A 72,089-nucleotide genomic window follows, 5' to 3' on the forward strand; every position below is an offset into this window, starting at 1 on the left:
CCCACCTCTGCCAGAGTCTACCTGAATGATCAGGAATGAGTTGCCAACCTCTCTGAGTTTTGTTTTCTCCATTGAAGTATGAAAACAATGAGACTCCCCTGTAGGATTGTTTTGAATGACAGATAATAGATAGAAAATATTTAGTACAGTGCATGCCATAGGGGAGCGCTCAGAACGAGTATTAGCTGTTATTGCCACTGGTTCTACCACTGCTCACTTCCGTAGCAATCACCCAAACGTTTCAGTTAGTGGTTGACAGTATGCGTTCTGGAGCTACGCTCTCACCACCGGATTCCTGACTCAGTCATTCCCAGCTGTGTCACCTTGAACAGCTTGCTTAAGTTCTCTGCCTCAGTGACCTCATCTGCAAAATGGGAACAATAATGGTACCTGCCTCACAGGTTTGCTGGAATGATTAAATCAGTTAAAACAGATGAAGTGCTTAGAACCTACTGGCATACTGTAGACATGAGATAAGCATAATTTATTCTTATTAATAATAATGCAAAGAGACAGAGCTTATAGATCTCTCTACACATCTAAGGGGAAAAATACTTATCCCTAATATTTACCTTACAGGTCTTCATTTGCTCTTTGAGACTCAGAATATGAGTGTTTTTCTAAAATTTGTTTTATAGAAATGTACAAGTATAGTCACAAAGAAAATAGTATAGTGAAGTGGATTTACATGTCACTGAAATTCAGTAATCATCAATACAGTCAATCTGATCTTTATTTACCCTCATCTACCCCTCATTCTCTAGATTATTTTGTTGCAAATGCCAAGTATTATATCATTTCATCTGTAAATATTTCAGTGTGTATCACTAAAAAATATCATCTCCTTATAAATAACTACCTTCCATTTTCACACCTGAAAATTAACAAAAATTCCTAATATTACTAAGCATCCCTTTTAATGCAAAGGTTCCCCCTACAAGCCTCTATTTTTATTTTTTACTAAATAAGATCATTTGTCATGTAGAATGTCCCACAGTCTAGATTTTACTGATTTCATCTCAATTGTGCATTTTAACCTGTTCCTCTATCTCCTATTGTCCTATAAGTCTAAATTTTGATTTAGAGGTTTGATTATATTGGATTCAAGGATTTTCTTTTTTTGGTCAAAAATAGTTCACAGACACACCATGTAATTATATTAGAAGCACATGATGTCTGGTTCTCTCTATTTTTTATAATGATAAGCCATTTATGATTACTGACTAAAGCCACCAATTGATTCAATTTTTAAAAAGTGGTAGTTAAATTCTATTATGCTTTCTCTAGTCACTAGAACATAATTAAATGAAATTTCCCTTCACAATTATTTGCTTACCCTGAGATAAAGCACAGCATGCTCTAAACATTTACCTCCATTTTGTCTTTTTTAGTTGGCAATATATTTTACAAGTGCACGGAACTCCACTGTGTACGTATACGTGGATAAGTCATTGTTTCTCGTTGATGAACATTTGTGTTGTTTTCCTTCCAGTATTTTAATATTGCAAATGTTATATAATCAATCATTTGGGGCAGAGAGCTTTTTGTTTCTTTTTTCTTCCAATGCTCAATTTTTGTAGCCAATTACTTTCAGAGCCTCGCTGGAGACACAGAATGTTGTAGGGGATAAATCCAATTATGCACGTCTTCATGGTAAAGGAGGGGCATTCTGACATCCATAGATTTTACAGTTCTAGCATCAACTCTTTTCCAAGATCTTCCACATTCCCCTGACATACCGATGGAGTCATTTGCCCTTTTGCTGCACTGGAAAGAATCCAGATTGTGGGAGGGAAACGTGATTCACGTCGGAAGTGAGTAAATCCCTTAGCTCGGCTGCCTTCTCTGTGGCTTTACTTGTCTCTATTCAACACAGATTACAGACTATGCTTCTTCATTTAGAAAAGTCCAGAAGAGAGAGCCACATGCTAGTGCCATTAGGGTCCCGAAGTCAAGGAAACAGAGCAAGTGATAGCTAATGGTGGCGGGGCGCCGGGGGCGGGGGGGACTCACTACATCCTATACGACTGGACCCCAATACAAGGGCTTGTGAAGGTTCTGGAACACATCATTCACCACTGTCATGGGCCTCCTCTGCAGGGTTTTTCAGTGGTCAGGAACCATAGGATCTTAGGGTTGGTGGTTCAATTCAGCCTTTCACCTAGTAAGTATATTTATTCTCAAACACAGGTATCTGCCATACAAATGCACTCCCTAAACCTGTCCTAAAATGCACTCCCCAGGAGAAGTCCAGTTAAAGGTCCTGCTCTTCACTCATCAAGTCTGCCATTCAGTAGAGCTCCCATCAACATCAGCAGACACCTCATCTGTCGGCGTTTACCCTAGGCTCCGCCAAGGGTCCAGCACTTCACAGCCCAGGTGTGTTTCTTGAAAGGGGCCTCTAACTAGCCTCCACGCCATCATGCACAGCCGACTCTGCTGCACCCTCCTCGGGTTAGAATCCGAGATGAAGGAGAAACCTGTCTCTCTGCCGACTCAGATGACTGTCCCTAATGAGGGGCCGAGACAGAGATTCAAGGGGTTCCAATACTGGTGATGGAATCTGATGTGTGTAAGTTTACATCTGTTAAATCCAATTACCAAAGAAGCAGTGCAAAGAGTCTTGACAGCAAATGCTACTTTTGGTGATCCTGTTAAATACTGCCATTGATAATACTGAGAGTCACCAGATATTGAATCTCCACTGTGGACGTTCACTTCAAACACTTCAGCAAAGAAGCGAACATTGGTTCCAGTTTACAGAGGAAGGAAAATTAAAACTTGCCTGAATTTAGAGATAGACATTGCATCTAGTTCTCTTGGAATCCAAAGTCCCTTTTATCCACTGTGCTATGACCTTCTAGTAACTTCTCTTCTGGATTTGAATTGTCCCTGAACACCACCCCTCCTCCCCAGGTGACATGTAAGCAATTGGGTCTGGAACCCTACCCTAGATGAGAGGCTGTTAAATGTGGCTGTATCTGGGAAGTAGGCCGTCAGTGGGAAACCAGGAAGGCAGGTAACTTGCTTGCAATATGCTCACTGGGGCATTTTTATGGAAAAGGATTGCTCTTAATTATCTTGCCCATGTTTTGGTTTTTTTTTGAGAGGGCATCTCTCATATTTATTGATCAAATGGTTGTTAACAACAATAAAATTCTGTACAGGGGACTCAGTGCACAATCATTAACCAACCCCAAACTTAATTCTCAACAGTCTCCAATCTTCTGAAGCACAACAAACAAGTTCTTACATAGTGAATAAGTTCTTACATGGTGAGCAGTGCAAGGGCAGTCATCACAGAAACTTTCAGTTTTGATCATGCATCATGAGCTATAAACAATCAAGTCAGATATGATTATTCGTTTGATTTTTATACTTGATTTATATGTGAATCCCACATTTTCCCTTATTATTATTATTATTTTTAATAAAATGCTGAAGTGGTAGGTAGATGCAAGATAAAGGTAGAAAACATAGTTTAGTGCTGTAAGAGGGCAAATGTAGATGATCAGGTGTGTGCCTGTAGACTAAGTATTAATCCAAGCTAGACAAGGGCAACAAAACATCCACGGATGCAGAAGATTTCTCTCCAAACAGGGGGGGTGAGGTTCTAAGCCTCACCTCTGTTGATCCCCAATTTCTCACCTGATGGCCCCCCTGCGACTGTGCCTGTCTTAGGTTGTTCCTCCCTTGAGGAATCTTACCCATCTCTATCTTGCCCATGTTTTGATTTTTCATTTTCTCCTCTAACAACACGGGGTACCGTGTAGAGCAAGGTTCAAATCAATATTATATTTCGGTACCTGTTAAATGTCTCCAATTACTTGTCATTTAATAAACATATTCCCACCTTGAGTCGGGGAACAGCATGGGGGTGAGTGCCCCCAGCCACATCCTTCCTCTCTAATGATGTCAGTGGGGTGCAGGTGCTGACAGTCTTTTGGGTATCCTCCTTCCAGCTCACTGTGTCCCTGTCCCATTTGCCACTTTTGTGTTTCATTTTGTGCAATGAAAAGTCCACATAGAAATGTCCTTCTCTCTGCCTCATGGCTTTGCCTCAATTGTTGTTGTCACTCAGTGACACTTATCCAGCTCATAGCTTATAACAAACCGAAATCATTTCAGTTCCTACATTGGCCCCAGCCACCTGCTGCTGCTTCTTAAATTCTGCTCTCTAACTTCTTTTCCTCACAGGATAGTCATCTCAAGATTCCTTCCAAAAAATTCTTCTATCCACCAAATTTTCTCTCTCCTTTTATCCCCACTTCTAAACATTTGCAACAAACATGCACATCACAGAGATTAGGCAGGAAGGAAAGTTAGCAGCAGCTGTTTTTACTGTCACTTTTCTCTTTAGACATTTGAAGACTCACTTTTTTTCGGAATGCACCATTGAGATGGGACGTTGAATTGAGAAATTATACCATAAGCATATACGTTGCTCATGTCAGGTGTCAGCCCTGCATCTGGCATTAGCAGAAACTAAATAACCTTGAGGAAAGAACCTCCCCCTCTGTGGACCTCCAGAATACATATTTAACTGGGTTTGTGCAGAAAAGATGCATGGTTTTCCCTTAGACATTGTGGTCTCCAGCCACAGAAAGAACCCTGAGCTTGAGGATCTCCAAATTTCCTTCCAGTCTGTGAGCCTTGTAGGTACCTTGTTTCATAAGAGAAGATGCATGTAAGTACCCTACGAGATACCAGCACAGTCCCCAATACAACTGACAAGATGAAGAGAAGTAACTCAGTCGCCCACAACCCACACGATGGTGTGTTCCAAGCTGAGTAAAACTGTGTGTTTCATGGGGAGAAGAAACACAAGAAGCCTGCTACTGAGGATGGCACCTTCAGCTATGAGTAATCCCTGCTCCAGAGCCAGGATATAGAATCAGAGTTCCTGCCATTGTGCCGACAATACCTACAGGGTATTAGCTCCTGTATCCATTAACAGAGCACTGGACACTTCTGTGTACAATTTTTCATTTCCTGACTGGGGCTAATGACAACATCTAACACATGGATGAGGAGGATTAAATAAGTCCATGTATGTAAAGCATTTCTATGTTAGCAATTAATATTATTATAAAAAAATATTTTGGACGAGAAACATGACAAAACCCAAACTACCTCACTCCTACCCTCTGTGCATTTCCACATCACTGCAGTGAAGATCCAGGCAGGACCCCCAGGTTTCCTTCTGCCCTTCTTCATTCCCATTAAGACAGCTCTGAATTGTGGAAAGGTGAGGTTAAATGGCTTGATGTACCCTCCAATGGACAACAGCTAGACCAACAGAGAGCTCCATGGGGGCCATAGGATTTTCAGCACTCAGAGACCCTTACTCTTATTTAATTGAGTTTATTGATCATAGTGTAAGATGTTTAAGTATCAGTGGGTGGTGAAATGCTTTATTCTATTCTGTTGAGACTAAAATGTCTCCCTTACCCCAGCTGCCAGAAAAAGTATTGGCATATCTGAGAGGCATGTCCACAGGCAATGTGATGTTCTCAGCAGCCCCCTCTCCACCCTGGGGCCACCAGGCAGTTCCCACATAAATCAAACCTAAGAGTGGGTCATTGCAAACAACAACAAATGTTGGTGAGGATGGGGAGAAAGGGGAACCCTCCTACACTGCTGATGGGGATGTAAATTAGTTCAACCATTGTGGAAAGCAGTATGGAGGTTCCTCAGAAAGCTCAAAATAGAAATACCATTTGACCCAGGAATTCCACTTCTAGGAATTTACCCTAAGAATGCAGCAGCCCAGTTTGAAAAAGACAGATGCACCCCTATGTTTATTGTAGCACTATTTACAATAGCCAAGAAATGGAAGCAACCTAAATGTCCATCAGTAAGTGAATGGATAAAGAAGATGTGGTACATATACACAATGGAATATTATTCAGCCATAAGAAGAAAACAAATCCTACCATTTGCAACAACATGGATGGAGATAAAGGGTATTATGTTCAGTGAAATAAGCCAGGTGGAAAAAGGCAAGTACCAAATGATTTCACTCATCTGTGGAGTATAAGAACAAAGAAAAAAACTGAAGGAACAAAATGGCAGCAGACTCACAGAACCCAAGAATGGACTAACAGATACCAAAGGGAAAGGGACTGGGGAGGATGGGTGGGAAGGGAGGGAGAAGGGAAAGGGGGGAAAGGGGGCATTATGATTAGCAGACATAATGTAGCAGGGTGGGGGGCAGACACGGGGAAAGGCAGTATATGTAGAGAAGACAAGTAGTGACTCTATAGCATCTTACTATGCTGATGGACAGTGACTTAGTGGAGTATGTGGGGGAGAATCTAGTAACCACAATGTTGCTCATGTAATTGCAGATAAATGCTACCAAAATAAAAAAAAAGAATGGGTCATTGATTTCTTTATGTAAAGAAATTCAGTAAAAGGGGATTTTAGAACCATTCTAATAAAATCTGTCTTGGTAAGTCAACTGAAGCTTCAATCCCTTTTTTCATAAATGAATTTTTTTCTTATCAGAAAAAAATGAAAGTATCTCCCACCATCCTTCATCCCCACAAACACAGAAGGAACACCTGTCATGTGTCTGTGATGACACAGCGGTGTGGACACTCCTGACCTCGACACATTTACCTTCTCATAGAGAGGACCAAACGCAATTAGCCCATCAAAATAACATGTGAAAAAAAGCATAGCAAATATTCATTGAGGACCTGGTTTTTCACCTATGTCCGTGTTAAAAGCCATAACATACAGAACAAGATGTTTAATGTGGTCTTATCTTATGCTAAGATGAAGGTCTAAGACAAAAAGCACCATGATTCTCACACTCTGAACTGAGGTTTTTGACCTAATGGACATATGAAGAGCAATTGGAGACTAAATAGTCCTCCCAGGAACACAGGACACATTTGCAACCAAAGTAGCTATGTACTGGCCATAAAGCAAGCATCTCCAAGTTCCAAATAGTTGGTGTTAGATGGACCATTTTTTTTTTGGACTAAAATGTCATTAAATTAGAAATCTTTACCAAAATTAACTAAAATAAAGAAAGATTAAAAATTTTTTTCAATTCTTCTAAAATACCCATGAATCATAGAAGAAAGCATACTAGATATTTTCAAATAATCGAGACTGAACTATAATAAAAATACTACATATGGAAACATGAAGGCTGAAGCTAAGGTGATATGCAGAGGGAAATACACAACTTTGAGTGCTTATATTTACAGATACCTATATTTATATGTCTTTATCTATATAAAACAGGTGAACCTGGCATCTAACTTAAGAAGTTTGGGGAAGAACTGATAGAATGTATTCGAAGGAGTTAGCAAAAGAGGAGATAATAAAGTTGAAAGCAGAAATTAAAGTAGAAAAAAAATTAGTGTAGGGAGGATCTCAAAAGTAAATGTTGTTTCTTTTAGGAAGACAAATTGACAAGTCTTTTAAATCTGAATGAAAGAAAAGGGGAAAAAAGGCATCACAAACAGGTGATATTAGAAATGGAAAGAGGCATCACTACAGATAAAAGAGATGTTTATTTACCATGTTACTATTATTTGTGAAGAATGTGGTCACTGCTAGGAAAGAAAATCATGGAGATCAGAAGAGAAAGCAGGGCAATGTCTCCTCACTGTAAACTCTTTTATACTATTTAAGTGATTACCACCACTGCATGTATCACCCATTACAAATAAAACTAATAAGAGATTTGGCTAAATGCACACTGTGCAGACAGCGTTTGCATAGTGAGTTACCCTTTACAAAGACTCTAATGTGGAGAGTTGCAACCAATCCTCAGAACGATTCTAAGAGATAAGTATCATGATTCCCATTTTATGGGTGATAAAATCAAGGTCTAGAGAGAACTATACACATGGCTTAACCTAGGGCATGAGGATTGATTTTTTTCCCTATTTTTTGACATATAACTGTAAAAAATTTTAAACGTATGAAAAAGTCGGGTAAAAAGAAAATCCATACAGTGAATTCCATGTGCATTATCACATAGATTCTAAAATAAATGTTCTGTCGTATGTGCTTTATCCCGTAACTGGAAGGTAAAAATCTGAATTGAAATTCTATGAGCTGTAAATTCTATATTCTGTCTAACATACACACACGAAAAGATTCACCATCACCAAGGCATTTGCATGTCATAAAGTCAGATCGCAGTTTCCAAATAGGTCTTCCAGAATATGTACACTGTTAGTATCTCTGCAATAAGCACATAACTTCCTGACGTGACTCTCTTGAAAGCAGCCACCGTCTTTTCACTATTTCTCCTCTGCATGTTGATCACACTTGGCTATGCCTTCTCCTCCCTTTCCTTGGCCTGGCCTTGACACTCCCGGCTGGCCCCATCTTATTCTCTTTCATCTGTTCATCTTTTCGCAAGAATTAGGGAAATTCCCTCTGCTGACAGCATTCCGTAAACCCAGACTGGGCCAAACGAGAAAAAATAGCAACCCGAAAATGCCTCTTAATGTCTGCACTCAGACATGGATACTCATTTTCAAGCCTTCAACTTGGACTGGAGCTATACCATTGGCTTTCCTGGACCTCCAGCTTGCAGATAGCAGATTGTGGGGCTTCTCAGCCTCCGTAATTGCACGAGTGAAACCCACATAATAAATATCCTCTATGTATCTTTATACCTCCGATTGGGTCTGTTTTTCTGGTTCAGAACCCTGAAAATGCCTACACTTCTCTTACTGTTTTAATTGACCATGTTCTCCAAACTTACAGAGAGTGTGTTTTTTTTAAGGTTTTCAAATAATGTTTACATTAATCCATCATCCATTGTGCATTTACTGAAAGTGTACTAGAAACTAGCCACTCTGGTAAGCATTAGGATCACCACTTTGAACTGAAAATCAGAAAAACAAGTTCCTCACCCTCAAAACTAATTGTCCTCTGCTTTTATAAGGCAGCCATTACTCACATTTTTTTTTTCAGATGAGATAATCATAACTCAGCAAAGTCCAAAACTAGTCCAAGATGAGCCAACCAGGAACAGTCACAGCAGAGATGGAACACAGAGCTGGCTATCTCCAGACCCTGAGATTTCTCAATACCAGACAAATGCTTTTGCACCACCTTCAAAATTAATCCCCTGAGGCTCAAGTTCAAACCAAACATCATTTGGAATGGAGCAAACTAGACCTCTCTTTGCATGGCCCTTGAGCTAAGAATGTTTCCCACTCCGTGTTTAAAGGACTGTAAAACAGCAAATGCAAACAATAAAAACAAAAAAGTGTGCAACAGATATGTGTGACCCTGCGAAACACAGAGGATACATTATCTGGCCCTTTATGGCAAAAGTTTGCCCAGTCCTGACTTGGAGCAGCGAAAGCAAACCATTGGTTTGGAGTTTTTGGTTTGATTTTGTTTTAATAACATGGCTCCTGTGTTTCAGAATGAGCCACCACCCTCAATTATTTCACCCACTGTTTCATCAGTAAATGAATGTCCTCTCCCAGCATTCCTTAGGCAGGTGGTTTCACACATTGTTATAATTCTGATGAGAAGACAAGTTGATCAGAGGTGGAGCGCATGCAGGCGAGACCACAGTTTGTTTAAAGCGCCATCCCCAGCTAATGGAATTTCTCTCTCTCGAGTTATTGAAATCTGTGTGGGAGAGGGTGGTTTGATGGGATCAGCACGTTCAGAGACATCGACAGCAACTAAATTGGAAAAATGCACCAAACCCTGGGCTTCGGCGGGCTATCGACTTAATATAGGTTGAGTCGGGAAGGAAAATATTGCACGGTGTGCATGTTGCTATCCCATCATCTCATTAAAGAGTTTGCGATGGATAACACAGTGGGAGCCTTTCTCCCCAGCTCCCAGTGGAAGGAATCAGTCATGCAAAGGGTAATAATATACCATTTCATGGTACTTGGAGGGAACCGCCGTAATTCAGCATGAAACCCACTTTGATCATAATTTACAAAAATAAAGCCTGCCCATGCTATGAGCAACCGACTTCCCCGTGGCCTGCCCCTCCCACGCTGCCTGTTTACCGATGACCCACGCGGGAAGATGATAACAAACAGCGGCTTCACAGCCTCTCCCGGCCTGCCAGCCACCCGATTATTAATTACAGTTTTCTAGCTTCAGCACTTCGCCCTTACCTGGGAATGTAAGTGAAATGTGTCAGAAATAAAGAAATACATTACAAGCTAAATGAATAGGAAGGAACGGCACAAATTGGCGTCACAGTGGCTGTTTATCCAGAGGCTTTCAGAGTCATTTAGACCTTCCAGGGGAAAGAAAAGAAGGCAAACACAGGGTACGTGGGAGAGGTGGGGGAGACATGAGGGAGATGCCTGTCTGCAGGCGGCCACAACCCTGCACCTGTCTCAGCTGCAGCAGAGCCCCTGGGGTCAGCCTTCACGCTAATCTCCAAAGAAGGTGCCGAGATGCACTTTCCTACGTGGAAAATTTTAAAGTAATTTTTCACCTTGAGAGAGAGGTTTCCTTCCATTTAATGCTTGCTCAGGCAAGACAGCAAATCTCCAAAACAAACAAACCGGAAGCACTTCTGCCCAAACTCCACTGAGACAGAAAGGAGGAACGGGGAGCGCCTCTCTCCCACGCGGCTGGGCCGGAGGGCAGGGGAGCAGTAGTGAAAGCCAGCCCAGCCTCCCCTCGTGTCCCTAGAGCATTTTGATGGTTATTTTTTTTATATGAAGTTGAACGGAAATATTGCGGGGAATGATTCTACACCTGGTTCTAATGGGGAGGGTCCCCCCCCCCGGGGTGGGTCCCCCACCACCACCACCACCACCATCACGGGGTTCTAGAGCACCAGCTGGGTGTCCTACAGTTGAACTCAGTTCTGATGCGGTGTTGCTGGAGGCAGTATCGGATCCCACAGGTTGAGGGCTCAGTCCTACAAGACCGGCCCCCACTTAAGAGACCAATCCCCAGTCCAAGCTGTCACCTGCACTTCTTTCGAAGGATCCCTTCCATGGACTTGATTAACTTGTTAGTGTGGCTCCCAGAACTCAGAGAAGCATCTTATTTTATAGATTACCGATTTATCATAAAAGGCTATAACTCAAAAACTAGCCAGATGGAAGAGATGCATGGGACAAAGTCCAGAGAAAGGGTGCATCACTCTCCCCCAAATCTCCACTTGTTCACCAACCCAGAAGCTCTCTGAGCCCCATCCTTTTGGGCTTCTATGGAGGCTTCATTACATAGCCATGATTGATTAACTCAATGGCTATTGGTGATTGATTCGAGCATCAACCCCTCTCCCATCCCTGGATGAAGCAGGATGGGGACAGTTCCAGCTCTCTGATCACATCCTTGCCTCCCAGGGTGACCGGTCTTACTTACGCATGCTTTACAAATGTCACCTCATTAATGTAAACTCAGGTGTGGTTGAAAGGAGCTTGTTATAAATATCAAGACTTGTATCACTTCGGAAATCCCAACGACTTCAGGAGCTCTGTGCCAGAAACAGGGTGTAGGCCAGATAATGCATTTCTTTTAAACCAGAATATCACCAACTGGGACGTTTACAGGTGACTCCAAAACCTTTAAGCTCCACTTATGAGAAATTAAAGATTGGGGATGCAGATCCTGTATATCTCCAATAAAGATACTGGGTCAGGAAATATTTATCTCTAAGAGAAAAACGAAACAAAACAAGCCAATGTGGCTGGAAGCAATAACAGCGACATCACACGGAAAGGCTGGTTGGAATTCCCTGGGTGTCATTAACTGCACGGGTTTGAGTAAATGTGTTTCAAGTCATGTTCTTGGGCTTCGCCTAAGTTCTGTTCACTTAGTCCAGAAATACAGCCTTAGTTCAAGAAGCGGTACTGTCTCCATCATTATCTTCAGCAAAAGACAAATGGAAGCACACACACATACATAGCACTATGCTTGAAACAGTAGACCCAATTCATAATCTATAGGAACTACATAAGCAATTGCAAATAATTGAGCAAACAATTGGCTTTTTCTTTTTTTCAGGAATGTTCTGAGCTCATTATCCATTTAGTATTTATCAATTTCTCTTCTTCCCTTCCCTCCCTTCTTTTCCCTTCTTTTCTAGTGCTTTACTCAGCCCAGTGTGTCTCTCTGTTTTGACTCTACTCTTTTGTGTTTTAAGAGAGCTTCTACCAAGAGCTGTAGGCAGCCTCACAGAGCTCCAGGCCTACATTATCCGACCTCAGGGCTCCAAAAGAGAATGAGACTTCTTTCCCCTAATGGCCGGAGATGAACTCCCAGGGAGGCTTAGTGAGGTCAGTGGCCTCCCTGTGGAACATTCATTGTGGTGCAGGGGATGAACAATCACCTGTAAGGCAGAATAGTATTGTCCACATCACAATACAGCCTTGATGATTAAATGAGACCAGAGTTACAGACTTCAAACCCTTGATACAAACTGTAACCCATTGGGAGCCCATCAGGTCTGTAGATATTACATTAATTGGGGGCTTACCAGACCTCTCTTTTCCCTCTGAGTGACCACCTGCCCTGGATTGTTTGTGACTGGGGGGTTTCCTGGGACATGGACATTTGGTGGTCCATTCGCCCTATCTAGTCAGGACCAAGGGGTGTCCCTGAATGTGGTGTTTCAGCACTAAAACTAGGACAGTACTTGGCAAACAGGGTTGGTGAGTCACCCTTTCACTAGTTTGTATCTCCTAGATTTTTCCTCTTTGTTATGGATTATTTAATGCTATCATAAAGGAAAAAATCTTATGCTTTTCTTCTCTTGATATGAGAGATCTTAAGTGTTCTCATCACACACACCCTAAGTTATGGACACATTATACATGAACTTAGGGACATGTTAGTGAGCTTGACTGTAACAATCACTTCACAGTGTCTATGTATATCCAAACATCCCATTGTATGCCTTCAATACATCATTTTTATAAAAATAATAAAAGCAAAAAAATAAGTATATTCAGAGATGAGAAGTAGAAGCCTATTTTAAAACTGAATTTTTCCCCAACTTCACTTCCTGAGGATTATGAAAAATATTTTCCTCCTCTTAAAAAAGAAGCAGAAGAAAGGAGTCGAGCTGAAATGCCTCCAATCCGCTCCATGGGCCCTTTGAATCTCGGCTGAGCGTGATGCCACATATGCACGGATCAAAGTTACAAAAGGCTGGGCAAACAATAGGGGAACTGAGACCAGCAGCAGCCAGAGGTTGTACAGTGTGAGATGTTTAAGCTTTAATCAGAAAAAATGGAGAGTCTTTGGTCATTATCTGGGGCATTCTGTGAAGATTCCAGAGGCATCATGACTTAGTAATAAAGCTGAGTTTCTCTGAAGTTAAGATGTTCCAATACTTGCTCCAGGAAGGCTGGACAATAAAAACAAGTCTCAACAAATCTAAAGGCATTTGAATATATAGTTTCAGTAATAATATAACCCCAGCCCTAGCAGAATTTTCAGAGAAACTGACAAGTCAATTCTCAAATTTATGTGGAAATTCAGAGCAACTACAATAACCTAAACAATTTTGGAGATGAACAAAACAGAAGATTTGCACTGCTTAGACTTCCTATGAAGCTATAATAATTGAGGCAGTGAATAGAAATAAAAATGGAACAGAAACTACTGTATGGATGAGGACATAGGCCAAAGGACTCAAGTAGAACATCCATAAATATAGTGCATATCAACTGATTTTCAACAAATGTACTGAGGTAATTCAGTGTGGGAAAAGATAATAGTTTCAATAAATGTTACTGGAACAACTGGATATCCATTTGGAAAAAGATGAATTTTGTACTAAATAAAAATTAACTGAGGTATCACGGGAAGATGGCAGTGTGAGTAGTTCAGAGGAAATCTCCTCCCCAAAACATATATATTTATAAAAATACAATAAATACAACTATTCATAAAAGAGACACCAGTGGATGCAGTACAACAACCAGGATACATCTACATCTGAGAGAACTCAGCATCACATGAAGGGGGTAAGATACAAGCCATGGCCAGGTGGGACCCAAATGCTTCCCCACCCCAAAACCTGGTGGGAAGAAAGGAGTCAGAACGGGGAGGGAGTGAAAGCCCAGGACTGCTAAACAAGCAGCTCTAGAAACCTGCGCCCAGAACGCAGACACAAGGTGCATGGGCTGCTGGATATTAGAAAAATGGAAAAGCAAAACCTGTGGGCAGGTCCCCACAACTGGCGCCCCTGAGACAAAAGAAAAGCAAGTGCTTTCTGCAAGTCTTAAAGAGACAGGGACCCCATAGCTGGACGAAGTTGTCCCGGCAGCTGGGAATACCGGGAAAACTTAGGCACCCTACACAGAGGCAGTGCAGCTCTGAAGCCCCTCACAGGACTAGGCAGCCTGCCAGTCATTCCTCCAACTGGCACGGACCCTGACACACAGGCCCAGTAGCAGGAGAGTAGGAGCACGAGCTGGGGGAGGAAGCGCTAGAAGGAACCAAGAGCAGATCCATGCGCTGCAGGGCTAGCCTGCAGCGGCACGACCGAGCAGCCCGGGCACAGCTCGCACGCACTGGTGGCAGTGAAGCCAGAGCCCAGTAGAAGCCTGTGCAGAAAAGCCCTGCGCACACCGGCAGCGGAGCCAGAGGGAGCAGGTGGGCTCCCAGCAGCTGAACGGAATCCCAGCCGAACACACAGCCGCCCGGGCCAGACCCAAAGGCCACTGCTGCCACACAGCTGTCCGGCAGGGTCACCGCTAGCACGGAGGAGTGCACCTGGCATGCCTGCCACTCCCCACAGGGCTGCGCACTGCTCTGACAGACACCCCGCCCACAGCAGCTTAGGGGACTAACCTGCTGGCTGCTCCAGGAGTGCAGGTAGCTGTCACAAGCGGCGGAGAAGGGCAAGGCATCCAGCAAGCAGGAAAGGACTTTCTTCTCCCAGCTGACACACCGCAACCTGCCTACAGCCACCGCTATCACCATGAAAAGACAAAAAAATCTGGTCCAGACCAAGATAGTTACACCTGAGAAAGGATCTGCAGAGGCAGACCTAACCAGTCTCCCTGAAAAAGACTTCAAAATAAAAATCATAAACATGCTGACAGAGCTGCCGAGAAATATGCAAGAGCTAAGGGATGAAGTCCAGAGGGAGATTACAGACGTCTGGAGGGAGATCACAGATGTCCGGAGGGAGATTACAGAAGTGAAACAAACTCTGGAAGGATTTATAAGCAGAATGGATAAGATGCAAGAGGCCATTGATGGGATACAAACCAGAGAACAGGAACACATAGAAGCTGATGCAGAGAGAGATAAAAGGACCTCCAGGAATGAAACAATATTAAGAGAACTGTGTGACCAATCCAAAAGGAACAATATCTGCATTATAGGGGTACCAGAGGAAGAAGAGAGAGAAAAAGGGATAGAAAGTGTCTTTGAAGAAATCATTGCTGAGAATTTCCTCAAACTGGGGAAGGAAATAGTTGCTCAGACTACGGAGGCACACAGAACTCCCGAGAGACGGGATCCAAAGAGGTCAACACCAAGACACATAATAATTAAAATGGCAAAGATCAAGGACAGGGACAGAGTATTAAAGGGAGCCAGAGAGAGTAAAAAGGTCACCTACAAAGGAAATCCCATCAGGCTATCATCAGACTTCTCAATAGAAACCTTACAGACCAGAAGAGAATGGCATGATATATTTAATGCAATGAAACAGAAGGGCCTTGAACCAAGGATACTGTATCCAGCATGATTATCATTTAAATATGAAGGAGGGATTAAACAATTCCCAGATAAGCAAAAGTTGAGGAATTTGCCTCCCATAAACCACCTCTACAGGGTATCTTAGAGGGACTGCTCTAGATGGGAGCACTCCTAAAAGGGGCACAGAACAAAACACCCAACATATGAAGATTGGAGGAGGAGGAAAAAGAAGGGAAAGAAATAATCATCAGACTGTGTTTATAGCAGCTCAATAAGTGAGTGAGGTCAGACAGTAAGGTAGTAAACAAGCTAACCTTGAACCTTTGGTAACCACAAATCTAAAGCCTGCAATGGCAATAAGTACATATCTTTCAATAATCACCCTAAATGTAAATGGACTGAATGCACCAATCAAAAGACACAGAGTAATAGAATGGATAAAAAAGCAAGACCCATCTATATGCTGCTTACAAGAGACTCACCTCAAAACCAAAGACATGCACAGACTTAAAGTCAAGGGATGGAAAAAAGATATTTCATGCAAACAACAGAGAGAAAAAAGCAGGTGTTGCAATACTAGTATCAGACAAAATAGACCTCAAAATAAAGAAAGCAACAAGAGATAAAGAAGGACATTACATAATGATAAAGGGCTCAGTCCAAGAAGAGGATATAACCATTATAAACATATATTCACCCAATACAGGAGCACCAATATATGTGAAACAAATACTAACAGAATTAAAGGAGGAAATAGAATGCAATGCATTCATTTTAGGAGACTTCAACACACCACTCACCCCAAAGGACAGATCCACCATACAGAAAATAAGTAAGGACACAGAGGCACTGAACAACATGCTAGAACAGATGGGCCTAATAGACATCTATAGAACTCTACATCCAAAAGCAACAGGATACACATTCTTCTCAAGTGCACATGGAACATTCTCCAGAATAGACCACATACTAGCCCACAAAAAGAACCTCAGTAAATTCCAAAAGATTGAAATACTACCAACCAACTATTCAGACCACAAAGGTATAAAACTAGAAATAAATTGTACAAAGAAAGCAAAAAGGCTCACAAACACATGGAGGCTTAACAACATGCTCCTAAATAATCAATGGATCAATGACCAAATTAAAATGGAGATCCAGCAATATATGGAAACAAATGACAACAATAACACAAAGCCCCAACTTCTGTGGGACACAGCAAAAGCAGTCTTAAGAGGAAAGTATATAGCAATCCAAGCATATTTAAGGAAGGAAGAACAATCCCAAATGAATAGTCTAATGTCACAATTATCGAAATTGGAAAAAGAAGAACAAATGAGGCCTAAGGTCAGCAGAAGGAAGGACATAATAAAGATCAGAGAAGAAATAAATAAAATTGAGAAGAATAAAACAATAGAAAAAATCAGTGAAACCAAGAGCTGGTTCTTTGAGAAAATAAACAAAATAGATAAGCATCTAGCCAGACTTATTAAGAGAAAAAGAGAGTCAACACACATCAACAGAATTAGGAATGAGAAAGGAAAAATCACGATGGACCCCACAGAAATACAAAGAATTATTAGAGAATACTATGAAAACCTATATGCTAACAAGCTGGAAAACCTAGGAGGAATGGACAACTTCTTAGAAAAATACAACCTTCCAAGACTGACCCAGAAAGAAACAGAAAATCTAAACAGACCAATTGAATCGGTAATCAAAAAACTACCCAAGAACAAAACCCCCGGGCCAGATGGATTTACCTCAAAATTTTATCAAACATACAGAGAAGACATAACAACCATTCTCCTTAAAGTTTTCCAAAAAATAGAAGAGGATGGAATACTCCCAAACTCATTCTATGAAGCCAACATCACCCTAATACCAAAACCAGGCAAAGACCCCACCAAAAAAGAAAACTACAGGCCAATATCCCTGATGAACGTAGATGCAAAAATACTCAACAAAATATTAGCAAACTGAATTCAAAAATACATCAAGAGGATCATACACCATGACCAAGTGGGATTCATCCCAGGGATGTAAGGATGGTACAACATTCGAAAATACATCAACATCATCTACCACATCAGCAAAAAGAAGGACAAAAACCACATGATCATCTCCATAGATGCTGAAAAAGCATTTGACAAAATTCAACATCCATTCATGATAAAAACTGTTAACAAAATGGGCATAGAGGGCAAGTACCTCAACATACTAAAGGCCATATATGATAAACCCACAGCCAACATCATACTGAACAGCGAGAGGCTGAAAGCTTTTCCTCTGAGATCAGGAACAAAACAGGGATGCTCACTCTCCCCGCTGTTATTCAACGTGGTACTGGAGGTTCTAGCCATGGCAATCAGACAGAACAAAGAAATACAAGGAATCCAGATTGGTAAAGAAGAAGTTAATCTGTCACTATTTGCAGATGAAATGATATTGTATATAAAAAACCCCAAAGACTCCACTCCAAAACTATTAGAACTGATATCAAAATACAGCAAAGTTGCAGGATACAAAATTAACACACAGAAATCTGTAGCTTCCCTATACACTAACAATGAACTAATAGAAAGAGAAATCAGGAAAACAATTCCACTCACAATTGCATCAAAAAGAATAAAATACCTAGGAATAAACCTAACCAAGGAAATGAAAGACCTATACCCTGAAAACTACAAGACACTCTTAAGAGAATTTAAAGAGGTCACTAACAAATGGAAACTCATCCTATGCTCCTGGCTAGGAAGAATTAATATTGTCAAAATGGCCATCCTGCCCAAAGCAATATACAGATTCGATGCAATCCCTATCAAATTACCAACAGCATTCTTCAATGAACTGGAACAAATAGTTCAAAAACTCATATGGAACCGTCAAAGACCCCAAATAGCCAATGCAATCCTGAAAAGGAAGAATAAAGGGGGGTCTCACCCCCCAACTTCAAGCTCTACTACAAAGCCACATTAATCAAGACAATTTGGTACTGGCACAAGAACAGAGCCACAGACCAGTGGAAAAGAATAGAGACTCCAGACATTAACCCAAACATATATGGTCAATTAATATTTGATAAAGGAGTCATGGACATACAATGGGGAAATGACAGTCTGTTCAACAGATGGTGCTGGCAAAAAAGCTATATGTAAGAGAATGAAACTGGATCACTGTCTAACCCCATACACAAAAGTAAACTCCAAATGGATCAAAGACCTGAATGTAAGTCATGAAATCATAAAACTCTTAGAAAAAAACATAGGCAAAAATCTCATGGACATAAACATGAGTGACTTCTTCATGAACATATCTCCTTGGGCAAGGGAAACAAAAGCAAAAATGAACAAGTGGGACTATATCAAGCTAAAAAGCTTCTCTACAGCAAAGGACACCATCAATAGAACAAAAAGGCATCCTACAATATGGGAGAACATATTCCTAAATGACAGATCCAATAAAGGATTAACATCCAAAATATATAAAGAGCTCATACACCTCAACAAACAAAAAGCAAATAATCCAATTAAAAAATAGGCAGAGGAGCTGAACAGACAGTTCTCTAAAGAAGAAATCCAGATGGCCAACAGACACATGAAAAGATGCTCCACATCGCTAATCATCAGAGAAATGCAAATTAAAACCACAATGAGATATCACCTCACACCAGTAAGGATTGCCATCATTGAAAAGACAAACAACAACAAATGTTGGCGAGGTTGCGGAGAAAGGGGAACCTTCCTACACTGCTGGTGGGAATGTAAATTAGTTCAACCATTGTGGAAAGCAGTATGGAGGTTCCTCAGAATGCTCAAAATAGAAATACCATTTGACCCAGGAATTCCACTTCTAGAAATTTACCCTAAGAATGCGGCACTGCAGTTTGAAAAAGACAGATGCACCCCTATGTTTATTGCTGCAATGTTTACAATAGCCAAGATATGGAAGCAACCTAAATGTCCATCAGTAGATAAATGGATAAAGAAGATGTGGTACATATACACAATGGAATATTATGCAGCCGTAAGAAAAAAACAGATCCTACCATTCGCAACAACATGGATGGAGCTAGAGGGTATTATGCTCAGTGAAATAAGCCAAGCGGGGAAGGACAAGTACCAAATGATTTCACTCAAATGTGGAGTATAAGATTAAAGGAAAACTGAAGGAACAAAACAGCAGCAGAATCACAGAACCCAAGAATGGACTAATAGTTACCAAAGGGAAAGGGACTGGGGACGATGGGAGGGAAGGGAGGGATAAGGGTGGGGAAAAAGAAAGAGGGCATTACGATTAGCATGTATAGTGCATGGGGGGCACGGGGAGGGCTGCGCAACACAGAGAAGACAAGTAGTGATTTTACAGCATCTTACTATGTTGATGGACAGTGACTGTGAATGGGGATGTGGGGGGGAATTGGTGAAGGGGGGAACCTAGTAAACATAATGTTCTTTCTGTAATTGTAGATTAATGATACCAAAATAAAAATAAAAATAAAAAAAGAATTTATCTGACAAATGTAAAAAAAAAAAAAATTAACTGAAAGGGGATCATATGCCAGAACCTAAAAGTTAACATTACAAACTTTCTAGAAGAGAAGATAGGATAATTTATTATGGCTTTGAGGTAAACAAGATTTCTTAGGATGCAGAAAGCATGAACCATAAATGAAGAACAAGGATAAATTAGACTTCATCAGTCTTGAAATCTTATGTGTTTAATAGATACAGCTAATAGAATGAAAAAGCAAGTCAGTGACTGAGGGAATATACGTCAGGTATATTTGAATATATGCATATATGTCTTTGTCAGATTATCTATCAATCTATCTATCTATCTATCTATCTACTATCTATCTATCCATCCAATAATAAGTAACCCAATAAAACATAGGCAAACGTTTTGAACAGATCCTTCACCAAGAGGATCTAGAGTTGACCACTAAGCACATGAGAAATGGTCATTATTATTACCTATCAGGGAAATGAAAATCAAACCACAATAAGATATCTTACATACTAACAGCATGGATAAAATTAAAAACTCTGACAACACCAATAGTTGGAAAGGATGTAGAGCAATTGAAAGTCTCAGAGAATGAAAAGTGGTATAATATCTGGAAAACATTTTTGAGGTGTCTTTCTTACAAAATTAAACATAAACTTATTATATGAGCCAACAATTCCACTCTTAGAAATCATCTGAAAGAAATGAAAATATATGTCCACACATTAGACTTGCACGTGAACATTCATAGCACTTCTGTTCATAATATTCTAAAGCTAGAAACACCCCAATGGTCCTTGAAGAGACAAAGGGATAAACAAGATTGGGTATATCCAAGCAGTGAAATACTATACAGCTATAGAAATGGAATGAACTACAGACAAACAGAAATATCAAAACATTCAGCTGATACAAAAGACTTACAAACAAGAGGAATCCATTTATGTGAAACTCAGACAAATGTAATTTCTGCTGACAAAAAGCAGATCAGTTGTTACCTAACAGTTGTGGAAGTGACACCAGAAACTATCAGTTATGGGGGGATTACTAAGAAGGTCACAGGTGAAATCATGGTGGTTATGAAAATGTCTAGATATTGATCATGGTGGTGGTTACATGCATGTATATGTATGTAAAACTCCTGAAATGTATGCATAGGCTAGGTGCATTTATGTAGGTAAATCCCAACTCAAAGTTGATTAAAAACATCATGGAGAACAATGACCAGATGCAGATGTGCAAATCAGAATAGGAAAAATATAAAATTTGATATTATCATTCATAGTGAACACAACCCCCCCCCCCCACACACACACAGTTAAGACTGAAAGCAAAGAATCCAGAAAAAATATTTTAAATCATTTTGCATGAGTAGCAGGATTTAGACAAGTTTATTTCCTGTTTTCTTGTTTTTCTGTTTTCTAAAATAAATGGTGTTGGTTTCACAATTTGGAATAATAATAGAATTTTTTCCTAAACATGATCATGTCATACATCTCACAATTGATACTATCTTTCTATCCCTGGTTATACTCAGTGTAGGACTTGGATAACTCCAGTCACTGATTATACTTCCCAATGTTAAGTCTCTCATTTTCTGTTGTTTGTGGTGGTGTTTTCTCTGCTGGCTGCATAATGGATAGTTTCCAATATCACTTCCCCAGAATGCAGGCTCTCACTGGAGGGTGCATGGGTCACCAGGAGGGATAGTGAAAAACAGATCGCTGGGACCTCCTCCAGAATTTCTGATCCAGTAGGCATAGTTTCAAGGAAAGTCAAAATGCATAAGATCCAGACGAATCACAAATTACTGGCACATGAGAACAAACAGTAGGTATCAAGTTCCTACTGTGTTTCAAGTCATGTTCTTGGGCTTCGCCTAAGTTCTGTTCACTTAGTCCAGAAATACAGCCTTAATTCAAGAAGTGGTACTGTCCCCATCATTATCTTCAGCAGAAGACAAATGGAAGCACACACACACACATATGTAGCACTATGCTTGAAACAGTAGACCTAATTCATAATCTGTAAGAACTACATAAGCAATTGCAAATAATTGAGCAAACAAATGGTGCTTTTTTTTTTTCAGGAATGTTCCGAGCTCATTATCCTTTTAGTATTTATTATTCTCATTACACAAGAGTCACTTCATCAATAGCACTTTAGGCTAAGCCTTAAATAGCAGAATAGGAAATATCCCCCCATTATTCCCAGTGTCCTCATGTTTTCCATCTTGAGGTCTCCTGTACCCCACTCAACCCTTGGCACTGGCTTACCGCAACAGTTGATAATGTGTAGAAGAGCTTACTATGCTCAAGCACTGTTCTGAACGCTCCCCATATATTGATTCATTTAATCTTTACAAAACCACATTGCAGGGGAGAACAATTATACCATCATTGTCCCACTTTACATTTTGTTTCTTGACTTCTTGCTCTGTTTAGTGAACCAAAACTTGACCCAGTTGCCTAGCTTGGGATTCAGTGTGTTGACCTCACAACTCAGTCTCTTTCCATTTTACCATTTCACCTCCTGAGAAAAACTATGATGGGAGAATTTCCAGTACAGAACTTTATAGTTAATAAGAAAAATGGAGCTTAGATGAGAAACTCTTGAGAGGAATTTTAAAAAGTATAACACTCCATCTCTGAATCCCTTGAAATATTGAGAAGAAGCTCAAGACTGAGCTTCCTAACTTACACTGGAATGGAAGTTGGACATGACTTTATTTAAACATTAAAGGACAAGAAGATGGGACTCCCTTGTAACTGAAGGAACTGGGGACATATCGTTCCAATCGTCCGCCGGTGAAGGCATCGGGTACCTAGATCTCTGCCTAGGTGACCCCCCACTGAGTTCAGGATTGTTGGACTTGGTTTTATAGTTCAGCAGTTTGGTTTGGAATCAATTCCATTTAAAAGATTTTTTCTTCTACTTTCAAATTTTTTTCCAGCTTTATTGAGGTATGGCTGACAAATGAAAATTGTGTTAATTTAAGGTGTGTCCATCGCCTCATGGTGTGTGTGCGAATGTAGTGAGAGCTCTTGAGATCTACTCCTAGCAAATTTCAAGTGTACAACACATTATTGTTAACAGCCACCACCGTGCTGTACGTAGGTCCCCAGGACTTACTAGTCTTATAACTGAGAGTCTGTATCCTTGGGCCACTGTCTCCCCATTGGTGCCTCTGGCAACCACCATGTTACCCTCAGTTGGCTTCAAGCTTTTGTAGCCTTCTGGACCTGCATGATCCTTCCCTCAGGTAAGTAAAAGGTTTAAGTTTCCCCCACTCTTTTCTTAGTTTATATGGATTACCCCTGACTCCACTTAAGGAGAGGGAAAGAAGTGTAAAGATGTTATCGGTTTGGATATACTGATATATATTGATATAAAATATTTGTCAGAGGAAAATGCAAGGTGGATATGGGCACATACAGAAAGAGGGCGACACCCGGTGACTGAGGGCTCAGAGCAATTCTCTAGGGGCAGACATCTGACATGAGTCTTGAAGCATGAGAATAAGAAAGAAGAAGAGGAAAAAGGGACACCAGGCAGGAAGAAATGCACAAAGACGCACAGAAATGCATGTGAACAAGTGCACGGAGGCAAGCAGCAGCAGTCTATTTGGGAACCTGAAATTCCATCAGCTTGGCTTAGCGGTAAAACGTGTGGCAAGAGATGAGGCTGGAGAGAGGGTGAGGGCCAGCTCGTGCAGAGCCCGTGCCTCTTCAGGCTGAAACTGCTCCTGGAGAGGATGTGAACGCTCTTTTCCGGGCAAGCCCCTTCCTGACCACCTCTGGAGAGGTCTCTCTAACATAGCAGTCTGTGTTCGCAGCCAGTATTTGAAATGCTTTTCCTTCATGTTTCTTGATAAAGAAGGTTTTGCAACATCACTCACTACATTAAAACGCTTTCTTAGCTTCAGGGGACTGGAAGCATTTTTATTATGTTCCAACAGTATTTATTCCTCTAGTACATGAGAGTGAAAAGCAGAAACCCGAAGATAGAAATCCTTCTAATGTCGAAAACACAGCCGTGGTCCATTTGTCGGCTGCTGCAGAGGTAGGTAGATGACAAAAAATGTGGGCGAGCCCGGTGCCTGTCCCCACACCCCCAACCTTTGCAGGATACAGAGGCGGATGGGGGTGAGCGCCCAGGGAGACACCATTTCTCAAAATGAGACCTCACCCCACACGTGTCCCCAAAGCCCATATTAACAGAACACCCTGTAGACCTGCCTTCCTCCAAGAAGACCTGTCCCTTCAGGTCACACTGTCCACAAGCTCATCCCAGGACGCTCTTGTATCAGCAAGAAAATCATCTCACTCATACAATTAAATAGTGTCAGTGGGGCACTGATTCCTTTGCAGGAAATGTATACATTCTTCTTATTTAATTAGAGAAATTAATTTGATCAGAAGTCTCCCCACTGCCGTATGACAGAAACTTAAGCGAATCAATTTAAGGTAACGGGAGTTAAATCAGTATATTTCAGACAACTTAAGGGTTGCTCCTTTGACTTGTCAGAAGGGTTATAAATGCATCACAGAGGCAATTTTTAATACCCGTTGGGTGGAAAAGGGCGTTGTTGTTTCCTCACATTGTCTAGCCGCCCTAGAATCTGCGCCGCTGGATTTTACCATGACCGGAGTCAGCTGCATGCATCTCCTACTGGGACCCACTGTATGTTAGGATCCCAGCTGGAAATGGCTGCCCACTAACCATTTTCTACAACCTGCTTTTCCTCGGGCAGCGGGGACCTGGTCGACTTTAAATGAGATGAGCAAAAAACAAGGGACAAAAAAAATTAATCTCCACAAACAACATCCCAGAAGGTAAAACTTTAAAGAACTATCTTACCGTACAGCCATTGGACAATAACACGTATATGGAGAGTCCAGCCTCTTCTAGATGTTTTTATACCAGAGCATCAGCGTTATTATCAAACATTTACTTGTGCAGACCACCTTTCATACTCTGATGCAGTGTTGAGGTATTTTACTGTGATGAAAACCATTCTATCTAATCAGTTGGGACATGCACATTCTCAGCTCTTGTCAGCCACACGTTTGCAGAACAACCTCTTGAGTCACTTCCTGAAAGGGCATTTAAATTAACAAGTGTGTGTTGATTTGTACGAATCTTGCCCTCCTCTGATTTCCAAGTTGGTTGAGTTTCTGCCTACGCTCCTAAGTGCAAATAATAATGGTGCTGCAGTATTAAAACAAAACTACAAACTCGGTCCAAAAGTTGGCTCTGCACCTCACTTAACTGAGTCATGTCTCCTCCTGGAAGCCCATTGTCTCGATAGTAAATTACAGGTAATAATTAATAGTGCATGAGGGGAAACTGCAATAATGTATATGAAATGTTTGGCACAGTACCGGGACCAAAGTAAGAGCTCAGTGCTAACACTTGCCATTATTTACCACATTATGCAATGGCCTGTGCTTTACCCACTGTGTGGAAATGTAACTTGGCTCTATAATGACCAGAAAATGTAATAGGGTGAGAACATAGTGGATTGTGTGACATTTTCCCAAAGCAAGCAGAAAAATGGCCTCCTTCTAAGGAAGGGCCTTCACCTACAGCCAAGCTTTAAATTATTGCACCAGACACTGCAAGCAATTCTAACACATGAAGTCTGAGATGTCAAGAAAACCTTGGCAGGGCTATTTCTCTGGGGGCTCTAGAGGATTTGAACAGGTGCACAATCTTGACCTTACATAGCAACGGCATGATTTTTCTCAAGCATGAAGCATGACTGCACACTTCGTATGAGACCTGGAGGCCATGGCCCCAGGAAATTGGAAGCTTGGAAAATAAGCACTCGAAAGGTGAAAATGCTTCATCTGGTTATTAGGGGAAGAGAGAAAAATGTTTGCTGTGAGTAGGGCCTTCAACACCCAAGTGAATATGCTTGACGTGTTCACCAAGATGTCCTTGGCTTGTTGGTGAAACTGTACCCAGTGTGGGAATGGAGATGAAGCAGGCGGCTCTAATCCTGCATCAGCGATACCTTGATTCTGATAAGAGTTGGGGACAGGGCGGGTGGTGGCAGCTTCCCCCCTGATTATTAAAAAATGCATGTGCAAATACACACAAAGAAAACACAGATGTGAAGAAGAAAATAATCTTCCATAATCCTACCATCAAGAAACGGTCACCGATAACATCCTTTGTGAGTTCTCACTCTCTTACTCCCTCCATTTGTATCTTCTAAAACATCTTCATTGAGGCATATTTATATGCAGTGAGTAACACCTTTTTAAATTATACAGTTCAGTGATTTTTAGCAAATTACCGAGTTGTGTGACCATCACTATAATCCAGTTTCAGAGCATTTTCATCATCATAATAATATGTTGCATGCCTTTTAGACTTAATCTCAATTTCCTTCCCAACCTCAGGTAACCACTATTCACTCTGTATTTTTATAGAGCCACCTTTTATGAAGAATTTTATACAAAATGGAATCATACAATACACAGTCTTTTGCATCTGACCTCTCTCTTTCCCTTCACACAGTGTAATTAAGGTTCATCCATGTTGTAGCATCTTCCCGGACTTCATTCCTTTTTATGGCTGAATAATATTCCATTGCATGGGGATACTACACTGTTTACCCACTCGCCCACTGATAGACATTCGGGTTGTTTCCAATCTGGGGTTCCTGTGAACTGTATTGCTGAGGCCACCATGTGCTAACATTTCCATTTCTCTAGAGTAAACACCTACGTATGGAATTGTTGACTCATCTGATATATTCCTGCTTAACTTGTTCAGAAACTGCCAAACTGTTTTGCAAAGTGGCTGTATCACTTTACATTCTGATCAGTAACTCAGGGTTCTCTCTTCTCCACCTCCTCCCCAAACTTGTTATTGTCTGCCTTTTGCAGTGAAAGCTATTCCAGTGAGTATAAAATCTATTTGTATCTTGACACTAGACTTTATTTAATCCAAGGAACCATCACGATAGTAACCTCAGAAATCCTTCCTTATCACAGAAATAAACAAGTCATGCTTTTGTGTTTATCAACAAACTTTTGCTTCTTTTTGCTCAGGGTTTCTGCTCCTCGCCTCTGCTCTCCATTAACGTATGCATGTGTGTGAATGCATATTGTATGTGTCATGGTTTAAATTATTCTGAATAAGCCTGGCACAGCAAATTGCTGGCACAGGTACAATGCTCGTCCTTCTGGCTGCACAGACCTCGCTCATCATTTCTGCTGGGGGGCAGGCAAGACCTCAGAATCTTTTCCAACACAGAATTCCAAGCAGCTGTTATCAACCAATCAGCAATGGCAGGAAGGATGAAACTGATATATCATGCTAAATATAAAACATTCTATATGTTGCTTTTTCAGCAATTAAATTTATAAGATAAGTATGTACTAAGTATTCTTCATAAAATAATTTTAATGGTCTGTAATATTCCATCATAGGAACATTCCAACGTAAGATGCGTTTCACCTATTTGGAATGCATAATGTTTTGCTGGATTATTCCTATTATAAATAATGCCACAGTGAAGATCTTATATATTTATATATCCTAGAGGTAGAATTAGTAGATGAAAGAGTAAAAGGGTTTTGAGTCTTGAAATGCATTGCTGGGATGTTCTCAGAGGATAACTACTTTGTGTCCCATTTTTTTGGTGGATGGGGAGCCATACTATCAATAGCTCAGCCTTCTCCTGAGATACCAAAAAGACTGTAGAGTTTCCTTAAGTTCCTATGTAACTCTTGGAATTTATGTGATCTCCTTGGAAGCTCTTGCTTGATTTGGCACATAAATAAACTTGTTTTGGTTTTCCTATTCAAAATGGCAAATAGATTTTATTTCTCCTTTGTTTCCCTGTCCTTCGCTAAGCTCCTAACCCTAGAAATAGGCTTCAAAAGCTGGTAGAGTAGCTCAAATTCCAGGATTTGTGGAGCATGCTCTTAGGAGGAGGTAGGCAGGGAACTAGGCACACTGGGTAAATTCAGCCTCTTCTTTGGAGAAGAGGCTCTAGGCTTGGCCCTGTGTCCTGCCTCCAAGAGGATTCCAGGTTGGAAACAAGCAGAAAAGCTGTTAAGAGAAGGGACAGCCTACAAGTGAGGGGCACAGGGCCTCCAGGAGGGGGTCAGCTGGCTCTCACACATCACGCTTCGGTTTCACTGCTGGCTTCCAGGAATTATGGCCAGTTCCGAGCCAAGCCCCACTAGCTCCAGGTCCCTCCCATCAGGGACTGCACATGCCACACTCTCCGTGATGTCTGACCAAGACTGCTCCACATCCTATCCAGGCACAGAGCAGTGGGCAGTACATATCCGTCAGATGATTTCCCCTGCAATCCTTCTCCCCTGTTGTTTAGACCTCTAGATTTTCTTTGAGAGCTTAGGCAGGCTAATGGGGCAAAATGTCAGTTATAGGAAATTTTATTATTAATTGGTATTGCTTATTATGCATGGTTTATTTTATTTTTATTCCCCACTCTTGAAGGTATTATGATGGCAAATTTACTTGAGCCATGATTTAGGGTTTATATAGTCAGTAGAGATTGTAGCAGAAAGCAAGTGCCAGGAGGAGAGAGTGCTTCCGCAATGACCACTGTACTCCAGGCCCTTAGTAGGTCTTCTAGAAATGTCATCGAGTGAATGGGACACTGTATGTGAAAGATCTCAGGGGCCATAACAGGAGCAACTGACACAAAAATTTCACTCCTCCCCATACGCCACAGAAATGAACACTGCCCCCAGAAGAATGTCCGAGAATGTTGATCATGGCAGCATTCACAATATCTAAAACCATGAAAATCCAAATGGTCATCAGCAGGAGAATGAGTAGATACATTGCTACGCTTTCCCAGAATGGGATGATACTCAAGAATAGAAGCAGAACTCAATGTGAGAAAATATCACGGCAGTAAGAGCAAATAAAGGAAGCCAGACACAAAAATAGGTAAGTGGCACTGTCCTATATCTGTGAAGTTCAAAGACAGGCCAAACAACCTGGGTGGCAGAGATCAGAGGAGTAGCCTTGGGAGAAGGCTGACTGGTTTGGAGCAAGGATCAGTAGCTGAAACCGCTCCACAAGTGGATTCAAGGGTTCCTTCCACGGACGCACGCATACAAACTCAACAAGCTATTTATTTACATTTACATGCTCTGCTCTAGGCAAGGTGTATCTCAGGTTTTTTAAAATGGACTTCTTACCGTGATACCGCAGCTTTTCATGACCTGATGCTCTCCTCCCTCAAAGCTTCAATTTCGCTGTGCATCTAAGGCATATTTTGCTGACTACTGCTAACCAGTGAGTCCCTGAAATGCCAGGAAATGGCTCACTGTCAGTATTTTGCATTCCTCCTTTAAGCCTGGAAAACGGCCCTATAAGGTTCAGAGAGCATTTTAAATGACATCGCTTTCCAGGGTCATTTCTTTGTCACTTTTCCCACAAGACTGCATTAGCCAGGTGCGTTTCTTTCTGCCTTCACAGCATTGAGCACTTAACTCTGAACTCAGGCTCAGTCACCGTGGCTTGAGAGTTCTAGTCAGTCTCTCCTACTAGATTCTGAGGTCATGGAGAGCAGGGAGATGGGCTCTGGTTCCCAGCTGAGTCCCAGCTTGCAGAGCATTGCCAGGCACCTTGCAGGGGCACAATCAGTGCCCACTGGATTGAGTTCTGAATCTCTCCTCTCAAAAACGAAGACGTAGCATCAGCAGCCTGGATTTTTCTCCTCCCAGGAGTGTCAGTGTTCCGAGGGCTTTTGCGAATGCCAGACTGACACGTTCTTTGCAAAGGGCCCGTTGGAAAATTAGATCAGGTGGCTTCCCCACTGTAACATATGACACTTTTCTAATTAGGGCAATGTTTAATTTACTGTCTCATGGCTTTTTGAATAAATATAAATTGTCATACTAAAGTGACAGGTGTAAAACCCAGGATGGCTGTGTTAGAGAGGTTAATCTGCTGTTAATCAAATCAGTTCTGCTTGACTTTCTCCAGGGGAGTGAGAGATAATGGCCCTGTTTAACTGGAGATTAGCCAGCTTTTGGCTGGAAATCCCTCAGGGTTCACCTGAGCCTCTCTGTGTCTCATTCAGAATGAAGATATTCAAATGTGCTGATAATTAAAGTTGGGACCTTCTCCCTCCTTTGGCATCTCATGAAGTGAGGACACTTTCCATTGGGCCTTTTCATTTATTTCACCAGGAGAGTTTTTCGCTTACTCCACAATTTGTTCTGTAATATTCTGGAATGTTACTAAAAGGCTCCACCAGATTCTGAACTGGTGCACTGCAGGCATGATGGGGATCTGGCCTTGGCCTGATGTGGCCCCATGGACATATCCCTGGCCTAGGAAGAGGGGGGCTCTAAGCCAGAAGCCAATGAAACTGCTGGCACCAGGAGTGGTGAGATTGGGCCACACAACCAGCATTGATTTGGGGTCTAGGAGACTAAGCAGGGCTTCTCCTTAGCCTCTGTCAGGACCACCTCACGGCTTTGGTGCTGTGAAAACAGCCATGCTTTGTAACCTCAGGGGATCTGAAGCCTCAAGAGCATAGGGCTACTCACATTTGTCATATCAACACCATGATAGGCTCTAGCTCCAGGCTTTGTGGGCAAGACAGATACAAATGAGAAGAAATGCCTTGTTCTGGGCCTCCTGAAATTACCCAGAGAAGCTTTTGGAGGGACTGAAAGCTTCATTTTGCAGATAAGAGAACAGCAAACAAAATACGAATCATTACCATACACCTGAACCACCCGTTAAAGGGAGGTGACATAAGGGCATGATTAAGACTGAGGACTACAGAATCAGAGTGCTGGGTTCAAATCCTAGCTTCCTGCACAAGTTACATACCCTCTGAACAAGCCATTTAACCACTGAGTCTCGTTATTCTCATATGCTAAACGGGGTTACCTTGACTGATTGAGACAATATGTATAATGCACCTAAAACTGTGCCGGGGTATAAAGTTACTGAATAAGCTTTGGTTTCCACCATTATAATCCCATCATCACCATGACCTCATCACCATCACCATCATCATAAGTACTAATACCTACAGAATGATGAGGACCAAAGAAATTAAAACTACACTGGCCTCATGACCTCCCCTTTATAGATGAAGAAAGCATTGATCCGAGTTAGAGGCTTGCCTGAGACCCCACAGCCAGTCAGGACTGGAGCTAGAATTTGAGCCCAGTTTTTTCAGGTGCTAAAAATCAATGTTCTTCCCAAAAAGAGGGTTGATACGGAGCAGTGTGTATGAGAAAGGTGACTAACTGACAGTAAATACTGTGAGATTACTTATCTCCATTCATTGAAGACATGACGGTATTACATGGTTGTTTGGCTTCCGAGGAAAGAGCATGCTCCTAGTTATTTGAATTTGGGGATTTATTTTTTATTTCACACCTATAGATTACTGATGTACTAAGAACAAGCATGCTCTCTTGCATCTTTCCAGCCAACATCACATTGCTAATCTCTCCTGTGACCCTGAATTGTCTCTGGGTTTCAGAGGCAAACAAGGTATCCACTTACTTTCCCGTAACTCAGCCAGCAGGTAAAACAAATAACTGGGCTGACATGTCTGAAGTCCTGTATCGTGGGCCACGCAAGGAAGCAAGGGCATATTGCTCTTCTATTTATGGACTATAAACCCTTTACGGTGGCATTGATGAAGGGTTTATAGTCGGTACACAGTCTGGTTACCCCATAAATTGTGATGTTATATGATAAACTGGGACTTCACAGCAGTAGTAGATATCAAAGAAAAAATGAGTTACAGTCTGAAAGGATCTATCATTGGAGATCCTTGCTGCAAGTTTCAATATGCAAGCTTGCTTTTGTCTTTATTTCATTCAAGCATCGGATAATTCATGTTCCTCTGAGTGGGGATTTATAGATTTACCTGGAGATCAACAGCGTTAAAAAAACAAAACAAAATAGGCACGCCGAATGGCGAACGGCATCGTCATAATGTGGATAGGAAATAAGGAGAAACACTGAATAACTGAAGCATTTGGGTTTTCTATTTTTATGCTGGCAGATGACAGGTAAGGCTTCCCCCCAGTTTGGGGCTTGCTCATGTGGCACTGCTGGAAGACATCTTGGTTACTATATCAAGAACGGAAAATATTTACAAGAGAAATGTGTTGAACATAACTTAATTGCCTCCAGTTTACATTAAAGCTAAAAGCAGGCGAATGCCAACAAATGTTAATTTCCCAGCCCCTCTAATGGGCGCACACTCCATTCCCAATCCTGGCCTTATTCATTATGGAGCTGAAATTGCTAATATTTACTTATTACTTATTTATATTTTCATTTGAAAGTAAAACTAAGCCCATTTGCCATAATAACAGCTTAATATTTCCAGTGCTAAGAAACTGTCTTCTTAAAGATTTCTATTAATGGCCTCTCAGAAGAAGAAATCAGAGAGTTTTCACTTTTTGCATATGGAATATGAGGAAAATACCATTCACTTAGAGCATGGTCATCATTCACCGCAGAGCGCACTTAAGTGTTCTGGAAAATAAGGTGCCAAGTTCACAGAGAGGAACGGCTGGATGTTCGCTGAGGGGCTAAAACCAAGCAGTGAAGTGTAAGAGCTAAGGAGATGCACTCCAGAGTCTAGGAGTTCAGCCTCGCATGGAGCATCTGGGGGTGATCTGCTGGACCATCCCAGGCACCTTGGCCCGAATCTGGAGGAATCACCTGCTCCGAGCTTGGTGGCCAAAGTTCCTCCCATCAAATCAGTACCCGCTCTTCAAATACTACTGAATTTGAATCTGAATTGTCATAGATTGCTTGTCCCTGGATTCCTGGACATTCCAGGAAATTTCTCAACAACCTTTCAAAACTGGGCTGGTGATCATCGCCTTGGCCTTGGCCCAGTTACCAGGCTTCCCGATCAACCAGCTGCTTTGGCAGACTGCTCATGCTCTTGACCACAGTGACCCTCCTAACCCCAACCGTGATGAGAGCAACCTAACCTCCCAAGTTCTGCTGAGACTGAGAGATTTCAGTTTTACAGCCAGGAAACCTCTAACAATCCAGGATGTGTTTGTCACACTACCAGTGACCCTGAGTTACTAGAAGTGGCCGAGATAGAGAAATTCAATTAGCAGCTGTATAAATCTGAGGCTCAGAGAAGTGTAGAAGAAGGTGAGAAAGTTCTAGAGCTATCTGTGTGGCAGTGAGGCTGGGAGTCAAGGGGTGAATATCTAACTACCAGGGTCTAGAGCAGGGAAGGAAAATCAATACCACCTTGTATAACAGTTCTGATTGATTGGAAATAGCTGGAGTTATGTGTTGAGAAGCATTCTGGTTTCTTTAACAAAAGAAACAAGAATGATAAAGTTCAGAGCAGGTATTGATAGCATGGGTACTTTACTAAGTACCCAAACACAGTCAGGAGAAAGAAAGAGAGAGAATTGACTAAGAATTGGATGTAATAACTATTAAAATATTAATTTAAAGTTAACTTTTAAAAGTCTTATTAAATAAACTAGAAGCAGGGATAGCCAATGCAGAAACTGAGAAAGCCACATGACTTGAATATAAATGATGTTACGTCCTTTTTTCTACACATAAATGGATTCTATAAAAACAATACCCTTTGGACTGTTTACCTATACTGTTTACCTGTTTATACGGTTAGCCTATTTCTTTTGTTTGTCATGCTCAAGAGGTTGTATTTTTTAATAATATCTCTTTCCTTTAATTCTACAGCTTCATTGCTGATTTCTGCAGTATTATTATTAAATAGAATATGCCCAAATTTGCTTATTGTCAGACATCTGATTGCTAATATTCATCCATCTTTGACCTACAGACAAGTCAGTTTCATATAATGCAACCTAATAATAGTAATGAGTCCTCTCATAGCAAGGATTTGCACACTTCCATGGTTATTTCTCTGGGGAAAATTCCTGAAAGTGAATTTGCTGATTCTATGGAAAAGCTCGAATCCTAAGGACAAAACATCAACTTTTAGTGCTCGAAGAGATCTGCAAGTTTAGCTGGCAGTCCTTGTAGGAAAGCCCTCCTTGTCCCTGAAGCTTAGAGACTCTGTTAATTGCTGGAAATAATTAACAGAACATCATGGACAACTCCTTCCAAAGTCACCTCTTATAACTGCACAGCAGTCCTGCCAGGCCCCTCCAAACCAGGCCTAAAATAATAGAAGGACTTGGTCTTGTCAATGATGCAACCTGGTAAAGGTAAGTATGAGCATTTGCACTCAACATTTGGAGGCTGAAGCCGGGCAGAAAGGGCGTGGGTGGATCACTATGATGGGGGATCAGAATAAGGTCCTTCCAACTGCAGGCAGCTATTTACATCCCATCTTCATCAATTTATGACTTCACTTGCACTTACTGTTGTTAGATAACAGAAATGTATAACAAAGCCTTTAAGCAGTGTTCACTGTTTTCATTTAAATAAATGCATTTGAAATAAAATTTTATATCACCACCCAAACCCACTCATTTTCTCGTATGTATTTAAACATTATTTTAACTTTATCTGTAGGCTGCCCAAACAACACTACACTGAAAGATACTCTGAGGTCTCTTCTTATTCTCCTAGTCTATAAGAAAAATGAAATCCGATGGACATGGCTTTTGCATTTAACACAACTGCATACTCCAGGCACCTAGAATGGAATGTTAACCAGAGTCACCGCCTTGGGGTCTGCTCCGGCTTAGGAAAGCTTGCACTGCCCAACGGCAACATGTTATTAATAATTGTGCCTTACTTTGCTGCAGTTCCCTTTAGCCTTTGAAAACCCACACATCGGTTTCATTCTTAAGGCAGGTGTTGGTTATAAACTGGCGGGTAAGCGGAGGGCTGGGAGCGAGGGGAGGAAGAGGCAGGGCTCACCAGCAGGGGAGGCGGCGGGGTTAACAAGCAGGGGGACACACTTACCGGGCTTGTCCTGGGCGTTCACAAGGCGAGCACCTCTCTGCGCCCGCTTGCCGGAATCCCAAAGGCGTGCGTAAAGGCCTTCACAGGGTCCAGTCCTGTGCACCGTCCAGACCTCAATGCCGTCCTCAGGCTGCTACATCCTTGAAGCCCCTCCTGATGGGAACGGTGGGCGGAGCGCACAGGCCCAGGGGCATCCCATTCCCCGGGGTCAGCTCGCGGATCCGCTGGGGGTCCTATCCTCTCCGTGACCTCTGTTACTTCCCCAGAGTTTCCACCTCCAAGCGTCCCCGTCGGGCTTTGTGACAGGTGCATGGACCTTAAGGTGCAGCGGCTCGCACCTCCCCCCTTTGCAGAGTGGCTGGCCATACCTTCCAGCCTGCGCTCCTCACCTATCTGCCAGCCCCTGCACCCTGCTTGGCTTTTCGGAAGGGCGTCCGGGACCCGCCGGCGTTTGGGGGGGGCTCCCTGGATTCACCGGAGGGGTCCGAAAGCATCTGGAGTATGACCAGCCCTCCCCAGCTGGAGGTGGTAGCCAACGCGGATCTCCCCAAGGCCTTTCTTCAGTCTCTTGGCTGACTCACAAACTGGCCGCCTGCACGGAGGAGGAGGGCTGGAAGGAGGCAGGTGTCTCCAGGCGGGAAGGCAGCAGGGTTAACAAGCAACAGGGCTTTCTGACCAGGCTTCTCCTGAGCAATAACTACACGAGCAATTCTCTGCATCCCAGACAGAATACTGAAAGTTTACACAGAGGCCTTTCTGGGGTTCAGTCCTGTACACTGTGCAGACGTCTCAGCATCATCTCTGGGGCGCATGGGCCAAGGACAGAGTATGGGGCAGGAGCCTCCCATTGCCTGGAACCAGTTCACGGACCTTCTCAACGGCCTCCTCCTCCACCAGCCAGGCGAGGGTTAGCTCCGCTTTAGGGGCGAGCACCCTGAGACTGTGGGGGTTTAACAACTTGTCCGTGTTCACCCAGAAGATCTGTTACAGAGCTAAGGTGGTAAGTCATGTTTCTCTATCACGGTGTCCTGTGCCTGGCCAAGACCAGCAGGCGCGTCAGAGGTTTATAGTCGGGAAGCCCTTCATTCTTGCTTGTTAAGTGGGGATGTGTTTTATCTGCCTCCTTCAGCTCTCTTTCTCCAAGTGAATCACACAGCTGATCTGCCTGGCTGAGATTTTTCTCTTTAAAGCTTGTGGTTTGGAATGTATGTTAAAATAACTTGGGGAGCTTTTAAAATAGAGGGAACCCTGAACACCCTACCCCCCACCAGAGCCACCAGTTTAATCGATTGGGATGGTACCTAGAAGTTTGTATTTAGGAACACAGGTGCCCCAGGTTTGAGAACCATGCGTTACCAGCCTTGATAATTGCCCAGGATCGTTTTAGAAATTCAGAGTCTCAGGTTGCTCCCATCCTGTACAATCGGCAAGTGCATGATAACAAGGTCGCCTTAGAACTTGTGTGTGTGCACTGAAGTTTGAGAGGCACCGCAGTGTAAGGACAGATGTCCACTTTATGCATTTTTACTGGCCATGAGGTTGAGAACTGAACTCACCCTGAAAAAAAAAAACAATAAATAGATGAATCAATATATTGGCCTTACCGTTCAGGCCTGAAGAGGCATGTATGACTTTCCTTGACTCATTCAAAGGATTAGAGTATCATGACAGAAGAATCCAAAATTTAGCACATGATTTTGACGAAGTTGGAGGCACTGTATAGACGGTTCTCTCAAGCTGAACCTTAGTCGGGGCCCTGGATGGCCTCGGTATTAAATAAGAAGACACAATTTTTTCAAAACGTGTTAAACGGGATGCCTGGTACTTAAAAATGCCCAGTAGATGTTTGTTATCCTCATCACTGTAACTTCCTTTCATTGATGGCGTAGGTATTTAGATTGGTCTTGATTTAGTCATTCTGGCCTAAACAACAACAGCAAAAGACACACATTTGAAATCTTGTTACTTGCTTTCTGCATTTCCATCCCTACCCCCAGTGCTGCTCATAAAATTTTATTTCCTTTGTTCCCTGCTTTTCTCTGATGGACCTGCAAAAAAACATTACCCTCATTTCATTCAGATATCACATCACTGTTGTTCTTAATGCCCCAGTTTCTGGCATCAGGAAGGAACAGGGTTTTGACTCGGGAAATCATCTGGGTGAAATGCCAGTATTTTAATCACCAGGCAGAACTCAGCAGCCATTTGGGTCAGCAGGAAAGCATGCCTGAAAAGCAGATGAAAATGACGTGATGCCACTTAGTACCAGAATCTGCAGTGGAATCCTGCCCAAGGTGTGGAATTCAAGTTTAGAGGAGAAAGAGAACAGATTACCCGACACACACCCCAAGCACCAAGATTTTGCTTGAGGCAGCTGCCTAGCACATTAGAGGCCGTGTCTTAGCATGCATTCCTCCTGAATGAATATGCCTCAGCTTTAGATCGATGTCTTTTTTTTTTTAATACACATTTTCAAAAGAACGAATTAGTTAGCAGCGCTCTCCCCAACCTACACCCACCGGAAGCTGGAGGGTCACTCTGCTGTCACTCTCTCCTGTGCAAAAGTACCCAATTACCTTCTAAATTACAAAGGGGAACTCTTTCCCACCAACTGTTCATGGCAAGGGCTAGGATGCACAGTGTTGCAAAACTGGTGCAAAAAAAACCCCAGTAAACAAAAGGGTCCCACGGAACAGGGGGGCAAGCTGTCCACATATGTCCATCCCAGTGGCTTCAATCAAAAGCGGAATTGCTTCCCCAATAAATGAAACCAGTGCAACAAATAAACTCAGGCGCTAATTGCTGGCTGCAGATGTATTAACTGAAGCAAATGCGATGCCGGCAACCATTAATTATCTAATGAGGCCAGCAGTCTTCTGATGAGGAAGGGCTGATTAAATATTAAAGGCTGGCATATGGAATGTGCCAGGAACAAAAGATTTCAATCCGGGGCAAAAAGAAAGAAAGAAAAGGAATGAACAAAGAGGGGGGAAAAAGTGAGTTCTTTCTTTCTTTTTTTTAAAGACAAGAACCATCCCTGTGTCTGAGAGAGGTAATTAAAGTCCTATTGCCAGCTCTCAAGTCTCAAAGCGAGTTCAGTGAAACCTGACTTCTGAAGCCTTAGTGCACATGAAAGGTTTTGCAGTAAAAGAGTGACAAAAACATCCCCATGTAAAAGCAGTTGCCTCTTTGTTTAACCCTTAGAGCTAAGGTGAATGCCTGCTGTTTAGCTTTTTCTTCTGCTTTTCATTTGGTGGAAGTGAACTTCCTGGCTCAGTCCTACCTTGAGACACGTTCATGAGCAGGATCTCCGTGGAAGCTGTTCCCAACTGGGTCTTTAAGCTTCTCTTGAAAGGCTTGCATATTAAACCATAACAGGGGTTACTCTTTACAGGATACTCGTGACATGCCCAGCACTTTGCTAAGCACTTGACACATGATCTCATTTCATCTGCAAAACAACTTGCAAGATAGCAAGTTATTTTCCCCGCTTTAAAGGCAAGACATTTGAAGTTTAAGGAGGTCAAGTGACTTGCCCAAGTTCACGCAGCTAATAAGGAGCAGATCTGAGAGTTAAGTCAAGGACGTCTAATGCCTTAGCTCATAACCATTGCACCACATGCTTTCCCATCCCCTCTGCCCCCACCACCAAATAAGGGCAGTTTGATACTCAAGTGATATGTGAAGCATTTTTTGAGTGACACCTGCTCTCAGTACAAAAATAGGGAACAGACTGAAGTGGTTTTTAATTGTCCTTTGAAAATGTAATGGCCCAACTTTTAAGAGTGATTGAAATGTAGGAATAAGGATGTCTTCTATGAAGCTGTCTCTGACCCCAGGGGAGATTTGGGGTGACCAACTGTCTGGTTTTCTGCATCTGGGGTTTTTCCTGGGGTAGATGGGGCTTTAATGCTCAAACCTGGACAGTCTTAGGCAAACTGGGATGGCTGGTCATCCTAGTAGATATAGATAAAAGTTTTTCCAGGTCCTCTTAATTTAAAATCCAAGTTATATCTGGGTGACATTTTTACCAGATTTAAATCAAACTTGTATCCAAGAGGGATATAATTGGGAGGGAAGTAAAAAGATGACATTTGGAGAGACTCGAGTTATGGTCCCTGGCCTTCCCATCTGGTTAGTCATTTCCTCTTCTAGGTCTCAAATTCCCATCTAGAAATCGAAGTGATTCATAATGTAACTGATCCCTTCATTTTCTTGAAATGTTCAGTTCCCCGAGTCCAAAGGGAAAAGAGAAGATTCACATCGGTGTCATTAACACTAGCTAACATTCATAGAGGACTTCACAATTTGTAGAGTTCTTTGTCTTGCATTGGCTAATTGTATTCTTCTCCAACCTTGAGATACAGGCAAGCTTTCAGGGGTTATGTTGAGAAAAGCAACACTCGTTAATTTGGCATCGTTATAAAAAAGTTATGAAAGTGAACCTGTAATGAAATTAAATCAAGGCCATAAGTTAAAACCGTAGACATTTCTTTCTTGCCCATTCCAGTTATCAGATTATCAAATGTTGCATTTCAATGAAGCAAAGATTGTTTATATCTAGTTCAAACTTAAAAATGGCTTATCACTTCTTTGTACTGGAAAGAAGACCCCTTATTTTCTTTATGCCAGTTCTCTTCTCTTCCTCACATGGGTAGCCCAGCATCCCTTAAAGTGTATTCCATAACATATCGCTCCAAAGAGTCACTACAAAATAAAAGGTTCTATACTAACTACAGATACAAGCATGGGTGAGTGGACGAATTTCCAAACGACACTATGAGTTTAAGAGCAGATTCGCTTTGGAACAGGCAAAACCAATGGTGGTGAGAAAAATTGCAAATGGTGATCATTGCCGTGTAGTGGTAAAAAAAACAAAACAAACAGAGAAGTGGTTTCCTCTGGGTGAGTGGGCAGGAGGTGGAACTGACTGAGAAGGAGCCTTTGGGAACTTTCTGGAATGATGACCTTGGCTCATACAGGTCGATGAATGTGTCAAAAGTCTTTAAAAGTTTGAAGATTTAAATTTGAAATGTAGTTTAAAATTTTAACTTAAATCCACAATTCCTTAAAAGTCCTCAAAGTGTGTGCATTTTGCTTTATGTAATGTTTACCTCTATAAAAAAGAGAACCATAAAATATATTGAACTCTAGATGATAATGTACATGCTGAAGTGTTTCCATTTTTAGAGTACTGATATGCTGCAGTTTACACTGAAATACCTCCAAATATAAGATAGATTGTTGAATGGATAAAAGGATTAAAAAGGGGGATAGGAGGATGAATAGGCAGGTAGGTAGTCAGGAAGGTGAATAGATAGATGAATGGATGGATAAAGGGACAAGTAAATGGGTAGATGGATGGACAGATAGATGATTGTTGATGAATGATGCATAGATAGACAATAAAACAAATCTAAGTCTTAATTGTAGAATCTAGGTGATGAGTACATGAGTATTATATTGTTCAATTGTTTCTTTTCTATTTGTTCGCAAATTTTCATAGTAAAATGTTGGGTACAAATAAACAGATCATAATCTTAAAAAGGGTTCTATATTTACAAAATGCGGCATGCTATTTATTCCTCACATCTTTCCCTTGGGGGTGTTCAGAGCTCATAAATATATTAAAGGTTTTAAGTCTCATAGTTAAAATAAGTAAACCTTATTTAGCCTCATATTGCCTTGAAACATTTGTTTTTTAAACTCTTGGTGTGCTTCATATTTTTTGTTTGTATTTATGGTGTATATTTAGCTATTTTCTACATATGGGGGCATACTACACTACCAGAGGGCACATTAGGACATAGGATCCATGACCCCATAAGAATGTGTCAAATCATGGTTAGGATATGGCAGTTATGAGAACTGAGGTTCTTTCCGAATTGGACAGAGGTGTTTCCGACTTTGAGCCAGAGTTTGCTTGCTTATAGGTTGTGTAAAATGGTCCATTCCTTGCAGGAATGTAGCAAAGGAGGTCATTATGGAAGGTGACTGCCTGTTAGGGAGAACAGGTGATGTGCATCACACCCACTGTTACTGTTGAAAACGTCTGAGCAGTGAATAGGACAAAGGTAAATCCATACCGAGACACTGCGGTGAAAAAAATCAAAGAGCAGCTATTCAGAGAAAAATGTTACATCCCCACAGAGAAAAATATAATTATGTACAAGGAACAATATATAGACTGAGACAAAACTTACCATCCACCTCAATGAAACCCAGAAGAAAATGGAGCATTACCTTCAAAATTCGGAGAGAACATTAGAAACTACCCACATGCCCATCAACAGTAGAATGAGTAAATAAATTGTGGCATATTCATGCAAGGGAATAAAATCCAGTAATGGGTAAAACTGATCAGCAACTATATACAACCATGTGCATGGAAGAAACCAGACACAAATAGTCCATTATTTTATTATTTGACTTACATAAAGCACAAAAACTAACCTATGCTGTTAAAAATTAAAATATTGGTTATCATTGTGCTGTTGTTGGTAGGAATGAAGGGAGTTAATGACTGATAGAGATAATTAAGGTAGCTTTTGTATATTGTAAATATTCTGTTTCTTGATCTAAGCTATAAAGTTCTAATATAAAATGAAAAGTCTTGCAGAAAGATCCAAAACTCTTAAAGGGCTAACATTTGGAATTCTTAAAGGATAAAACGTCTCACACTGAGGAAAAACCAATCACAGAAATAAAAGAAGAAAACTAACTGAACTAAAGAAAAACGTGAATTGTCAGATCAAGGGGACTCACGTCTTCTCAGATAGGATACACAGATTTATAGATATCTAGTCTCCAAGTGAAATATCCAAATCTCAAAGATAAAAATATTTCTTATACACTTTTTGATGAAAAGAACAAACTACAAGCATAGGAACAGAGAATTAGATTCCCGATATCTCATCTACCACACTAAACAGCCCATGAGGGAAAAAGGACAATGATTACAGTATTTTACATCTTGCCAAAATATAACTCTTGTTCAAGAGCAGAGAAAAACACGTTTGAAGAAATTAGTTGAAGATTGAGGAAGTACTTTATCCAGGAGAAAATGAGATACAAACGGTCATCTCCAGACAGGAAAAGACAAAGTATTCAACCAAAAAAATGGGCGATGGATCTTATATAATTATGACTAACGGGTAGATGATACTGTGACTAAGAATTATAATTTGTGGTCAGATAAGAACTCTCAAAACAGAAACAAATGTTTCTGTCTTGAAGATCCTCTGGAATTAAATTTCTAAATGATCTAAACAAAATGTAGGAGTGTCAGAGGGGAAAGGATAAAGGATTTTCCAGATGTTGGAAGGGTACAGTTAATGGACAAGTAGAACAAGTCTCACCATGGAGGACAACATGGGTAATCACCAGCATTTGGTAAGGTGTAAACTACAGGTTTTGATACGGCTGTTCAGAAAAGAAAAGCTAGTGGGGTGGTGCTTTGGAGCAACTATTCCAAAGCATTGAGAGGGATACAAAGGCAAACATTGGTTGCAAATGTGAATCAACGTTGTTGACCCAACCTTGGAGTGTTGAAGTTGGTGGGAAAGCAGGTGGACGGCAGGCATGTTGCAGAGGTCAGTGGAGGTCCCTTTGTTTTCTGGGGAGAGGAGACATAGAGCAACACACACACAAGGAGACAGGAGAGGATCTTTGTGGGAAATGCTACGGCGAGTGGACCTTGAAACACAAATCACATTTTCAGAGCAGGAAGTTGCAAACAGAACCCCCAGGCTTTACTGCCAATGAGGATGGTGTTGTCAGATTCTGGAAAGCACGTCACCCCCGAAACAGATTTGCCCTGCCTGCCACATAAGGACGATCCTTCCCTCACCCATTTTATTTCTTGATAATCCCCCTCTTTATTATAATCTTCTTAATATCCATCTGTTACCCTTTAGGCAGAGGCTTCTTAAATTCAAATATCAGGCTATTTTTATCGGAGAAGAATATGTAAAGCAATAGAAAACAGTTTAATGGATTTTGGAGCCCGTGGCCCTCTTCAACATCATTTCCATAATGAAATCCAGTTACGGGCTTCCATGTTGCCACAGATGACTGTCCACAGAAATGAAGAGTGAACATTTCCTTCGTGTAAGATATTCCAGCGAAGCAGAGGGTGAGATAGCCACCTGTGACAGTCACCTGGCATTTCCCCTGGCCACTTGCACTGAAGGGTTTGTTACCCACTGTTGGACTGAGAGAAACCCAGTGGCCTTTGGGTCATGTGTTGTATGCCTGGGTTCTGTGAAATCAAGAATGGGAGGTGGTTTTCCTGGCAAGGTGTAAGAAGGAGCATTCCTTTCCTGGGGGAACTACCATTACAAAAAACCTTAAGGCTTAAAACTCTTGAGATAATATTGGCAAAGATATATTGCATAGGAATTGAAGACCTTGATGTTTGATTGCCACACTTTAGGACACGTTAGATACATTGCTTTATTTTTTGATGAACAAAGTATGTCCTCAGAGCTTCGTATATTCCCCAAAAGGTAAAGAGGAGAATCCATCTTGTGCAGCCTGAGTCCAACAGGCTAATGTTGCTCTGTAACAAGGTGAATGGAAATGTTCTCCTCCATTTCTGAAACCTGTAATTCCTAAGTTATGTGCAAGATGATGCAAGCTTGAAAGAGTGCAGGAATTTAAATTTAGGTATATACAATATGTTTGAAGTATTTATGTTTGAAGTATGTATATACAATATGTATATACATATGTTTGAATTTGCTGTGTGTTTTATGATGTCTTTGAAAAAACCATTGAGTAATTTTGGGGTGTGCATCCTGGCCCCCAAATGTCTGTCCTAAGATCCATGGTGGCACCCAATTGCGATGGCACCCCCCTATAAGAGGGAGCCCTCTGACCCTCTTTCAGGACAGCCTCACCCAACAAGGCATCACTTCATCTCTTGAGTGATTACTATGGACTCTCCAGCTAACTACTGATAGACTTGCTTTCATTCTTCCAAACAGCAATGTTAGAGCAGGAAGGAATAATGAAAACAGAGGCTAAAATAAATTGAATTCTTACTGTGTGTCATGGTAAGGGGTTTATTACCGTGTCTCTGGTGATCTGTATGACCATCCCCATTTTAAAGAAGAAAACAGAGAGTCTCGCAGGGACTCGTGATACAGCCAAGTTTTACTATTTATCAAGTGTCGGCACTTGTACCGGAGCCAACTCTGCCAAGCTTTTAAAAGTCTATGCCTTACTGCTCTTTTGTAATGATCATTAAAATATGACTCCTTGTCTTCAGAGGGTGAAACTGATATTCAGTGAGAGATGGCAGGGCTTGTTTAAGGAAACCCTGAGTTAGTGGCAGTTGAGATTGAAACCTGGATCTCTTAAAGAAAGTTATTCTCTATAAATGTAGAAGAGTATACAGATGGCACCAGCTATTCAGAGGAAAGTCTGTCCCATACGAGTCATGTTCTGCTAATTCCAGTAGTACACTTGACTGTATTTGTATTCACACCTGTGGTATTGCTGAGCCAGTTTATAAAAACAGTGGTGTTTACGCTGAGCCCTGGAATCAGCCTGAGGCATCTTTGTTCTCATTAAAACAGGCTCTGGGTGGATGCAAAATACGCGGCTGTCTAAATGGTCACATCACAGAGAAGTTCCAGAAACAGCCCTGCCCTTCATCAAGTCATCCTCTTCCGTAGCTCAGCCTAAGTGTCTGCACAGATAATTGGGTATTACTTTTTAGTTGAAACACTCATCTATCCATTCACTCGTGCAGCAGTTATTATTGTATTTTTTATTTTAATTGTGGTGAAATATGCATCCCATGAAAATCATCACCTTTACCTTTTTTTAGCATACCGTGCAAGGGCATTAAGCACAGTCATACTGTGGTACAGTCCCACTGTCAGCCTTCTCCGGAGCTCTTTTGCCTTTACAAAGCTGAAACTGTCCCCATTCAACACTGACTCTACACCCCTCCCTCCTCCCGGCCCCTGGCGACCACCGTTCTAAATTCTGTTTCTGTGAATTTGACTGCTCTAGTGGAACAAAAGTGGAATTATGGTATTTTATTGGGTGGGGGGGACTGGTTTATTTCACTTAGCATGACACCCCAAGGTTTACCCAGGTCATAGCATGTAACAGATTCTCTTCCTTTTCAAGGCTGAATAATATTCCATTGAATGCATATACCACATTTTCTGTATCCATTCATTTGCTGATGGACAAAAAGTGGGTTGCTTCCACATTTTGGCTATGGTGACTACTGCTGTATGGACATTGGTGTACAAATATCCCTTCAAGGCCCTGTCTTCAAATCTTGTGGGTGTATATACAGAAGTAAAATTGCTAGGTCATATGGCAATTCTATTTTTAATTTTTTTGAGGAACCCCCATACCATTTTTCAGCTGTAATTATACACCACCACAATACAGAGATGAATCAGCCATAAGCCTGCTAGGTCACAGATTAGCTGAGAAGGCAAATGAACAGAAATACGTAATGACAGTATATTGGGGTAAAAGAGATGATGGACTGGCTAAGAGAACATGGGATGCTTTCAAGAGGTGGTGACCTTTGAAGTGAATCTTGAACATGTATTCACTAAAGATGGAGGGTTTTTAGCCCAGAGAAGAGATGCCTCCGGATTCATGACTGCTGCATTCAATTCTCTCAAGAGTTATTATGTAGGAGCCTGAGCAGACATCTTCCATGTAACCCCAACATAGAAAGGAGCCAGATGTCAGATCAATAGGAGAACGAGACTGCCAACAGTTAGAGCTGTCCAGCACTACTATGGGCTGTCAGAAGGTAGAGTTCCACATCACGCTCCAATGACAACCTGTCAGGGGATGGCCAGGAGAAGTCATTCAGCAGGTAGGCTGGAATTGATGATTTCTAAGACCTCTTTCACCTTGTGGATTCTATTATTCTAACACTGGTTCCAACTGACGCTTCTCAAGATTCAAATTTATTCTCATTTTTTCCCTTTCAATTAGCTCTTAAATTAGTTCTTTCATATATATATGCACACACATATGTATTTATAAAACATATTAAATTACAAAATAAGATATAGTAGTATATTTCTGTGTATATTACATTATAGATAGATAGACCAGAATGCATTTTCTGTGTGACCTGCAATAATAACAACCATTACTTTTTAGGCAACTTACGTTGATCCAAGTGCTATTCTAAGAATATTACATTTTACTTCATTTTATTTCATTTAATATTCATATTAACCCTATGCATTGCATGGTGTCTTCAAACCCGCTTCACAAACTTGAAACCTGTGGCCAAGAAGCTGACAAGTTATTGTCCGAGTTCACACTGTTGAGTGAGATGGTGTTTGAACTTTGTCCCCGGAGGCTGGAGTCTATGCTCACGCCTATATGAGTGGTTGCTATATACCATTATTGCATTAATTCCCTCCACAATCCTATGAAGCATATATTATAATTGAATCCCAATGAATCAGAGAGAAACTGGAGACCCAGAATGGGCTACAGGCACGTATGAGAAGCCAGGAATTAAGGCAGACCTGTCTGCCTCCTAAAACCTGAGATTATTATTGACTGAGATTATTCCTCCATTCCAAAGCCCTACCAGGCTAGAATAGCAAAGGCATCTTGTTTTCTATTATCTTACAAGATCAGATTATAAAGTAGGAAGTGGCATACAATAACTTCTGGACAGATGTTTAGTTTTAACTCACCCTACCCCCTCACTCCATCCTGCCAAGAGAAACATGTTCTTTGGAAGTTTTGTACATAGATGAATTGTAATTTAATGGACTTTCCCCTTCCTAATACATCACACAAAAGAAATTGTAGAGGGCTTGGTCATAAAATGGAACTGTTTTATTTTAAATGTTTATTGCTGGAGAGGACCAAGTTGAAAATCAAACACATGGGTCTCCTGACTTCAATCAGGAGAAAACTTGCTAATAAATTTTTTTTAACTTTAAATTTAACAACTTAACAACTTGGTGATTTAATTAACTTTTTAAACACAACATAAACTAGCCTGTGGGACTTTCTGCTGCCGTACTTAATTGTGGCAAATAGCCTAAGAAGTGGTAAGAAAAACAGATGAGACACCTTTATGGTGAGAGAGGTGCCATCTGTAGTTACCAGCTAAGATGTTTGTCATAGTCCGTCCCCGGGATGTGTAACTCAAGATTTCCAGCGACTCTCCGTTGGTTTCTCTTTAAGAGTTTAACAACGGCATCCCAGCAACCATCAGGGGAAAATAATATTACAGTCTCATAGTAGGAAAGTTTATTCCTGGTGAATTCCAAGGAGGACCTGCATATGCTTCTAATTAATTAATTCAACAAATATATATTAAGTCCTTACTATTGAACACTATCCACACTTCCAAAATACTCAAAGTCAAGAGGGAAAAGACATGCATTAGTCCAGTAAACAAAAACCCAGTGCATTTCCAGAGCATCATTGCCCCGTGCTTTGTGGTGGGGGATTTGCATGAGGGTGTTGCCACACTGAATCCAGGCAGATTTTTCTTATTTGTCCATAATCTAGAAGGAAAGGAGACAGAGGGGTTATATAAATTTCCTAAGGTTGCAGAAACTAAGTTACGTGGCTGATATTCAAACCCAGATTTACTCACCCAAAGCCACCACGCCAACGTTTGCCTAATTTGAGTTATTTGCATGTCCTGGTTACCGCTTATGCTATATGCATGTATCACCCAAGCTAGTATTTATTTAATTTCTTTCTGAATGAAATGTAGCCCCATTTTCAGTGGCAAGGTATTTTATTTATTTTCTTCATTTATTTGAGTTTTTTTAATTTATTTATTTTTGGTTTTGCTTTTTTTTTTTAACTTTTGTGTTTTTCCTTTGTTGTTGGAATATAGTTGATATGCAATATTATATTGATTTCAGATGTACAACATAGTGACTCGGTAATTATATACATTATTAGATATTCACCATGATATGTGCAGTTACTCTCTGTTAACTTATCAAGATATTACATTATTATTGGTTATATTCTGTATGTTGTACTTCCATTCCTGTAACTAATTTCATTTATAATTTGAAGTTTGTATCTCTTTATCCCCTTTACCTACTTCACCCATCCCCCAGCCTCCCACCCCTATGGAGAGCAACAATCTGTTGTCAGTATTTATGGGTCTACTTCTTTTTTGTTTGTTTTGTTTTTTAGTTTCCATATTTAAGTAAAATCATATGGTATTCTTCTTTCTCTATTTGACTTATTTCCCTTAGCTGGTACCTTCTAGGTCCCTCCACATTGTTGCAAATGGCAAGATTTCCTTCTTTTTATGGCTGAGTAATATTCCAATGTGTGAATATACAGCGTTTTCTTTATGTATGCATCTCTTGATGGGCACTTGGGTTGCTTCCATATCTTGACTATTATAAATAATGCTGCCATAAACATAGGTGTCCATATATCTTTTCAAATTAGTGATTTTGATTTCTTTGGGTAAATTCCTAGAAGTGGCCCTGCTGGGTTATACAATATTTCTCTCTGTAGTGTTTTGAGGAACCTCCATATTGTTTTCCACAGTGGCAGGACCGATTTACATGCCCACCAACAGTGTACGAGGGTTCCCTTTTCTCCACATCCTTGCCTACTCTCAGCAGCAAGGCATTTTAGATGAATGGTTTGATTTAACCAATGTCATGTGGCTAGTGTGTGACCAGTCCAGTATTCAAATGACTGTCTCCAAAATTCATGCTCTCCGCCACTTTTTTTTTCCCTTTGTCAACTCAAAGGGGGTCAGAAATTTTAGAACAAGAACTCCTATTATAAGAATCTTAATACTTTTTTAGTTTTTGTTTCTCATGTTTATTGTTTTTCCATAGATACTGTAAGGAAAACAAAATAAGGATAAAGTGCTGATTTGAGGGAACTAAGAAGAAAGACACAGCTAGAGAGTGCTTGCTATTAGGGTTAAATAAAATTAGGAAATAGAGATGTTAAACCAAGTTTCCCAGGGTCGTCCTGATTCAACAGTTTTGTCTGATTCCAGAATCCCTGGCCTTAGGCTCTGGTTATTCTGCTTGTTATAATCTCACCATCTCTGACGCGTCAGTAGCTCCGTCTAAACCTCCTTGCCTCCGTGTGTACAGGCACAACACGACGGATCGCATTATCCTCCTCTGATTGTCACCTCCCTGGAAAACACGGATCAATTTTACAAAGATAGAAATAAACCTCCCTCCCCCGAGAGTTGCCGGAGAATTATTTTATTGGCCATGGCTCTTTCCAACCTTACAACAAAACTTATTGTGGATCAAGATCCTATTACACTTTCACACAGAAATAACGGTTTCATCACGGCTGTGAGGTTCTAATTCCTTTCATGATGATAATATAATCATGCTTCTTAAAAACTGGTTTTCCCGAGAAGTCACTCTGAATGTCCACTCTCTAAGGGACCTTGGTTAAAAATGATCGGGGGGAAGTGGTCAGGAATCAGAGTCCTTGCCCAGGATCCAACCCAAGTATTTCAGTTTTCCCATGTTTTATGGGCTCAAACCCAAGTAAATGGACTCTGTTGTGATTGGTTATTCAGTATTCCACGTCTTAAGTAATAGTTTGATGAGTATGTACCAGACATGAGTCTTTAATTTTCAAACGAATGCAAACTGATGACCCAAAATGAGGAACAGCATTGCCCATGTTGACACGTGGCACATTGTTAGGCGAAGTTGGATCCCAGACTGAGTGTATATGCAGCTCTGATCCACATTCCTGCACCACGCCATGAGGCTAAATGTGGCGTCTACTTCCGAGGGAGGGAAGAGTCAGGTGCTCTCTCCTGCATGGCCTATTTTTCTTTGACAGTGAGTCGATTTCACGGGTAAAATGAGAGGTTGTTCTTGATGGTCTCAGAGGTCCCACATGGTGCGCTTACTCAGTCGTTCTCTCTCTCTCTGAACTTTTATTTTATTCCCCTGTGGTGTGAGGGTGTAATGCAATGTGCTCCAGTCTGAGAAAAACTTTCAAAGTCTGAGTGGATCCGAAACAGAGTCGTTTAATCTACACGGGGATTTGAATCCGCACATAAGACATTTTGCTTAATTAAGCCACATTCAAACATGAAAAAGTCATGTTCATACAAACCTAAGGATCAGATTTACAGCTGCTGTGCACCTAGAAGGAATGGATTAGTCTCAATTAGCCACATCCTGATTCTTGCTGAGAAAAGGTCACCAGGCTTTGCAGTCCTTTAGTTACTTAAAATTCAAGTCAGCCAAGTTCAACCATGGTCAAAGGCTTAAAGGGACACTTGGCTTATCATGATGCCTTCATGGAGAAGGCAGGATTCATTCATTCACTTAACAGATAGGTATTGAGCACAGTGTACCACCTCGTATATTAAACACAAAGCATATACAGAGATAATGAAGAACAGTCTGCACCTGCCTCTTGGATTTTACATTTTAATGAGGCTTCAGGAGACTGGACACCAATGGTCAGGACTAAGCATATTCATCCAGAAGCCTCAGAGAACAGAACTTATAACCAGGGAAGCGGCATACTGCACTGGAAATAGGACTTCTGTCCTTACTTTCTCCTTTAAGGTTACTTATAGCTTTGTTTTTATAAAAGAAATGCATGTTCATTATAAAAAGACTAGGTAAAATATACAGAAAAAAGACATTTGCAAATCACCCACATATAATCATCCCAAAGAACCATCAATAATATTGGGTGACTGTCATACTCAATATTGTATTGAGGAAAAATGCAGATTTGAGAATAAATACTTTAACATAGCATACTATTTTTTTAATGAAAAGAAACACATTTCATAGTACGTGGAGTTAAAAATGGAAAAATAAATCAGCAGGCATTTGACAGTGTAGCCAAGACTCAAACAAACATTTTTTTATTGCAGAGGATATGATTTCCTTAAAGGCTCCTCCAATGTAAAGCAAAGATGTTACAAAAACATTAAGAAATTGAAGTCATTATTATGTTTTCAGCCACTTTTGTTTTTTAGATGTCATTTGGCTGTTGCTATAGAAGATGAAGCTCTTAATACAAATTCTCCACACTCGCTTCCTCAGAACTTCCAAATTCTTTATTTATATTGTTATTATTTTTGACATTGCCAAAGATGACATTTAAACTTTGTTCTGTAACCATGATTTCCATAATTGCCAAATATTAGTACTGTGTTGAAATAGAGACAATGTTTATAATCATTTGACCACAATATATTTATTCCTGAATTCTTTGTTTCAATTCCTCTTATAAGTGCTATCAAACATATTAATGCAAGTGAACCATCTGTGGAGCCTGTTAAGATGCAGATTTTGATTCAGTAGGTTTGCATTGGGGCCAGATATTCTGACTTTGTGTCTAGGAGATGCTAGTGAGCCACAATTTTTGCAATGACATTGCTGTTTTGCCTTTAGAACACACTAACTCCTTAGCTGGGATTATTCTGGAATCACATTTGTATACACATTATCCTATTTTCTCCCAGCATTAAATTTGATTTAGGAGAAATCGGAGACCAGCCAGAATTGCACTCTTTGTAAATGATTTTCTTTGACTCCTTACAGACTTTGGGAAAAAGTCATTCTAAAAGTCTTCTACTTTCAATAATGTAAACAAAATGTGCCTCATATAGACCATTTGGTATGACATTTTCTTCTAAAATGCATTATCCCTTATTTGTAAAACTTAGTTTAATTTTTCCATTTTGAAAATTTTTTCTTGTATTATATCTTTGGAAAGTTTTATTTTTGTTCTATGTGTTGACTTTTTTTTCTAGAAGGACAGTCCTTCTTTTTATTTTAAATCTCTTTATATGCCTCCCACAGCTAATATCTTCTCTATGACTGCTGGAATATTTTGGAATTTCTATATGCATCCACCCAGTTTATAACAAGACATTTTTTAAGATCAGGTCTAAATGATGCGTATTTTTCAGTTCAGTTTTTTTCTGTTCCTCATTTCCTTCCTTGCATGTGCTGTCTCCCACTTATATGTTTGTCATTTCAGTTTTTTGACTTATAATGACTTTTTTAGTTAAATTGATTTAATGCTTGAACTAAACAAAAAAGTCCCCCTTTTTTTCTGCTGTTCTATTAGATGCCCTTCTAAGAGGAGCTCATCTTTCCCTTGAATCTTGTTCCTTTATTTGTTTAGCCATTCTCTTATTCCTTTCCTCCTGGCTTTATTTTGCAAATTTTGTCTTCAACTTCCTCACATTTAGACAGATCTTTCCAGGTCTTCCTTTTGCTCTTATAACAGACAGATGATTTCTTGATTCCTCTCCAGCCAGAGTGTACAGTCTGAGCTGCAGGTTGAGGGCTGAGTATCGAGTATTATGTCTGTTTTGTTCTGAAGCCTGAAGCTGTAGCCTGGGGGAGAGAAGAAAAGTGCCTTCTTTGTTAGAAATATGTTCGATATAGGCTCCCAGGTTCTGTTGAGTATCTTGGGCTCACTCCTTCATGTCCCAGGTGCATCCTATTTTCATGTGGAAATATATTCAGCTTTACATGCATCTCTCAATTCATTTCCCTCATAAATGGTGATACTCATTCCCTTGTTTCACTCAGAAACTCTTACTCCATTTCCCCATCAAAAGAAGGAAAATTCAAGGATGCCCATTCTGTTTGCTTCTCCCCAGGTATTGGGAGAATTAGTGAGATATGTTCACCAGACAGCTTCTAGGAGGTCTTGGTGGAGGCAAGAGGGAAGCCACACCAGGACACACTGGTGAAGGACCGCTTTTGGGGGGATACTTATAGCACCAGGTTGTGATTTCACCTTGCTTGGATGCCTGAAGGTGAACACTTTTGCTCTTGTTTACATTTTACCTTCTCATCAAATTTTAGGAGAGGTGGGTTTATATCCAGAAGTTTCAAGCAACTGTTTTAAGATGAAAGATCCATAGCTTTGATACATCCTGAAGGCATTCTTTGCTTGACATCCTGTGTTTCTCCTGTGGGATGTCCACAAAAGATCTATGAGGTGACACATCTCTGGCTCTCATTGAGTGCTTTGATCCATTCCTGGTTGACAATAGATGCTGAATGGTGTTTGCTGAATTAGTGAAAGGAGTAGGGAGAGAGAGGTAGGTCCACTGAGCAGCTGTTATGAATCAGACATGCCTTACTTCATGTAATTCTCACCTGACCCAAGGATAAGCAGGTGTCCCTATTCCTGCTTTCTGATGTGGGTACTGACATGCATAAAGAGTTTATGATTTGGTCCATGTAAACAGTAATGGCAGAGCTGGGCCTCAAATGCCAGTCGGTATGAAGCCATCACCTGTACCTTTCCACTGTGACACAGTCCTGGCTATGGGAGAAAAGAAGAAACAGTGCAAAGGACCACCCAGTCCACATGTAATGCACTGAATGGCCCAAGGGCTGGAGACAGCCCGCAGATGTTTTGTATGTGCTATACTTAAAAAATTAATTGGTAGTTATAAAATATTTGCATGCAAGTCTTGTTTGCAGCACGTCTTAAGAAATCAGATATTGAGCAACATTGGAACTACAACCTTCATGGCGACAATTGACAATGACCAGATAGGGATCCTCCTTTTTAGATGATGTGCGCTCTGCAAGTCCCTGCAGCCTTCTCCTCCTGCTATGCAACTTTGTATCCTTGCCCTCCATAGGCATTTGCATTTAGGGTCCTGACCCAGATGAAATGGGATCCAGGCCCTCTGCCCTTACAGACTGCATGCAGAGTAAGTGTGTCATGGTTAGAGAAATCACCGCATCCCGGGGGGCCCCATCCTGTTTGAGTTATGGTCACAAGTCTCCCTGATGCAGAACATTGTCTCTGAGGACTCGCTAGGCTCTACCTGGGAGTGTGGAAGTGTCACTTTATTCAGCTAAGACTTACTGCGAGTTCTGCAGGCTCCGTAAAGACAGTGATCTAAGAAGATGGCTTACAAGCCCTGCAGAACAGCTCTGAGATAAGGTCTGGTCTCTAGGGATGGTTCAAGGAGAGCTCAGCCTTGAGGGTGGTAGTGCTGTTTCCTCCCTAAGGAGAAGGAATTCATGAGAGCCCAGAAAGGTCTGTCCTCAGGGTCCAGTGGGAATGCCTCCTAAAGAAAGGACAGCCAGGCTGCCTCCTCTGAGAAACAGACATGTTCCAGAAGAGCAATGGCTGGAATCATCACTCCGGGAAAACACACCCCCTCTTCCACCTTTCTCCTCAGCCGCCTGGGCTCCATTCCCGGTGATCTGTCTCAGTCTCACCAACTTTGCAACCCTAGAATTTGCAGGTGGGATTCCTCATTCTACGTAGCAGGTACCTTACCGTACCCTGCATAGCTTGCTGATCATGAGATTCTCTAGCTCTAACTTGGTGCTAAATGAGGAAGTCAGGGGTGGAGCCTGGGAATTGGTATGTTTAACAACTAAGTCAGGGGTTTAACATGGACTGACTGGAATTTGGGGTGGGGTGGGGAAATCAATGCAGAAATCTCCAGAAAAGGCAAAACTATGCAGACAGGAAACAGGCTGGTGGTCACCTGGGGTTGGGAGTGGATTCAGTGGTTAACTGCAAATGGCATGTGGGAGCTATTCAGGCTGATAGAAAGGTTCTAACATGGTAGCTGCACAGCTGTACACATCAACTAAAACCAAACCTTAGAATGGGTGAATTTTATGGTATGAAAGTTAAACCTCAGTAAAGCTTTTAAACACACACACACGTACACACCCCAGAAGTAACAATAATATAATGATCTAATGAGAGAGCAACATAGAAAACCGGTGGCTGGTGATGATAACAGTAATGGGTAAAAGAATGGCAGAAAACTGAACAAGTTCTTACACACCTTGGTCATTGTTTCTCTCTCCTGCTCCAGGAGATACGTCCTGTTACCACGCTCACTTTGCAGAGAGGAAACAGGCTTTCCTCCGGGTGCACAGCTGCATAGGGAACATCTGAGACTTGAGTGCCAGTGATCTGATATCGGGGATGTAATCCTGCACTAGCAGATTCACGAAGTCAGTTGGTCCAGCGCGTGAGGCCTGGCGACCACCATAAGTAGATCTACAGTCTGACTTTATAATTCCCAGTTACCTGAACTCAAGTACCCGCCTTCATCTCTATTTATGCCTCAGTTTTCACATCTGCAGACTAAACGTGGTAGTGCCCTTCACTTAGGTTCCTTGCAAGAAAGAAAGGAAATAAGATACGTAAAGCTGAGCACACATACGAAGCTCTCCAATAAATGGTGATGGGAAGTTAGAATATGGCGATCCCTTCACTTAGTTACTGCTGCATCCTATGAGCTTAAGACGAGCTAACATTTAACTTCAAACAGTGATATCATTTGTTTATCTAGCAATCAATCACCCGGGCATTTGTATCTGCCGAGCATTAGGAGAGTCACTGAATCAGGTCTCACAATAGGACACGACCCTTTCCTACAGCAACAACAGCCTGTAAGTGGATAATTGTAACAGGAACATTCAAGGGCTTCACAAGGCAGAGCTAGTGACTTCACTGGACCCTGCCGTGGGGACACAAAAAGCAAGGTCATTGTCACACAGAGACAGGGCGAGTCTTCACAAAGGAGCGCACCGTTGAGCTCAGCCTTAAAGACTGAGTTTCTTGGTAGCTGACGTCTGTTGTTTTTATGTTTCCTGCAGCTGTTCAAACCACAGGGGCACCAAAGAAATGTGTTTTTTTTTCCCCAAATTTGCAGACCTGTAGAAACCCTGATTTTCCTGATTCTGTGAGGCTGCCTGATTCGTTTGGGGACCTAGGTGTTCCCATCACCTCCTCTCTCTCTTCCTACAAATCCCCATGGCTCCATTCTTGAAGTGGAATTCTCCAAGCAGAAACAGAGCGCTCATTTCTTGGATGTTGTTGGTATCATTTGGCCCCCTCCATGCCACCTCGCCGAAGCTGCTGTGCAAAATACGGCTTCTCGGGGACCCTGGGATCCGGCACGGAGTCTCTGCATATCCCGTGGTGATAAAGCAGCCATTCGTGAAAAGCTGTCCTCCTACCTGGAGTCATTTCCCTGCTAATAACACCTCACCAAGTCAGGTGTTTCTAAATGACTGTGACTGTGGTGGGTTAGGGGTTGTTTAATTCCCCACCTGCCTTTATTTATCTTGAATCTCCCAGAAGCACATGGCTAAAACAGAGTTACGTGTTTTCTTTCCCTGAATTTTTCAATTTCAGGGAAAATCAGCTGAAGGTAAAGCCAGTGCTGGAAGCTTCGTTCGAGGAGAGTAGTAGATGAAGCCTCCAGGACTTGCCTTATTTCAATTTTAAGTTGCAGAAGTTAAAGCAGCGACTTCAAAAATGGCCTTTCTAATTCTTAATAATGGCTCTCCACCTTCCTCAACCTGATTGAAAAATAGATCAGGGGGAAAAACACATTCAAGGCCAGGACCCCAGAGTATTTTAATTCTCCAAAACATTCAGGCAAGGAAGAAAGGGAAGTTCTGGGCTCATGGTCATTAGCAGAAGTCCTCTGTGTCTGATACAGATTGACTTTTGTCAAGTGTCTCTGTCTCAAATTCTATTAGATGAGAACAGGACCTGGTTTCTTACACAGGCGTGTGGTAATTCATCAAACATGTACATAAATCACCAGGTTCCTATTCTACTGATATTTTTCCATTTGCCATCAAATAGACCATCAAAATGGTAATGCCATGGTGAACCGTTAAATGCTCAGCTATTTAGCCCAGCAAGTCCTCCTTGTTTAATGGTTTTGCTCACTTAACACATACAATTTGTAACTGAGTAAATCTAATTTAGAAGTAGGTTGGGGAAGGGAAGCACGTCCAAGCTTGTGCAGTCGCTTTCCCGGAGGGAACACCGCTAATAACCTGCTACCTGGACTCTCTGAGCATCTGCTAATGAAGTCAGATTTTCCCAACAGCTAATGGTTTGGGCTCTTTTTATATAACTTAAAATGTGAGCTTTTATTTTTTCTGTTGTGGATTGGAGGTGGATGTGCCAATGTGTACAACAGTTCATGAAAATAGGTAGCCTACCCCATCATTAAGTATTATCTGAACTGATTCTGGTGATTCTGGCAACCCCTCCCTTTTGGACATCAGCTACACCTTGAATTAAGCAATCTAAACTAACACTAAGAGAGTAGAATTTGGGTTTGTCCCTGTTAAATATTTCATGTCCAAAATTTTTTAAAAACCCACAAACTATATAAACTGTAGAGATAATTCATGGAGAAGCAAGGGGAAATAAGTTTGGCAAGGAAGGTAGCAAATGGTATGAGTCTGTCCTGCAGAGAGATAAGGCTGTATTCATTGAATGACAGGGAGGGTCTGTTGAAAGTGTCTGAGCAGGAAAAGACGGACCAGGGGGCACTGAATGAATTCCTGCAAAGAGGGAAGTCTTGAAATACTGGTCAGAAGAACTTTCCAGAAATGTGAGGGGGAGGTGGTAGAGGTCTCAGTGGGAGTGGTGGCAGGTGGAATACAGAGAGTAAATCTGTGTTAAACTGTGGTAGGCAGAATTCTAACACGACGTCCTCTCAAATTCCTGCCCCAGTGCCCCACACCCTTCTATAATCCTCTCATCTTGAGTGTGGATGAAATCTGTGACTATAATAAGATATCAATTCCATATTTAGGTTACTAATCTATTGACGTTGAGGTCATAAGGAGGGAGATTATATGACGTGAACCTGGTCTAATCCGGTGAGGGATCTCAGTAGGTCCCAAGGAAGAGAGGAAACAGCTCTGGTCAGGAGGTTACTATGAAGAGGGGTGACCTCTAGGAGCTGAGGATCTCGTCCAAAAGCCACAAGGAACTGAATTCTTCCAATAACCAGTGAGCTTGGAAGAGGCAGCAAAGCTTCAGATGAGATTTCAGAGCAAGCGGACACCTTGATTTCAGCTTTGTGAGAACCTGACTAGAGAATTCAGCCACATCTTGCCTGCAGTTTTGACCTCCTGAACTGGGAGATGATCAATGAGAGTTGTTTTAGCTGCTAAGTTTGTGCTCATTTGTTACCCAGCCCCAGAAAACTAATACAAGTCCACAACAACCAGGGGCTGATCAGCCTATAAGACTAAATCTTACTTTCAAACATGCGATTTTATTTCAAATATATACAATGAATCAAATAAACTGTTCACAAAATGTTCCCAAGCTGGGGGTCTTTCAAGATGACCTTACTGAATGTGTATGATATTTTAATAATCACTGTTTTCGATATCCTTGTATCCATGACCCTAGTCGAGTGCTTATGTCAGTGCCTAATTAGGTGAAGGAAATCTCCCTTCTCTTTCCCCACTGGTACTCTTCTGCTGACCCTCAAGCATATTATTTGAGACATTAAAATAATAATTAAGCCTGGTTGAGTAAGACTCTATTCACACTTAGGTATCATTGAAATCCAATAAGGTTTTATTCCACAAATGAGTTATTTGATAAAGATATGCCTTCATACAGCAGAGCAGGTATTTACTGGGAAAGCTGGCTGACCTGTTCTCTGGGTTCCCACCAAGTGGAATTTGTTTTGGTGAAATTCACCCTGGCCACAGTCCAGAGAGGGACTCTCCATCGTCAAGGTCCAGAAATTCCTTGTTATTGCTGTTCTAGGCAGGTTTAATATAAGACAGGGTAAGACTTGGCAGTCTAGAGTCAGACTAAATTCATGTCCTGATTCTAACTCTGAACCTCAATTTCCAGGTTTTTTAAATGCTGAAAAGTTGTCTATCTTAGAACATTTTGGAGGAATGAAGTGATTAAATGAGGCAATTCACCTTAAGCCCTTAGAATAAGGTTAAACCTTGGAAAATGCTTGTGTTATAGATCAGTTACACAAAGGAAAATGAGTCATCAAAATAGCACATACATAGGAGCGGTTCTCTGCTAGGTGAATGAATGAATGAATGCATGAATGCACGCGATGGCTTGGTGATAAAACCAGAAGCCAGTTATGAATTAAACATGGCCTTGGAGCTGTGAAATACTTGGGATAATTGTCTGGGGCTGACCACAGAGGCTGCAGGAGATGCCAAGTTATTTCCAAAGATCGGTTGGCAAGCATGAGATTCTGAACAAGAACAAGGGGAGATTTTTGCTTAGTTTTAATACAGGAATTGACTGCTTCATGCCACCAGTCTGTGATCTCCAGATGCATCTGTCATCACACTCGGCTTCAGTAAGTCCAGATACCCAGTTCCTTACTTAGGTTGACTTGCTAGCATCTAATCTCCTTGGCACAGGGCCTGGCTGGACATTAACCTTTGAGTCTGCAGCTCTGCCTTTCTTAGCCATCACCAACCCCTTTTGAAGAACTCAGACTTTATCGTAACATATTTATTCAAACCCAGTTTCATCAGACGGATATTGCATCCTATCACCTAATTTTTCATGTGTTGATGCTGTATTTTAAACCCCGGAGGGGTAACCTTATTTCCAGTCCCTCCCAGGGAGGAGGTTCACTCAGATTTGCATTCTGTCCTGTTTGTAGAATAAATCATACAAATCGAATAGACCAGGGAGATCACAAAGCCAAAGCCAGAAAGTATTTTGCCCAAAGTCATTCTAGACCAAAGACAATTCACAGACAGTGAAATGAATATTTTTCTTTTAGTTTTATGATCTGAAAGATTTATGGACCATCACTTTCAAAGCCTATGTAGGTTATGTAGGAGAATGTTCTGATTTTGAGATGTCAGCTGAAGAATTTAGAAATGATGTGTCATGATGTCTGCAACTTAACTTGCAACAGGATCAGCAAAAAAACACATATGCACATACATATATGGAAATAGGGATACATAAAGCGAATTTGGCCAAATTTTAGCAGTTGTCGGCTCTGAGTGGTATGTGTATTAGACATTTAGACCATTAGACATTGTACTTTCAACATTCCTCTACGTTTGAAAATGTCCATAATACAACGTTGGAAAGCAACTTCAGCTCCATTTTTTTGGTATCATTAATATACAGTCACATGAGCAGCATTGTGGTTACTAGATTCCCCCCATTATCAAGTCCCCACCACATACCCCGTTACAGTCACTGTCCATCAGCATAGTAAGATGATGTAGAGTTACTACTTGTCTTCTCCGTGCTATACTGCCTTCCCCGTGCCCCACCTACATTATGTGTGCTAATCATAATGCCCCTTTTCCCCTTCTCCCTCCCTCCCCCCCACCCTTCCCCATCCCTTTCCCTTTGGTAACTGTTAGTCCATTCTCGGGTTCTATGACTCTGCTGCTGTTCTGTTTTCAGTTGCATTTCAATTCCATTTTGTACGTCCAAAGGACAATCTACTCTCTCTGTTTCTTGTGTGATGCTGACTCTGACAGCTTCGATGTATGGGACACTTTTCACCAAAGCCTCCTTCCACCATCCAGTTACATCTTCCTATTTTGTTCTTTTATTCACTTATAACTACTTTGTCCAACTCTCTTCTGCTTAGAACATGGATTTACTTTCCACTTTTAATGTAATTTTATGTTTAACAAGAGCAGGCTTCCGTGGACTCTTTTTCACACCGATGTCCTGTTTAATAAATCAGAAGCATCTCCAGCGTCTGAGAGTAAGCCCATCAATGCTCAGTTTCTCATTAGGATGGGAATGTCTGTAACTCTACCCCCCACTGCTGGGCTGCCATGAAACGCCTTTGCATTTAGTGACGGGGGCCTAGAAGCTACATAGAATTAAATCTAACTGAATTCGACTCACTTTGATCTGAGTCTCTTCACATAATTTTCAAGGGTTTGACCCAATCAAGATCATGAAGTAGAAAAATTGAGAAAACCTGATAACTGGCCTTTTTTTTTCCCCTGAAAAAAAAAATCTGATGAATGATTGAAAGATGTTTAAAGAAATGACACTGCCATGGGACATCACTGGGAGACGGGACCTGTGGCATCAGCCAATGAGGGAGGCACCTGGTGTCACCCAGGGAGGGCTCAGCTGAACAGGCAGAAGGGCCTTGATCCCACAGAGAGAAATGGAAAGGGGATAATCATCATGTTACCAACTTACCTCTCAGGAGGGTGACTTCTCTGAGCATGTCTGCATTAACTGACGGCAGTGGCATTCGGTCCCCTAGGGTTAGTGAGGTCTTATTACTGGGGAAGACTTTGACCAGAGGAAGACCCACTGAAGATTTGCTGACTCACTTCATCCTTGTAATGATGCTTTAAGATCAAGGGAATTATCCCCAAGTCAAAGATACAGAAACGGAGGCTCAGAGGTTTGAGTCATATGCTAAATGACATCCAGCTATTTAGTGATTCATAAGTCTTCACATGGGTCTTTTTGGACTCCAGAGCGTTTTTAGGCATATAAAGGGAACTGAGAAATTATATCCTCCAAGCCTTCTCTCCCTTCCTTCCGAGGTATTCTGTATTTGCATTCATCCATTAATGGGCATTTGGGTTATGCTTACATTGTTATGAATCATGCTGCTATGAACATTCATGCACAAGTTTTTATGTGAACATATGTTTCCAGTTCTCTGGGGTATACACACAGGAGTATGTATACTTTGTATATAGATGTAGGAGTACATCTACATAGTATATATATTGCTGGGTCAGTTGGTAACTTAAGTTTAACTTTTTGAGCAACTGACAAACTGATTTCCACAACAGTATTACTATTTTACACTCCCACCAGCAGGGCAAGGGAGTTTCGGTTTCTCCACGTTCTTGGCAACATTTGTAATTGTGTCTGCTGATTATAGACATCTTAGTGTGTGTGCAATAGTACATCATAGTGATTTTAATATACATTTACTTAACAACTAGTCATATTGAGCACATTTTGTGGTTTGTTGATCACTTATATCTTCTTTGAAGAAATGCCTATTCAAGTGCTTCACCCATTTTTCTTAGGTTACTTAACTTACTGAGTTTATAGAGGTCTTTGCATATTTGGAATACCCTTATCAGATAAATGATTTGCAGGCATCTTCTCCCATTCTGTGGCTTTTCTTTTCACTTCCTCAATAGTGTTCTCTGATGCACAAACATATTTAATCTTGATCAAGTCCTATTTATGTATTTTTCATGAAGATATATGTGTTTTCTTTGAAGAGTTTCATTGTCTTAGCTCTTACGCCTAGTACTTTGATCCATGTTGAGTTAAGTTTTTTCTGTGATGTGAGATAGGGGCCCAGATTCATTCTCTGGCCATATCCAGTTGTCCCAGCACCATTTGTTGAAGACTATTCTTTCCCCAATGAGTGATCTTGGCATTCTTGTCAAAAATCTCTGATTTTTTCTTTTATTGATTCTTCCCAACTCCCTTATTTCGTAGGAAAAGTATATACAGCAGATATATTTTTGATACAAGCACAAGCAAGTATATATATGTGTGTGTATGTATGTGTGTGTGTGTGTGTATTAGCATAGGTATGTCATATATACATATATAACACACACACACACACACACACACATGATATATATACTTTAAAAATAATCTGAGTCTTTTGGATTTATACCCTAAAAAAAAGATGAAACTCCAACATCTTAACCATTCTATGTGAGATTTTCAGGTGGAGCTAAAGATGGGCAACATGGTACAGATGGAGGGCATTCAATACTGTAGTTATTAGATTAGTTCTGCCCTCAAATTGCTCCTCCTCTGGGGGAACTCGTGCCTACCTGCCACCCTCCCTGCTATCACTACAAAAACTTGTCAAAGAACATCATTTGGCTCAGCAGAGAGAGATTAATGTAGCATTGAAAGTAGGCCGGGAGAAGGCCCAGGAAAGAAAAGCCTTGCTCCTTCTCGGTCGGCTTGGCCGGTGGGTGACAGATTTTGCATTTTATCTGTCAGAATGGGGAGAAGCTTCAGATGATCACTTCACCTGTAGGGCTCACAGGACACCCCTCTGCCTCCTGCCCCTGTTCCCTGCCCATCTCCCCTCTGCCCCCTCCTGAACATAGCACCACCCTCGCTCCCTGACTGCTCTTCCCACACCCCTGTTCTCCTAAAAGGGACTTTCTAGGGAGGGCGGGGCATTTCCAAGGCATGCCCCTTTTATGTATATAAATTGTAACAGGTTCCCACGAGCTGCATCCCTGCCTGGGGGAGGAGGAGGATTCCAAGCAGGGAGGAAGGACATGAGGTCCCTGTGGTCCTAAACCAAAGCAAAGAGGTGCAGGATCAGCAAATCGCATCCTCCCAACATACTCATCCACCAGCAAGAAGTCAGGTGGCCCCCTACCAGCCATCTAGAAGGTGACAGTGGGGACACTTGCAAACAGAAAATGCTTTTCATAAAGTGCCTTCGGATTATGTTTCAGAAAATGGCATTAGCTGTGGTGGTGATAAATGGTCTTTTAAGCCTACAAAACATTCATCAGCTTAGCACTCAGTCCCTTCAGGTAATGGGAAGAGGGAACATTGACTGGAAGCATGAAATATGGGCCAGTTCACCATCCACTAAGTAAAATGTTTCATCTGGTAATCACTCCGGAGCAAGATTTATTTTTGGTTTCACAAACATCTTTTTAATTTAAATCAGATTTAAGGGATACTCTCCCTCCATCCTCCACCTACCTAGGAGTTTAGCATTTGAGGCAGCTTTTTTTCATTAACCCTCTCATAATCATCTCCCAGCCAAGTGTTTCCAGAGAGAAAATTATCCATGGAGCTGAGTAAGTATTACTAACTCCACCAGAAGTTTGGAGGGATGCTCTGTGTTGTGGGAAGTGGGCTGGGAGTTCTTTAACGTGAGGGATTATGCAGAAGTCTGATGTATAATTGGAATTTCATTCTCCCCTTTATGGTCTCAGGCATCCTTGACTCCTATTGCAAAGCTCAGCATGGCATTACCTCCTCTCTGGAGCCATTTTTCTTTGTTTCTGCTCATTGCACCTGGACAGAATCCTGTACTCCCCACACAGTTTGCTCCTGTTGTTTCATGGCATTTCACGGTGTCAGTCTACACACATGTCTATGGCCAGCATTCCCTCTGTGCCCCTTGAGAGCAGGAGGCTTGGCTCAATTATAATCTCATTACTGGGCATGCTCACAAGTCCTAGAAAAAGATTTATTTCTTTGTTAATCTCAAGAAGATTTACTTAATATACCCCCCACCGACACATACACACATCTTTTTGTTTTAGAATGAAGTATTTTCATCCTTGCCAATATCCTTAAAACAACTTCAACTTCAACACAACAGTACCTTAAATTTAATTCCAAGTCAACTACAAGTAAATTTAAGCTCTCTGTCTCTCTCACCCCCACACACACTATTCCCATGACTCTCTGTCTTCTTACACATTAAAAACATCTTTGTTCTTCATCAAATTTTCTCAGGTATCGTGTTCTTTGCAAAGCCCAGTTTGGAAGTCTACCTCGGATAGTTTGTGTACACTAGACAAAAATTATCTGATGTTGAGATAGAATTCCTTGGAGAAGATTTCCCCTGTTTCTCTTACTCTGTCCAAGGATTTACTTGGGTGAGGAGTATTCAAACGAACTACAACATTGCTCTAACAGCCATCGGTATCCACAGCCCTGGTTTATTTACTTGTAGATTAGGTCTGCATCTTCTTAGCGTCAGAATCAGATGGGTGTATAGGACCAAATAGCACCTGGATTTGGCATGACCCAGGAAAGAAGACATCCACACAAGTGAATCTGATATATTCGTTAAATGTTCAGGTTGACCCCGATTTATTGAAATGTTGTCACACACCGGGTACTGTGCTAAGCAGTGTGTTATGAACCAACCAGGTGTCCATGGAGCTGACACTTCAAAAAGTGGCTCTGGACGGGCTGGGTCTAGCCGTCCTCACCCTATCAAAATCTGGATTAGCTCCCCAGGTACAACCAACTCCAATGAATGTACAACCTAGTATTTAAAAAGAAAATGAAGAATTTGCTATGAAAATAGCTTTGAGATGATCCCCAGCTGCTCCTCTTGAAGGCAGATCCTCTTGCAAGAATTCAGGAGCCACCTCTGAGCACACAGAGTAATAAGCCAGGATGCCTGGCTGCAGAGAGTGATGCTGGCAATACGACTGGCCGTGGGAGAGGTATGCAGCAGGAGCTCTGTAAGTGCACAGAGGGTGCTCCGCCCTCTCTGGTAGTTAAGAAAAGACTTCCTGGAGAAGCTTACTGATTTAAATGCCAACCCTGTGCATAGACAGGTCAACCCTTACACACACCCCTCATTCCCTATAAAATAAAGGACTCTTTTTAGTTCACATGTGCTGCTATAACATAGCCTGGAGTGGCATATGGGTCTTGCTGATTGGGTTCTCCAAAAACAGGCACTGAGGTGGGATCAGAAGATCAAGATGTTTATAAGAAATAAACGCTGGTGAACGGAAAGGGTGAAGGCTGGATTGGGCGGAGGGGGAAGCTGAGCCAGAGCTCAGCCCCCAGAGAGCCTTGGCTGGCCAGGCAGGAGGCCTAAGTGGATGCTGCCCAAGAATGGTCCCTATTGGGCTGAAACGGTTAGGACTTTATGCCATCCTCTCAACCAGACACTGGAGTCAGGCTGCCCTGGGGAGGGCTTGGCCTCAGTCTGGGGGGGGATCTATCCAGCTGGGGAGACTTAAGAGGTGCCAGCTGGAGTTGACCGGTAACTATACTTCCCGCTGTGGGCAGTGAGCCCTGCCATGCTGGAGGATCTGGGACGTATACCTCTGTGTCCATCCAATGGGGCACTCAGATTCGTACAGCAGATGAAGACACAGGGAACTTTCCCAGGGTTATAAGCAACCCAGTGGCAAGTGTTCTCTAGAGATACAGGAGAAAGAGAGAGGGTGCTATAGATTAAACTTAGAGAAAAGTTCACCCATAGAACCTAGTAAGTTTCTATCCACTGTAATACGAACATTTATATATAAAAAAACAGACCCGCACGAGACAAGAAACATGCTTTCAGTGAAGAGCAAAGGACAAATTTAGATTAGAGACACGTCTCTAATTGCAGCGATTAAGAACTTGAGCAAGGGCATCATACAAATCTGAGATCAAGTCCTGGATCTGCAATGAGCACATGACTAGTAAGTCACTTCCCCTCCCTAAGCCTCAGTTTCTTGGCTTATAAAATGGGGATAAAATATAATCTTTGCACTATTGCCAGGATTAAATGAAATCGTGCATCTAAAGGGCTTAGCATTGTGGTTAGCACATAATATTTACTCAATAATTTCTAGTTACTAGTAGAATCATTCACACTGGACTATGAGTTTTCCACAATTTCATAGTGAGAAGAGATTTGCAAGCAACACCAGACCTTCCTTCCCAGAAAACACACATATTGGATGTTATTTAAAATTGAATACATAAAAGTATACCTAAATGAACCATATATATATATTTCTAGTTTCATACATAAGACTTAATGTTACCCATGATTTTTCTTTCTGATAGTATCCTTATTTTCATTGAGTCATAGACCAAGGTATCTCCCAAAACAAAGTCAATTTTTCATGTTCTGCCTTAAAGTAAGACAAAAAAGAAATCCATGAATCCATGGCAGCAGAGGTCTAGGCAGTGCTTCTATCTGTATCCCCTCTTAGAGAGTCATAGAAAGCATTATTATATTCAATTATCTGAGAAATCCTGTTCTAGTGAGAAAAATATTCTGGCGTTTAATTTGGTTGCTCCAAGGTTACACAATTACTTTTGGCCCTGAAACCCTTGTTTTTCATAAGCACATTTATTAATCAAGATGCTTGAAATTGCAAGTGACAGAAACCCAACTCTAACATACTAAATCAAATAAACATATTTATTGCACCACCAAGTAACTGCATTGATCGAGGGTGAAGTTCAAGCAAGGTGGCCTCCAGTGACCACCTAACGCTGTTCGTCGGTGTCGAACCTGTGCCTTCTTCCTCTGTGTACCATTCATTCTCAGAAGGCTCCCCCTAAGTGGTCAAAACACGGACACCCCCACCTCTAAGATGTCTATGACGTATCCCCAGAAGAGAAGAGGTAAAGGTTATTTTCATAAAAATTTCAGGAAAAATGTCAGGGTGTCCTCTCAGTAGCCCAGACTGGACACCCTCACTGAGACCAGAATGACATATATTGTAGTGTTTTCACGGGTCCAACTTAGGTGTAGAGAAGAGGCTGTTTCCAGGGAATAGATGCTGAACAGGGTGATTGTTTTATTCCCTTCCTTCTGTCCCTCCGTCTGCCCTTCCTCCCTTCCACTGTCTCCCTCTCTCTTTCAGGGACACATCTCATAATCCTCAGGGACCAAACGGTTAATTCCCAAAGAGCCCAGTGCCAGCAAGGCCACCTGAGATCTTTGTCCTGCCAAAACACGGGGCCATGCTGAATTCACAGAAAGGTTCAGTTTCTCCTCTGGAGCCTGGAACAAGGCTATTAAAAGGCCCTTTCAAATCTTCCCTCTGGGAAACTCTACACACATCTGCACCAAAAGGAAGAGAGAGGAGGCATTAAAGCATCGGGCACGCAGGCCGTGTGCCTTCTGGCAGCCCCAGGCTGTATCTGGGCAGCCCTGAGGTGGAAGCAGCAGCAGGCAGGGAAGTTGGAGGCCTGGAGCTTTTCAGCGAAGCTCATTTCTGATTGGAAGCCTCCCCAGAGCACCCTGTGCGGCCATGGCAGGGATTGAGAACAAGGCTGATTTCATTTAGGATAATGAGTGGGTGGCCAGTAAACATTTTATGGGGACTGGGGACTGGGGCTGTTTCTCAACTCAGGGGAACACACATAGCATGACTTCTCACTGGGTCAGATGTTTTATGTGCATCCGTGAAGTTCTCTGAGTTTTTGGCATGCGTGCTTTGCCTGGAGTGCATCAGTCCTTTAGGAGCCCTGGCCAAAAAAGGGACAGTAAGCAGGCAGCTTGGTGTCTAGGAAGTTAACTAAACTGAATGCAGATCTAAATTGGCACCAATTCACTGACTCACCTGGGAGAATTCCCCTCCCTCTCCCTGGGCTTCACTTTCTTCATTTCACGAGTGAGAAAGTTGGACTAGATCAGGGATGGAAAATAATCACATCTCACAGGTCAGCTCCTGTGGAGTTGGCACTATGCTGAGAAGGGTTCTGAGGTCATATCCTCCGTCTGTAAGAAATAATTGGGCAGTAGAACCAGAATTATGTGCCGTAGCCATGGGAAAGGAGGGCTAGGGCATGTCTCTTTTATTTGCTATCCCTGGAAAAGGATATTTACCATCCCCTCTAGATGGACAATTCCGTTATTCTGAACACTTTAATATTTTCCTTGATGCTTGAGACTAGATCAGGATTTTTATCTCAGTCATTTAAAATGTTACCCATACCAAACTCTAGGACTACAGATTGCTTTTAGGTGTCCAAACTCAAACATTTTTATAGCGCAGAACATAGTCGCCATTCCATCATCAAGGTCTTCAGCCTCCCTCTGCTGTGTGGTCACCTCTGCTGCAGATGAACAAACTGCAGAGTGGAGCCACCGCCTTTTGCTTTGCTGGTATTTTCCTTCCTCACTCAGCCCTGAGCACATCGTTCCTTTTTTAGAGTCCAATGCTCCTGCGGATGCTAGGAAACCACGTCCGAGCAGCTTGGAGAGTTCCTGGGGCAAAGTTTTGATCAAAGCTGGTGGCTTCTCAGTTCATTGTGTCCTGTTCAGCTATGCTGCCATTGTTCTTTTTCATTCACGTCTTTGAAAGGAAGTCCTTCTTTGCACAGCAATTCCTTTCAACAAATGCTTTCCGGTGTCAATTGTGGGTAATTCCCTGTGCTAAGCACAAGAGAAAAATAAAGATGAACAAGACATAGTCTGTGTCCTTGAAAGGGTCACAAGCTAGTGAGCGAGACAGACTTAGACACAACTAGTGGCAATAAAAGCCAGGCTGTGATAAGTACTTTACACGTGGTATTCAGAACCAGAATGCTGTGGGAAAATGGAGCAGAGAAAAACATGTTCTGGTTGAGTAGGCTTCCGGTAGCTTTCTAGAGAAGCGATTTGAGTTTGGCAGTGAGGGATGAATGCTGGTGGGAAATGAAGGGTGTTTTCCAATGAAAGTAACCAACACATGTGAATTTATGAAGGGTAGGGTCCACACCATGTGTCCAGAGGACAAGGAGCAAATGGGTCAGGATGACAGATGTGCAAAGTCTGCATGTAACAGCCGTGGGAAGGGAGTGGATATTTACATCAGGGTCAGAGATCAGAGGCTCTTAAATTATATTCCAATTTGCTTCAACTTATAAAAACAGATACTGAAAACCTATCCACAATGGAAGAATAACAGACATAGGCTGAGTTGGGAGGATAACACACAGGGTCTCTGCCCTCAAGAGCTATTATCAAGTAAGATCACATACAAAGGGCTAACTGCAAAAAAAAAAATGTGTAATTAGTTCTTTAGTGCAGATGCCTAGAGAAGTATTGGAGCAAATATCTAATATCTAGTAGGTAGCATAGAAAAGGTATTCAGGGGTGAATGAGAGACAAGAGTGGAAGATATTTTTTTTACACCGAGAACAGCCTAAGACTTGGAATCAGGACAGATTCTAGCACACTTGGGGAATTGGGGTGTTTGGCCAAAATGTAGATGAAACACAGGGACAAGTGATGGAATTGAAGGCTGAAAAAGCTTGTGATTTAGTCAGAATGAAGGCAGGGGGAAAAAAGAATGCTTAACTTACTGGATAGTGAATTATAAATTCAAAAAAAATTGCAGTCGAGTATTTGATCACACTAATATTCAGTGTCCATTTTAAATGGTTCATAATGTGTAGTGTATAAGCAACATATGTCAGTCCTTATAATTTTCAGGTCATTTAAGTGTCCACTCTGTATTAAGAGGCCATATGTATGCACTATATATGTAACAAAATGAAATCTTATCTTCCATATAGAAACAACCTAGACCAGTGCTGTCTAATTGAATTTACTGTGATGATGTAAATGTTCTAAGCCATGTTATCCAATATGCATCCGTTAGGCACATAGGGTTATGGCATTCTTGAAGTATGGCTAGTATAGCTGAGAAACTGAATGTTTTACTGTGATTAATTTTACTTAATTTAAATGTATATAGCCAGATGTGGCCCGTGGCTACAATATTGGATAGGTCAGGTCTAGACAAAGCAAGCATACAAAATTTGAAATTTGACAGAAATAGATTATGATGAGCATCATGGCAGAAATTAATGGACACCTTAATGGAAGGAGTCAAGTGGGAATGACATGAACTCCTTCCCTAGAGGGAGATGGAGAGAGAGTGAGTGCCTGGGAATTCTCTCTTCTGAAAATTAATTACGTTCTGGTTAGATTTGTTCAAAGAACCAAGTTAAACACTGAAAGGCTTTGAGTGCAGTAGATACGAGGCAGCAAATTTTAAGACAAAGCTTAAACCCCAACCTTAGTGCATGTGTATTGGCCTTTAACAGAATAATCTTACAGAAAGATGTATATAGTCTGAGACATTTGAGAAATATAAATCTGTGCCTGGGATGAACATATTTTGCTTTTGACTGTCCAGCACTTCTTTCCTATTCTCATTGCAACACCAAATTTTTTTCTTTGGAGACCTTCCATTTCCACACTCTATGTGGGCTTCACAGAGCTTTAAATCTCAGACCGGAGGTTTGCTACATGGTCCAGGGATGGTCAATAAAAATACTTAACATTTGCCGCCCTGGACTCAATGATTGGTTCACGGATGAACCAGCTGAGCCAATCAGAAGCTTCCCTGAAACCCTTCCTAGATGTTCGGTTTTTCTCTGAAACTAAAAGCTGAAAGTGCTGTAGATCATCTTGCTGTTTGTCTAAGAGGGGAGACAGAGGCAGATGTAGAGATGCAGAAAGCCCTGAAGATGTAGTTGAACTCCCTGTATCCCCCTGTGCCGGAAGGTCCTGGTCCACCCTCTGGGGTTCCTATTTATGTGAACTAATTAATTCCCCATTTTTACAGACCTTGGATTGAGCTGGGTTTCTGTGATTCACAAGCAAAAGCCTTTGCTGATACATTGGCCCACAGAAAGTACGGGTCTCGAGGTTTGATAGATGTTTTCCTACTAATTAAATTTAAAATTTTCTTGTGACAGACAGGTGAAATGATGGGTTTTAGTTAGTAATGGAGGGTTTGGGAGCCGAGTAAGATTTTCCCAATTATTATTTCAGCAACTGGGGGAGAAAAAGAAGAAAGGGAAGGAAAGGGACCTCACCAATATTTGGACAACTGTGATATTAATGATCTTGAAACAGGTAGCTCAGGATTATGCCAGCCACTTTGACACTCATAAGTTTTGAACACCAGGTCCCCCGGAAGCAGGACCACACTGCCGCCATCACTCTTAGGGCAGTGACATGTGGAAGAATTAAAATTTGAAACCAGATGCATGGTCAGAGTTTCCCCTTCTGATGGAACGGTCAGCCATCTTGTCAGCCTTTTGTCTGTTCTCTCAGCCGCCTGGGTTCAGGAGAACCTGAGGAGTCCTCAGAACTCTAGGTAGTTCCTAGAAAAATAAAAATGATTCCAGGTGATCGGCGTTTACCTTGCAAAAGACACAGCTCCCCCCTTAGACTGGGGATGTGCACACCTGGTCTGAGGGTTGTCAGGCATGGCATGGGGTCTCAAATGTAAACAAGCACCCTCCAAGTGAAATTTACTTTACTCAAGTTATCTATAGATCAATGTAATTGATCAACCATGGGAAGTTCCGGGGCATGGACAGGATGTGGGTGCATTTGTGAGTCTATCAGCGTCTGGCTTGAGAAGCTGGGTGTAGAGTCCAGTATCAGAGCTGTGAAGTGGGCATGGCTTCTGAGAGAGGGGAGAGAAGGATTGAGGGAAGGGGCTCCTGGATGAGACCTTAAGCAGAGGGGGCAGAGGAGCCAAAGAGGAGAGACTGAGAAGCCAGAGGGCCGCCAGGGGGATACAGTCTCCTGCAAGTCAAGAGAGGAGAGAGGGCAGCTCACTACCACTTTGTGGGTGGAGAAAGCAGATACTCAGAGAGGCATGCTTACTACCCACAGCTGGGAACCAACAAAGCAAGCATGGCAACCTCAGTGCCAAAGACCACGCTCCTTCCATTATGTCATCTGTCTCATAGAAGAGACATGGAAGAACGGAGGGTCCCAGAAAACC

This window comes from Manis javanica, chromosome 10 (genome assembly GCF_040802235.1).
Source record: "Manis javanica isolate MJ-LG chromosome 10, MJ_LKY, whole genome shotgun sequence".
NCBI classification, from domain to species: Eukaryota; Metazoa; Chordata; class Mammalia; order Pholidota; family Manidae; genus Manis; species Manis javanica.